Source organism: Bacillus rossius, chromosome 2, assembly GCF_032445375.1.
Source record: "Bacillus rossius redtenbacheri isolate Brsri chromosome 2, Brsri_v3, whole genome shotgun sequence".
NCBI lineage: Eukaryota > Metazoa > Arthropoda > Insecta > Phasmatodea > Bacillidae > Bacillus > Bacillus rossius.
In genome coordinates, this window is record NC_086331.1 from 9783108 (window position 1) to 9842677 (window position 59570).

General features: G+C 35.5%; 1 protein-coding gene and 1 long non-coding RNA gene across 3 annotated transcripts in view; both read left to right on the forward strand.

The window, feature by feature from the left end:
* LOC134529081 (uncharacterized) overlaps nucleotides 1–249 on the forward strand; it is a 2767-nt gene extending 2518 nt beyond the window's left edge. The window contains exon 2 of the long non-coding RNA XR_010074455.1: nucleotides 1–249. This exon is cut by the window's left edge and continues 659 nt beyond it. This is a non-coding gene — a long non-coding RNA (uncharacterized LOC134529081).
* A 7105-nt stretch (nucleotides 250–7354) lies between these two features.
* Nucleotides 7355–41090, forward strand: LOC134529082 (plasma membrane ascorbate-dependent reductase CYBRD1). Of its 2 annotated transcripts, none has more exons than XM_063362789.1 (5): nucleotides 7355–8011; nucleotides 14285–14487; nucleotides 22864–23072; nucleotides 25669–25823; nucleotides 30904–41090. In XM_063362789.1, the coding sequence occupies exons 2-5, from the start codon at nucleotides 14286–14288 to the stop codon at nucleotides 31064–31066; spliced, it is 729 nt and encodes a 242-aa protein (XP_063218859.1). In that variant the 5' UTR covers nucleotides 7355–8011; nucleotide 14285; the 3' UTR covers nucleotides 31067–41090. The 2 variants fall into 2 exon arrangements, with proteins under 2 accessions (XP_063218859.1, XP_063218860.1); XM_063362790.1 differs by lacking the exon at nucleotides 7355–8011 and adding an exon at nucleotides 8032–8198.
* The last annotated feature ends 18480 nt before the right edge of the window (nucleotides 41091–59570 follow it).

The following is a 59570-nucleotide window of genomic DNA, read 5'->3' on the forward strand; positions in this document are numbered from 1 at the left end:
AGATAGCACACTGTATCTAAGTAACATAATTAAGATGTCACAGATATAATAATTAATACTTACTAATTTTATTCGACAATGTGTTTCCGATTCATTTGACTTCTTGCAAATGGGTTATAAATTAAGTATAACTCCAGAGACGTACCAAATTAGGTTACCTTGAGAAACTCATGACGTCAGCGTGTATGGTTTATGTGTTAGGGAAAATTTATTCAAATACTGTGTATTAAAAAAGTGCATGACATGGTATATTATTGTTTTATTTTGAAACAATTAACCCCAATTATTGCGAACACCATGGTAATATGCTTAAAAAATGTGTGAACTCTGGAGTGTATGAGAAGTTATTTCCAGGCCGGCCGTCGAATCGTCCGGTTTTAGGATCGAGTATAAATGACAGAACTTCGACTATCATCCCTTTTCTACGTGTGTCTAAAGCCAACCAGGAGCGTGGAGAAACCCCCCTGAAAAGCCTGACTCGAATGACAATTGAAATGTTTTCCTAACTTAAATTAAACTAAGCTAAAGTGTGTGGGAAAGGGGCCAATTTAAGGTAGGACCTAGGCGTGTCTCAGGGCAAACCCTATACACTAGAATAAATACCAATTATTTAAGTTAAATACAAAGCGTCATATCTTGCGTTTAGGACCTTGTAGTTGGATTTTTATATTTCAGTTTTAAACGGAGAAATAAAATGGTTTTTTCAGGGCCTGTAATGGCCGGGTAAATTTATTGCCTGCAAGGATAACTGGGCGCGCGATCTTGTTGCTGTCCGTCGGCATTAAAAGTGTCGGCCCAGACAAAAATTATGATAAGTATATTTTGTTAAGAAACGTTACAGCTTTCATTTGGTACATGGCTGATATTCGGCCAATACTTGGTATGAGTCCTGGAGTCGTTTTTATAAAATGAAAGTTTTTGAAATATGTACCTTTTTTGACCTTATAAATTTTAAAGAACACTATTAATAAATACTAATTTTTTTAGTTAAATACAAAGCGTCATATCTTGCGTTTAGGACCTTGTAGTTGGATTTTTATATTTCAGTTTTAAACGGAGAAATAAAATGGTTTTTTCAGGTCCTGTAATGGGCGGGTGAAGCTATTGCCTGCAAGGAAAACAGAGCACGCGATCTTGTTGCTGTCCGTCGGCATTAAAAGTGTCGGCCCAGACAAAAATTCTGAAAAGTATATTTTGTTAAGAAACGTTACAGCTTTCATTTGGTACATGGCTGATATTCGGCCAATACTTGGTATGAGTCCTGGAGTCGTTTTTATAAAATGCAAGTTTTTGAAATATGTACCTTCTTTGACCTTATATATTTTAAAGAATACTATTAATAAATACTATTTTTTTTAGTTAAATACAAAGCGTCATATCTTGAGTTTAGGACCTTGTAGTTGGATTTTTATATTTCAGTTTTAAACGGAGAAATAAAATGTTTTTTTCAGGTCCTGTAATGGGCGGGTGAAGCTAGTGCCTGCAAGGAAAACAGGGCACGCGATCTCGTTGCTGTTCGTCGGCATTAAAAGTGTCGGCCCAGACAAAAATTCTGAAAAGTATACTTTGTTTAGAAATGTTACAGCTTTCATTTGGTACATGGCTTATGTTCGGCCAATACTTGGTATGAGTCCTGGAGTCGTTTTTATAAAATGCAAGTTTTTTAAATATGTACCTTTTTTGACCTTATATAATTTTTAGAATACTATTAATAAATATTCTTTTTTTAGTTTAATACAAAGCGTCATATCTTGCGTTTAGGACCTTGTAGTTGGATATTTATATTTCAGTTTTAAACGGAGAAATAAAATGGTTTTTTCAGGGCCTGTAATGGGCGGGTGAAGCTATTGCCTGCAAGGAAAACAGGGCACGCGATCTTGTTGCTGTCCGTCGGCATTAAAAGTGTCGGCCCAGACAAAAATTCTGAAAAGTATATTTTGTTAAGAAACGTTACAGCTTTCATTTGGTACATGGCTGATATTCGGCCAATACTTGGTATGAGTCCTGGAGTCGTTTTTATAAAATGCAAGTTTTTTAAATATGTACCTTTTTTGACCTTATATAATTTTTAGAATACTATTAATAAATATTCTTTTTTTAGTTTAATACAAAGCGTCATATCTTGCGTTTAGGACCTTGTAGTTGGATTTTTATATTTCAGTTTTAATCGAAGAAATAAAATGGTTTTTTCAGGGCCTGTAATGGGCGGGTAAATCTATTGCCTGCAAAGAAAACTGGGCGCGCGACCTTGTTGCTGTCCGTCGGCATTAAAAGTGTCGGCCCAGACAAAAATTATGATTAGTATATTTTGTTAAGAAATGTTACAGCTTTCATTTGGTACATGGCTGATGTTCGGCCAATTCTTGGTATGAGTCCTAGAGTCGTTTTAATATAATGCAAGTTTTTGAAATATGTACTTTTTTTGAATTTAAATAATTTAAAGAATACTATTAATAAATAATATTTATTTAGTTAATACAAAGCGTCATATCTTGCGTTTAGGACCTTGTAGTTGGATATTTATATTTCAGTTTTAAACGGAGAAATAAAATGTTTTTTTCAGGGCCTGTAATGGGCGGGTGAAGCTATTGCCTGCAAGGAAAACAGGACACGCGATCTTGTTGCTGTCCGTCGGCATTAAAAGTGTCTGCCCAGACAAAAATTCTGAAAAGTATATTTTGTTAAGAAACGTTACAGCTTTCATTTGGTACATGGCTGATATTCGGCCAATACTTGGTATTAGTCCTGGAGTCGTTTTTATAAAATGCAAGTTTTTGAAATATGTACCTTTTTTGACCTTATATAATTTATAGAATACTATTAATAAATATTCTTTTTTTTAGTTTAATACAAAGCGTCATATCTTGCGTTTAGGACCTTGTAGTTGGATTTTTATATTTCAGTTTTAAACGGAGAAATAAAATGGTTTTTTCAGGTCCTGTAATGGGCGGGTGAAGCTATTGCCTGCAAGGAAAACGGGGCACGCGATCTTGTTGCTGTCCGTCGGCATTAAAAGTGTCGGCCCAGACAAAAATTCTGAAAAGTATATTTTGTTAAGAAACGTTACAGCTTTCATTTTGTACATGGCTGATATTCGGCCAATACTTGGTATGAGTCCTGGAGTCGTTTTTATAAAATGCAAGTTTTTGAAATATGTACCTTCTTTGACCTTATATATTTTAAAGAATACTATTAATAAATACTATTTTTTTTAGTTAAATACAAAGCGTCATATCTTGAGTTTAGGACCTTGTAGTTGGATTTTTATATTTCAGTTTTAAACGGAGAAATAAAATGTTTTTTTCAGGTCCTGTAATGGGCGGGTGAAGCTAGTGCCTGCAAGGAAAACAGGGCACGCGATCTTGTTGCTGTCCGTCGGCATTAAAAGTGTCGGCCCAGACAAAAATTCTGAAAAGTATATTTTGTTAAGAAACGTTACAGCTTTCATTTGGTACATGGCTGATATTCGGCCAATACTTGGTATGAGTCCTGGAGTCGTTTTAATATAATGCACGTTTTTGAAATATGTATATTTTTTGACCTTATTTAATTTAAAGAATACTATTAATAAATAATATTAATTTAGTTAAATACAAAGCGTAATATCTTGCGTTTAGGACCTTGTAGTTGGATTTTTATATTTCAGTTTTAATCGAAGAAATAAAATGGTTTTTTCAGGGCCTGTAATGGGCGGGTAAATCTATTGCCTACAAAGAAAACTGGGCGCGCGATCTTGTTGCTGTCCGTCGGCATTAAAAGTGTCGGCCCAGACAAAAATTCTGAAGAGTATGTTTTGTTAAGAAACGTTACAGCTTTCATTTGGTACATTGCTGATATTCGGCCAATACTTGGTATGAGTCCTGGAGTCGTTTTTATAAAATGCAAGTTTTTGAAATATGTACCTTTTTTGACCTTATATAATTTATAGAATTCTATTAATAAATATTCTTTTTTTTAGTTTAATACAAAGCGACATATCTTGCGTTTAGGAACTTGTAGTTGGATTTTTATATTTCAGTTTTAAACTGAGAAAAAAAAATGGTTTTTTCAGGGCCTGTATGGGCGGGTGAATCTATTGCCTGCAAAGAAAACCGGGCGCGCGATCTTGTTGCTGTCCGTCGGCATTAAAAGTGTCGGCCCAGACAAAAATTCTGAAAAGTATATTTTGTTAAGAAATGTTACAGGTTTCATTTGGTACATGGCTGATATTCGGCCAATACTTGGTATGAGTCCTGGAGTCGTTTTTATAAAATGCAAGTTTTTGAAATATGTACCTTTTTTGACCTTTTATAATTTAAAGAATACTATTAAATAATACAATTTTTTTAGTTAAATACAAACCGTCATATCTTGCGTTTAGGACCTTATAGTTGTATTTTTATATTTCAGTTTTTAACGGAGAAATAAAATGGTTTTTTCAGGTCCTGTAATGGGCGGGTAAATCTATTGGCTGCAAGGAAAACTGGGCGCGCGATCTTGTTGCTGTCCGTCGGCATTAAATGTGTCGGCCCAGACAAAAATTCTGAAATGTATATTTTGTTAAGAAATGTTACAGCTTTCATTTGGTACATGGCTGATGTTCGGCCAATACTTGGTACGAGTCCTGGAGTCGTTTTAATATAATGCACGTTTTTGAAATATGTACATTTTTTGACCTTATTTAATTTAAAGAATACTATTAATAAATAATATTTACTTAGTTAATACAAAGCGTCATATCTTGCGTTTAGGACCTTGTAGTTGGATATTTATATTTCAGTTTTAAACGGAGAAATAAAATGTTTTTTTCAGGGCCTGTAATGGGCGGGTAAATCTATTGGCTGCAAGGAAAACTGGGCGCGCGATCTTGTTGCTGACCGTCGGCATTAAATGTGTCGGCCCAGACAAAAATTCTGAAATGTATATTTTGTTAAGAAATGTTACAGGTTTCATTTGGTACATGGCTGATATTCGGCCAATACTTGGTATGAGTCCGGGAGTCGTTTTTATAAAATGCAAGTTTTTGAAATATGTACCTTCTTTGACCTTAAATAATTTAAAGAATACTATTAATAAATAATATTTATTTAGTTAAATACAAAGCGTCATATCTTGCGTTTAGGACCTTGTAGTTGGATTTTTATATTTCAGTTTTAAACGGAGAAATAAAATGGTTTTTTCAGGGCCTGTAATGGGCGGGTAAATCTATTGGCTGCAAGGAAAACTGGGCGCGCGATCTTGTTGCTGTCCGTCGGCATTAAATGTGTCGGCCCAGACAAAAATTCTGAAATGTATATTTTGTTAAGAAATGTTACAGCTTTCATTTGGTACATGGCTGATGTTCGGCCAATACTTGGTACGAGTCCTGGAGTCGTTTTAATATAATGCACGTTTTTGAAATATGTACATTTTTTGACCTTATTTAATTTAAAGAATACTATTAATAAATAATATTTACTTAGTTAATACAAAGCGTCATATCTTGCGTTTAGGACCTTGTAGTTGGATATTTATATTTCAGTTTTAAACGGAGAAATAAAATGTTTTTTTCAGGGCCTGTAATGGGCGGGTAAATCTATTGGCTGCAAGGAAAACTGGGCGCGCGATCTTGTTGCTGACCGTCGGCATTAAATGTGTCGGCCCAGACAAAAATTCTGAAAAGTATATTTTGTTAAGAAATGTTACAGCTTTCATTTGGTACATGGCTGATGTTCGGCCAATACTTGGTATGAGTCCTGGAGTCGTTTTAATATAATGCACGTTTTTGAAATATGTATAATTTTTGACCTTATTTAATTTAAAGAATACTATTAATAAATAATATTTATTTAGTTAAATACAAAGCGTTATATCTTGCGTTTAGTTCCTTGTAGGTGGATTTTTATATTTCAGTTTTAATCGAAGAAATAAAATGGTTTTTTCAGGGCCTGTAATGGGCGGGTAAATCTATTGCCTACAAGGAAAACTGGGCGCGCGATCTTGTTGCTGTTTGTCGGCATTAAAAGTGTCGGCCCAGACAAAAATTATGATTAGTATATTTTGTTAAGAAATTTTACAGCTTTCATTTGGTACATGGCTTATGTTCGGCCAATACTTGGTATGAGTCCTGGAGTCGTTTTTATAAAATGCAAGTTTTTTAAATATGTACCTTTTTTGACCTTATATAATTTTTAGAATACTATTAATAAATATTCTTTTTTTAGTTTAATACAAAGCGTCATGTCTTGCGTTTAGGACCTTGTAGTTGTATTTTTATATTTCAGTTTTAAACGGAGAAATAAAATGGTTTTTTCAGGGCCTGTAATGGGCGGGTAAATCTATTGCCTGCAAAGAAAACTGGGCGCGCGATCTTGTTGCTGTCCGTCGGCATTAAAAGTGTCGGCCCAGACAAAAATTATGATTATAATATTTTGTTAAGAAATGTTACAGCTTTCATTTGGTACATGGCTGATATTCGGCCAATACTTGGTATGAGTCCTGGAGTCGTTTTTATAAAATGCAAGTTTTTGAAATATGTACCTTCTTGACCTTATATAATTTAAGGAATACTATTAATAAATACTATTTTTTTAGTTAATTACAAAGCGACATATCTTGCGTTTAGGACCTTGTATTTGGATTTTTATATTTTAGTTTTAAACTGAGAAATAAAATGGTTTTTTCAGGTCCTGTAATGGGCGGGTGAAGCTATTGCCTGCAAGTAAAACAGGGCGCGAGATCTTGTTGCTGTCCGTCGGCATTAAAAGTGTCGGCCCAGACAAAAATTCTGAAAAGTATATTTTGTTAAGAAATGTTACAGCTTTCATTTGGTACATGGCTGATGTTCGGCCAATACTTGGTATGAGTCCTGGAGTCGTTTTAATATAATGCAAGTTTTTGAAATATGTACTTTTTTTGTATTTAAATAATTTAAAGAATACTATTAATAAATACTATTTTTTTTTGTTAAATACAAAGCGTCATATCTTGCGTTTAGGACCTTGTAGTTGGATTTTTTTATTTCAGTTTTAAACTGAGAAATAAAATGGTTTTTTCAGGTCCTTTAATGGGCGGGTGAAGCTATTGCCTGCAAGTAAAACAGGGCGCGAGATCTTGTTGCTGTCCGTCGGCATTAAAAGTGTCGGCCCAGACAAAAATTCTGAAAAGTATATTTTGTTAAGAAATGTTACAGCTTTCATTTGGTACATGGCTGATGTTCGGGCAATACTTAGTGTGAGTCCTGGAGTCGTTTTAATATAATGCAAGTTTTTGAAATATGTACTTTTTTTGAATTTAAATAATTTTAAGAATACTATTAATAAATACTATTTTTTTGTTAAATACAAAGCTTATTATCTTGGGTTTAGGACTTTGTAGTTAGATTTATATATTTCAGTTTTAAATGGAGAAATAAAATGGTTTTTTTCAGGGCCTGTAATGGGCGGGTAAATCTATTGCCTGCAAGGAAAACTGGGCGCGCGATCCTGTTGCTGTCCGTCGGCATTAAAAGTGTCGGCCCAGACAAAAATTCTGAAAACTATTATCTGTTAAGAAATGTTACAGCTTTCATTTGGTACATGGCTGATATTTGGCCAATACTTGGTATGAGTCCAGGAGTTGTTATAATATAATACCATTTTTTGAAATATATATCATATTTGACTTTTAAATAATTTTAACATTGCGTATAAAAATTCACTTTTTTTTAATATTATTAACTAGCCTTACGTTTTGCCTTTATGACTTCGTAGTTGTATTTTGGCTTACATTTTGTCTATTTTATGTTTGGGTAAATGTTTTTGAAACGCGAAAACTGTCATGGCCGAAATGTATGTGTGCGTCTGTTGCTGTTGCTGTCCAAATGCATAATTTTGACTCCGGTGCTTTTAACATGTTGGTGATTTGACATTGACTTGTATGCGAATGAGGATATCGTATCATTTGTGTGGTAAATGTTTTTGAAATTCAAGATAAGGATTTAGAACCTTCAGCTTAGAATATTGAATGTAGTTATTTACTTTTGAAGATCTGCTGATGCAACAAGTGGATAAAGGTACGTTTATATGTAGCCTTATTACATTTGCGTCAACAGGTGAACAGTTGACTGTTGCGTAACAAGCTAAGCGGTTTGTACAAAATTGTAAATGCATATGTTTACGACATTGTTGAAGTAGTTTTTGATGAACATGTTTGAACTGGATTCTTTTAATTCATTAGCTAAGCTTCCGGAACTGTAGCAGGTAGGTAAAACATTCATAGAACGTTACATATGGTACCGTGGATTTGGCGACGCGGAACAAAAATGTGTTAAGCCATCTTATAATATATTTCTGCTTACTTTGCCTTTGAAATAATAATGTAGAATTTACAGATGCTCTTGATTTTTCCCGTTAAGGGCGTTTTGAATTTCTTAGTGGGTTCTAAAATAGTGGATAGTTCGAACGGCGATGAAGTCCAACAAAATTGTGTGGCAAGAGTCATTAAAACAAGAAGAAATGTTGAATTGGTAATTATTGAAATCACTGCAGCAAACAAATTACAACGAAGTGAATAATTGTCCATAATTATTTACTTGTTAACTTCTTAAAGCAAACAAATTTTGCCGATTTCAGTGCCGTGCTAATGTGTGTCTAGAATACATGGTAAATATGTACAGTCGCGGTAGATGCCAAAAAAAATGCTAAAAATCTGAAAATACTTTTATTCTGTGCTCTTTCACTTCCTCTTTTCAAATCAACCAGCGGAGGTAAGAAATTCCAAATACTTTAGGAGATATCGAATTTTTTATTTTTCATCACAATACCTGCGTAGTATGTGGCGATCACCATTGTTTCTTGTCATAGATAAAAAGGTTTCTTGTTTACGAGTATCATATTTCTTATTGGACAATTTTGTCACGTGACTGTTCCGTGATTGGCCAGTATTCAAATGAACCAATAGGTGATTATTTATTCCGTGATTGGTCAGTATTCAAATGAACCAATACTTGATTATTTATTCATTTATTGTTCAATACGATGTTTAATTAATCGGTCAACTTCTGCCGTGAACGACTACATCATTTCCTTATAGTGGCAAAGGAAATGTACCCGCCTCCAACTTAGGTGAGTTTTTAACGTTTCTAATTTTAAAGTATTATTTTTTTATTTGTATATTGTTGCGCAAGTGATAAGTAAAAAAAAATTGCGTGAGTTGTTAATGTTCATCATTTGTCCGGGTTTTGTTAGGTCAGGTCAGTTACATTATAAATAATTTAAAACTAAAGAACCATTAAATTAAATTCACATTATTTTTAATGTCCGCTTAGTTTGAAAGTATTTATAATGTAACTGACCTGACCTAATCGACCATTTTATTTATTACACATTCACTAACACACGTCAAAATAAAAAATGGCGATGTTCGAAGGGTTAAACGGGCGTTGTATTGCTAAATTAAAAAATTCGATATCTCATAAAGTATTTGGAATTTCTTATCTCCGCCGGTTGATTTGAAAAGAGGAAGTGAAAGAGCACAGAATAAAAGTATTTTCAGATTTTTAGCATTTTCTTTGGCATCTACCGCGACTCTACATATGATGAAATTTAAAAATTCTATATCTCCTAAAGTATTTGGAATTTCTTACCTCCGCCGGTTGATTTGAAAAGAGGAAGTGAAAGGGCCCAGAATAAAAGTATTTTCAGATTTTTAGCATTTTTTTTGGCATCTACCGCAACTGTACATATTTACCGAATACATTAAAGTCGTTTAATACTTGGATATTGGGGCTTTTCAGAACGAAAAAAAAAAAATATTGAAGAACATGGTTTTCATGCACTATACATGTCCTTAAATTCACCCTGAAGGGATGGTTTCTTAATTTCTACTGGTTCGTGAAAAATAACAGTTTAAAGCTTACATAACAATACTGGTTTTCACACTGCTGCCACCATTCATTGTTTACCTGTGATCACGTATCTATTGTTTAGCACAACTGTGGCCAACTATGGAGAATTAAAAATATGCTATTTTTTTCCGTTTCATATATCAACGTTGATCCCTGGATCCTGAAGGCTTGATCCTGATCGCATCATCTTGTTGGCTTGATCCTGTAGTACAATATGCTTGCAGTTTTAGTTCAGTATATCGATCGTGATGGGTTGATCCTGTGGTACATAATGCTTTGATGCTTGCTGTTTTAAATCAGTATGTTGGAAGATCCTGGACTTAAAAAAAATATCTTGTAATAATGAATTATGAACAAAATGAATAAAAATGATTTTTTTTAACCACAATCATAATTTTTTCTTATTTCACAATTTCTGTAATTTGCAGGGTCTTCGGACGTACTGAACTAAAAAGTTCATTCCTTGCCAGGTCATCCAGCCAAGATACACATTTTCCACCCCACCATCTCAGATTTGGATTAAATTTGGTACATGGTATCTTGAGACAAATGTAAGGAACCAGTATTTTTCATTTTCTGAATATTGGCTCTAGTTTGGAATTTAAAGCCCTTCAAATATTCCCTCTGTTTGGTGGAAATTCTTTAATCCGCAATCAAAGTCGAGTGACACATCTTGCTTCAACTTACATTTTTTAACAATTATTAATGTAGAATCGTGAAATTCACCATACTTATTCAGAATTTTACGATGATTTCAAATATCACTCGTAAAATGTAATTTAATGCACTGAAGTACGTGCAATTTATGTTAGAAGTGGAAAAAATTAATTACCTACAAAAAATTGTAAACATTAGTTCAGTAATCCTATTATAACTTTTTTCTAATAATCTTTACAATTTCAGGTTTGGTATAATTAGACAGAGCACAAAATGTGCTACAAAATGGTGAAATAAAATTTATGGATATATACCTTCTCACCCTTACCCCACCTAAAGAAATGTTTTGGTGGATAGAATTGTTAACTGTACATACATACAGTACATAAGTTCATATAAATAAAATAAAATTACAGAATTACAGTAGTAAAAGTTAGGCCTGCAAGCTGTGTTAATGAAAATTGCATTTTTTTTATTACAATTACCGGTGTCACTTGATGTACATACCTAAAATAGGCTTTCCTTTAGTTCTTCATCAATGTAATCTATGAAGAAGCTGATACCATTTTGACCATCATTATGTAATTTTTCTCACACTCATGGATGTCAGTTTATAATGCACCCATCCAACCTGGCACTGATGAAATGTGTAACTTCTTTCATCTGGATGTTGCGTACATCAATTTTTCTTTCATCTGACTTATTAGAAAATTTAAGCCACTTGCATTCCTCATAATAACTGGCTCTTCTGATAAGTCTTCATCAGTGCTTCCTTTAGACTGCAATTCATCTTCTGGTAGCTTCTAAACTGCTGCTACTTTTGATTTCACTTTACTTTTGATTTCGGCTATCTTTCTTTTACCATCCACTAATTTTGAACGCTTTGAAAGTCCTTTTATTTTATATAAAGTTGATGCATCAAGAGTACTCATGCTTAAATTCAAATCTCCCTTTTCAAATGGTGTACGCTCACTAAGGTCTTTCTTCATAGGTGTAAGCTTGTGAGGGTATGGGCCTTCCTCTTCGTTAAAATAATTCTGTTAATTTTCAAACTCTTGTTCTTGAAATAACTTGAAATAACAGCTTTTGTCCAGGAACTAACAAAACACCAGCTTTACTTTTTGCATCTTTGGCCATTTGAAGAGATATAGGTCTTTGCCACTTTTTATAGACCTTGTTTCTTTGCTGGGTCACAATATTTTATAAAAGCTTCCCTGTAATATTTAATGAGTGATGCATAGTGGTGTGAACTTATACTTGAATTTGAATGCAATATGAATCCATCCATCCCCCAAAGCAGAATTTATTTATTTTTTCATCAGGAAGTTCATCAATATTAAGAATTATAATCTTGTCTGTGTATGTATTTATATGACACACAGAATTAATAAGAAAACCTACACTACACTTTTATTATAAACTAGTTGCCATTGTGGATTGTAAAAAAAAAAGCTGTCAGTTTTACCCACTTTAGTCAGAAAATACAAAGCAAATAACTTATCAAAAATAAATAAATAAAACCAGCTCAAACATTAACAGTCATAGATTAAACAATCCCACATAGTTTGTTGAAGTGCACAGAAAAACAGCAGCTCCTAAGACTCCCACACACTGGACAACCTGTGACTGACTAATATCTTCTATGAGATCTTCCTACTGTAAAGATTTAGATGAAGCAATAGGCTATATTACATCATCTACATTTAAGCAAGAAGATGCAATATTATGCAAACTGATTCAGTGACAAACATTAATTGAACCATAACATTTCTTCAAACATTTTCTTCACCTTTTCATTAGTATTTTTCATATATAGTATTACAGTATATTAAATGTGCATTTCCAACAAGGCTAAATCATTGTTTCAAACATTTTTTCAATAAAAATTTTGCTATATATTTGGATTTAAATGTACAAATTAATTCGTAAACTTAAAACTGATTTATAACAAAGAACTTGCTTTTACAACGAAGGAAGGTAAATATCCACAAATTTAATTTCACCACTTTTTAGCAAATTTTGTGCTCTTTCTAATGGTACCAAGCTCGAAATTCTAAATATTAACAGAAAATAGTTAGAGGATTACTGAACTACCTAATGTTTACAATTTTTGGTATTTAATTTTTTCCACTTTTAACGTAAATGGCACATGCTTCTGGGCATTTAATTACATTTTATGATTAATATTGTAAATTTACATAAAATTCTGAATAAGTGTGGTGTATTTTGCGGTTATACATTAGTAACTGTTATTACAAATGTAAGTTGAAGCAGGATGTGTCACACGATTTTGGTAGCGTATTTAAAAAATTCCACCAAACAGAGGGAAACTTTGCAGGGCTTTAAATTCCAAACTAGAGCCAATATTCCAAAAATGAAAAATACTGGTTCTTATATTTGTCTGAAGATACCATGTACCAAATTTCATCCAAATCTGAGATGGTGGGGTGGACACACCTGGATGATCTGGCATGAAATGCTCCTTAATTGAAATTTAACTCATTAATGTACAAGAGCTGCAACTGAAGAAACCAAATCTTGCTGTTTAAATTAAACTGCTTATAAATTAAAAATATCCTTCCAATCATAATTTAGTTCCTTTAGCTGATTCTCTCTTCATTAAAAATTGTTAAAACTCTAAAATTGATTGTAAATATATTCTCGACAACACTGAGTTTAGAGTTCCACAATTTTTCAGTCGCCTAAATAAAGTCCACCTTATGTACTCTTTACAAACAAAATGATATTATTGATATATTAATTTCTAATTATAACAAGCTCGGTAATTCTGTTTATCAAACTAATTATGACTACACTTCACATATAATTTCTTTGTGTACTATTTACTTCTAAATTTCGAACTTAACATTCCATTGTTATATTTGTGTTTTATTATTGTGTCTAATTATGTTATGTTAAATTTGTTTACCTTACATAGTCTATTGTCTGTTTTGTTTGTGATTTGTATTCCTTATTGTAATTATTATGGTTTGTTTTATTTTTATGGTATATTTTTGTTTATTTTTTGTCATGCTTAACCTTGCAACTTTTTATTGAGTTTTGGTCTGCATGTGACAATTTGTAAATAAATAAATTAAATAAACAAGGTGTATTTTTTGAACCACGTGTCAATGTCGCAGAGGCTGAGGCATGTGGGATGCATAAAGCGTCCACGTTTTAAACATATTTTCATAAATCGTCAGTAGCGAGCCCAGCACTGAGAGTGGGCCAGGTCTTGTGGTCGGAAGTATTGGAGGAAACTCGAGTCTTGCTCCCACGCGGGTCATGTCTCCACCGGGTCCATGTGCTGGCGCCCTGAATAATTGACTGAAGGTGGTGGCAGTAATACCCCTGACAACCTGTAGACATCTAAATGTAATGTGAATGCCCATGTTTTGAAGTCACCAGCCACTACTGTTCACAAAACCATTAATTGTTCTTCCCCTACTGCAAAGTCAGTCTTGAAAACCTCCATCCAGTGAGTTCTAGGTCTTATAACTGGTTGTATGCATTTGTATTGTGTACAAATTGTATAATTATGAACGTGTACCAGTGAAATTTGGTGTAAAGGTAAAAACCGGGTGGTTTCGACTGATTATCAGTTGGGATTGCCTCTCATGGAACATTGAGTTCTGTCATTTTAGCAAGTGATATTTTAGTGTTGGGTATCGCTAATAATTCTATCTTAAAATTGGTAGTTAATGTTTGCTATTTAGTGCCAAGAAATAATTTGTATTTTTCTGATGGACATAATAGACATTGCATTTTTGTTTCAATTTTCAGCATGGATACATCAGAGAGGAACTTGGATGGCTTAATGCTTGCATTTTCGGCTTCAGAAGTCCTTGGAGCTCTTGCAGTAACTATGGTAACTGTGTGGGTTGGCCATTACCGTGGAGGTTTTGCTTGGTCGTCAGACCCTGGTATAGAGTTCAACTGGCACCCAGTTCTTATGACAACTGCAATGATATTTCTGTATGGAAACTGTGAGTAAATTATTCTAGTACATACTACTGCTTACTGTTATCTATTTTTTCTACATAAAATTATTTAATTTTTTTGTGGAAAATACAGTATTTAATGTGGGGAGGACTTGCTTCTAAAGTATTAAATACTTTTTTTTTAATGTGAACATACAAACTTGTCACACTCAAAACTGGCCTGGCTAGATAATTCAGATTAGTAACAATTCATAATAAACTTTAAGATTTAATACTTTGATATGCAATAAAATGATTTACTGAAATTCTTAAATTATTTATTTAGTATTGCTTTTCATTGGGTTGTTTTTAAAGAAACTAAACTTGTTGCATGTCCTTTGAAATTTATTCTTGTTGCCAACACTTAATTAAATGCATGCCCTCATAAATTTCAAAACAATTGCAGCACACATGATTACACTTAGTACATTTTTTGAGAACTTACTGTCTGATTGTTTTCTCTGGTGACTAATTAAGCATCTTTTAAAATTCCCATATAGTAGTGGGTACAAACCAGGGCACCAGGTCACAGCGATTGCTGACCCCGACCAGCAAGCGTTAAATTATCCATCCATCAATTCTCCATTGTTTTTTGGTGAGCCGCTGCCAGAAACGACCAGTCAGGACAGCATCTAAACGACAGACTAGTTGGACAATGCAGCTACCTTCCTTGTCCAAGGTGGAACAGAGTCAGACAGCCCCGTGGTCAATTACAACAAACATTGCCTTTATAAGGAAATACATCAGGCCTTTCAGCATCAAGCCAGCTCCCTAAGGTTAACAAATACGACATTTGTTCCCTGAAGTTCTGGAGCAACACATCACGTTAAAGAGCATGGTGCATCCTGATTGGCTGTTAAAAATAACAATTTCCTAGCTGCTTATACTCGCACCTATGTACGGGATTTTCATATTAACAATAACTAGAAAACAATTATGTCTCTTGGGCCGGAGCCTGATTGTCACGTCCCTTTCTTTCTTTCTGAGACTGGGAAAACTGCCCAACTGCATCAGAAACAATAACTGATACTAACTTGTAACTTACCATAATATAATATCCATATGAAATCAAAAGCAAACCACATTTAAATAAAATCTAATTTCGATCACAAAATTCGAAACATGGAAAAAAATACTTAAATGGCTTTTTAGAAATAAGTTGCTGGAACATCTCGAAGAACAAATTCAAAACCTTTGCAAATTAAATATACACTATTAAACTAGGCACTATGGCTTGACTTGGTTGCAAATTGCAAGTAGGTTATTTCATATCAAATCTCCCAATGGTAGTTGCATACTAAATATTTAAAAGGGTCATTCTTGGAAAAAGGGAGTTTTTGAAGTGCTCAATTATTTATTTTTTTATTTTATCGATTTAAGTTTTTGATTATTCTGATACGCTTATTAACTTATTCTGAATCGATGTATGCCACTAGTCAACATCTTTTTTCATTTACTTATAGATTTTTCTAATGTTTTGTAAAATACTGTTAACGGAGGATACAGCTATGTAACGGAGGAGACATTGCGTGCAAGAACAGCATAATATTATGCAAATCAATAGAGATTTTAATATGTAATGTAATTCTTTAAATGACATTTGTACATTTGTATAAAAAAACTTCAAAATTGGACTTTATTAATATCATTCACTATCTTTATTAATATTCTTCTTCCGTTGCTGCTCATTTTTGTAGCTGGTCTTTATTTGATTTTGAATAACTTCTCCGAAAATTAATTTTCTTCGAATAAGATGTGTCACTGACGTTTTGCCTAAAAGTTTTGTAACTGTTCTGCTTGGTGTCTCTTCCTTATCTTCATTATATTTTTTTTGTTATCTGTGTTTTTGCTGTCTATAATTAGCATGTTGCCTATTCCTATCCTTTAATTTATTTTCTAACACTGCAATTTTTTCCTTCAATTCCTGTCTTTTTCTTCTCCTTACTTTCTTTCCACTTTCTTTTCGCTTATCATCAACCGTAAGAGGTCTACTACGGTTATTAGTACTTCCGGAAGTACTCGGAATGCCAGGACTAAGAGGTGCGTTTAAATTTTCAAGCATCTGGTTTCTATCTTTTACAGATGCTCTATATTTCCTAGTTTTTTCTCGCCATGTTTTTCTCAGGTTCCTTTTGGCACGATCACTCATTTTGGTTTTAGCAGTTTTAATTTTTCCGTCTTCTACACGTTTCTTGAATCTTTCACGTTCCTTTCTCTTAGATTCCTCATATAGATTTGTATCGTTCTTAATTTTCTCTCTGTATTTTCGCATTCTTTCTTTAGCTGTCATCTTGTTGGTTTTGCTCATTATGAACTGTAATAAACAAAAAGACCATACATTTAAGAGTCTGTAACAAATTTGTGAAAATGTAATAACACTATTTTTTGTTTAAATATCCCAAAACTATATGTTTAAGGAATTTTTAAGGCAAGTTACCAGATAAACATCTTTTTCTAGTCCAAGGAAGTAATACTTTTTAAGCCAGACTATAAATTAAATGTGACATAAACCAGACCAAAGATTTTAAAAGTATACCTCAATTACACAAATAGTATCCTCCGTTTCATAAACAGTATCCTCCGTTACACGTGTGGTGTAACGGAGGATACATGAACGGAGGATACCGTATTGCACTAAAAGGCAAAACACATGCTTTACTTCGAGGTTATGTCTGTTGGCTATTAGTAAGGTTAAACATACTGATATGTCACAATTAATTAGGATTTAAGTGATTTACTGGTAATTGAAATTACCTTTTTAGATGATGAACGGATGATACATCAGGTGTATAACCTTCCAATGAAATATTTGTTCACACTTATAAAACTGTTTATTCAGCACAAATTTATCCACTGAAAAATGGAAACATCAAAGATGGCCTCCTCCCAGCTGTTCCAAAGAGGAAACAAAGCCAATATTGCTTACATGTGAGGTTCTGTAGAACTTTTATTTTAATATAACGGAGAATACACTAAAGTTTGTGACAAAGTTTAGAGTAACATTACAGGTTTTATAAAGGGAAAATTGAAAAAACTATACATTGAAGAAACAAGAACACATTTTATTTGTTTTACTAGGATTGTTAAACTTATTGTCATTATTTTTTATATCTGAGATAATTATAAAAGAAAATGTCTAAATGAAGATGTGACATGTAACGGAGGTATACATGTATCCCTCCGTTCACTAAAAAAAAAAAAAAAATGTTGAAAATAGATTTGACGTTCAAAATTTATAGAAAGGAAGGGTTTTAGTTCCTGTGATTTAGAATCAATTAATTAAGTGTGTATGTATTGTTTCTTTTTAGTGCTGCTTTAGTGACATAAAATGTTCCCTTTTTGCAAGAATGACCCAAAATAATTTTTACACATATTCTTTTATATTTTATGAAATTCTGTTTTGAATTTACTTAGAGGTTAAATTTTTAGAAAAGTAAATTTTATCTGGAACTGGTGTGTGTGAAGTGAGTATTATCAAATCCCATGATTTGTTATTCATAGTGAATCATATTAATAAAGTCAAAAAATTTCATACAATACATATCACTTCTCATTCTGTTTAAATTTGTAAATTTTATGGGTGTAATATCTGAAGTGGACTGTGTTCTGAAATAATGAAATTCAAACCTCACAAGGCCTTTTAGGGCAGTTTGTTTCACCTCCAACTGAATCTAGAAGCTGGGCAGTTTTCAGGGTTAACATATGGCTGCACTGTTTTTCATCTTTAATGACTTCACTGTCGACAAGATGTGAAGCAACAATTTAAGTTATAATCATCTGTTTGGAAAAACTTATTGTGAACCTCAGAAATATGCGAAAAGCCATTTAAAATTAGGGGTAGATAATTATGATCTATATTTAAAAAGAAAAAAGAAAATTGTTTCTTTGCATCACTTATGTCCTCCACCTGTAACATAATTATTTTTTATGTAGAGAAAATTAAATTCTATCATATGAATGGTGTTTACTTGTGCAAGATTCTTTGACAGGCATAGGAGTAGTATGTTCTGGTTTACTTTTACCTCTCCTTTGCCCAAAATAATAAGATACAGGTCCACAAAAATAAAATTTAAACCATCTATGCATGCACCAGCTGTTAACTATGTTAGAGTAAAATGGTGTTCTGCAATGAACTCTATTCAAAGTCAACACTGTGTAATAATGGGGGATGCACAGATGTTTCCAAAGCCTTTTAAATAAAATATCAATTTAAGACTTAAAAAAAGTTTAAAAACAAGAGGAAATATGGAGAGAAAATGGCACAAAGAACTTTATTTTTGATTGTCAGAACTGTAGAACTGACAGTTATGGTTGACAAGTTGTATGTTCTTATAAAAAAACATCCCATTGAGTAGTCTAGTACCTTATTAAATCTAATTTTCCTTAGTGAATTTTTCACCTTAGACATTTGTAAAGCAGGCTGTTGGAATGAGTAGCAAACAAGAGAACCTTCAAGATGGAAACTTATTGCTGCTTTTCAATCTCAGTCCAGTCCTCTGTGGCATTGAAGAGTTCTCTTTTACCTTTTATTGTACTCTGCAGCCCAAGTTTTCAAATTCCTGGAGATTGGAAAGTTATTTTATTTTAAACCCATTACTTAATGCATAAGCAATGGGTCTGCTAGTTGCATAGATATGTTGGTTAATTGTGTATATAATCTTTTAAATAATTAATTAATCAATAATTTAAAATCTCTAATTAGAAGAACAAGTAGAAAAATTAGGTATGGTTTATGCTTACTTCACAGTCGGCAAAATATTTGTCAAATGTTCAATGTTTCAGAGCATTTAGTCTAAAACTGTGAGCACTTTGCAAACACTGGCATAACTCAATTTATGAATACCTATTCATCATTTTTGTGGTTTGGGACCCACTTCATTTGTGTCATCTAACATTTCTGGTGATGACTGTGATGTAAAACTCCTACTGTGATGTAAAACTCCTACCTTTACCTTCAGAATGAAGCTTCATTTATATGTAACTAAAAAAATTGTTTTGTATAGATTCTATTTTGTAAGAAATGTAAGAATAGAATCAATATTTGAGGCATAAAAATGTATGTAATTTAAGCTAGGGTTCTATGGGATTTGGATGGTAGAGAGTTGACGTTGATATGAAAAGACATTTTAGAGTTCAAGATGGCACCAAGATCTTTTATACTAGGAAGTACAGAGATTTGAGTATTATCAAGCACATAAACATGTCTGATTGGGTGGATTTATTTGTGAAGGAAATCATTTCATTTTTTTTTTCTGTTAACTGAAACAAGATTTAGTTTACACCATTTATAAATTTCAATGATGTTACTTTGAAGTAGTTAACAATCATTTAAAGAGTTAATCTTTTTGTAGATTTTAAGGTCATGTGCAAACAGTAGACCAGAAGTATGATTGAGAACCTGAATTATATAATTAGTATATGCACTAATCCCTCACTTAGTACATGTTCAGATTGTGCAAATTCATTTAGCGCAATATTTATTTTACTGCCCCAGGCTTGAATAGCACATCTGTAAATTTCAGTTACCATGAAATTGCCACAAGCAAAAAAAAAAGTCTGGCATGACGCCACGACGTCTGTTTCAACTCAGTAAACTACAGATGTACCGTGGCATATAGTTAGCCATACGAGGGAGGAAGAGATGCGCGTACAAGTCTGACTACGCTATCTGCTATTGTACAGACATCAGCTATGGCAAGTTAAGTTGTGGCTACGGAGTGTAAAGGACCAAATGTTTTTACGTCTGCACGTATAATGCCGTGCCGTACCGTTGTTGCCTGGCCACAGACTGGGCCGTGATGAACTTGGTCTAGACAGTGGCAGGGAACTTTCACAAACACAAGCAACGTCTGCCATTTGTCTGCTTCTTCTGGAAATCAGCGTCGCTTGGCACAATTTTTTGGTTTTACCTAATTTTTTTTATTTTTTTTTATTTTATCTGATTTATCAAACTAATTCCTTTTTCTTTTTTTTCGACTGTACCCTCTCACTCAAACTTTCCCTGACCAGTGTGCATCGGTATTCTCAGCACCACGTGCTGATGATCCACCAGTCCCAAGTTATATCAGCAAGGCTCGTCCTTTTCTCTTCGCTCCTGATCATGGCTTGGATGTAATTCCGTGACTCCGGGTGAGACTCCTTCTCGGAGTTACTGCTCCCGTCAGCTCCTGCTGGAGCACGAGGCTCCTAAGATTTTGTCTGAACTAGGCAACTCTAGTCGAGCTTGGAGATCCGTTTCGCCACCGCCAGAGCATGTCGAAGAGGCTAAGTTCGTCAAGTTCCCAGTATGCCAGCTGTTCCTTCCGCACCCTTTTGCCCACCCTGTTTTTGCTGGTGTTCCCAGAACCAGGTGTCTGGAGCATTGACCCGTTGACTGTCTCTAGATCCAGTCCCCCGCCGATGGAACAAAGCCACGCTCCCTAGCGTGCTGCTAGCGCCTCTCGTGTGTGACCTGTCGGTTGTCTGTAGTACTAAGACTGAGATAGTTCTTCCCTTTCCCGCCAGGTGGCGACTGCAGCCAGAGCCATTGGTCACCGGCTGGCCATTAGTCTAGCGCCCACGCGCGCCATTTGCTGGCAGTCTTGGGAACCATTGGGCAGGCGGCCCAGGTCTCGTTTGTGTGGGAGATACCGAAACTGTCTAGGACAATTAAAAGAGAGAAACAGAATTACTAGAACAGTGATGGCAAGCGATGAATTCCTTGGATTGCTGGAGAGTCCTACATTGGAGGGTGATGAATTAAGAGTAGGTGGAAGCTAGCTTCCAATGGTGGCTGGAGTGTCCTCGCATTACGATGATGCCTGTTAAAAGGTTTTGATGCTGTGCCAGAGACGAAAAAAGATTAGTTAACCAAAAAAAATTCTCATAAAGACACATGATCTTATGTATAGTAAAACCTCGATTATCCGTGACCCGATTAACCAGGCATTTGGTTAACCGTATTCTCAATTAAAAGTTAATAAACATCTTATTTTGGGGGGTGGGGGGGGACCAACCCTGTGAAGTGTAATTAATTTGGGAAGGGACAGTAAAGGAATTATACTAAAAACTACTCATTAAAAGTAGAAACGAATGGACAAAGAAACTGACTAGAATTGCCCGTGAGAAGAAATACTAGTCTGGGCTAAGCTTGATTACATGTATGGAACAACTGCCTTCCTTCCTAGAATCGATTCCTGCCCTTCGTGTTATTAATACTTGTGCATTTGTTTTGTATGAATTACTTACAAAATTTTGCTGTAGTGCATAACCTAAATACATTTGAATTCGTTTATCTGTGATTATCGCTTATCCGTGCTGGTTAATCTAGGTTCTACTGTAATTAGCTAGAGTTAATTTAAATATTCCCCCCTTCAGGCCTACTTGGGTCCACTCGGTTCTGTCCTGGTTTGCTTATGAATAAAACATTGATTGGTAATTGGTATGTTCTAGTAAGTTTTCTGAACTTCCATGTCTCTTGTGGAGGGAAACAAACAATAACAATTAGTAATTTATGTAACTTCATGGGTGCGTGGCACTGAAGTTACAGTGTCCGACTCCCGCGGCGCACTATTTAAACATTTCACACTTCATGACGTACAGCGGCAGAAAATATATCGGTGAAGAAGGAGGGGGTTGGAGGGGTGAGGAGTCATATCGGGCTTTGTGCGGCGAAAGCAGATAATGTCATGTTCATGCAGGAATAAATAAAACTCATCCAACATCATTCGTTAATTTACAAGTTACTGCCATCTCCTTATCTTCGGAGTTGAAACAACTCACAAATACGATACGGCACAGCTGACTCATAATACAAATATCCTTCTAACACATAATATAAGAATTTTAAACCTTAAACTCCTTCAGCTTTTTTGTGAATTTTTTCAGTTTTACTGATGTTCTAAGTGCTAACATGAAGCATTGTGATTAAACTCTTGAAGTGATTAAGTAGAAGTAAATTATTTACTTTTAAGATGAAGTTATCAATGTTAATTTTTAAAAACAGTATTGGTAGTTACAGTTGAAATTGTTTATGTATGCAAGAACAGAAGTGTGTAAATTTAAAGTTTCTTTTAATTTTGTGCTTATTTGGTTTTTTGCAATAGTTGTACAGGCAATAAGTAAACTACCAATTTTAAGGAGAGGAAACCAAATTTTAAGCCTTGCAGCTGAAGACTTTAAATTTAATTTCCTCTCCATAAAAATGATAGTTTGCTTCCTGCCTGAACAATAGAACAGCACCCAATTTAAAATGGCAAAAAACTAAATAAGCACAAAATAAAAATAAAACTTAAATCCTGCATAATGCCAGCTTACATAGAGAAACAATTTCTTTATAAGTTTGGACTTAATGATTTCTTGGTTTTCTTCTGTATTTTGAGAGTGTGATTTTTTTTTTAATAGCTATTATGGTGTACAGAGCATTCCGTAACAGCAGAAAACGTCGTCTGAAACTGATTCACATGGCTCTACATCTTGTGGCATTTATATTAACAGTGGTTGCTTTGCAAGCTGCCTTTGATTCACACAACCTGAAAACACCTCCAACGCCAAACCTTTACACCTTACACAGTTGGCTTGGATTAATGGCTGTCATCATGTATGCTGCTCAGGTATGTGTTGGTTTTCATCTGATAATAGTGTAAGATTTCTTAGTTTTTGAGTTACAAGCATTTTTCAAAAGTTTTTAAATCCTCATCATGCACCAAATTATTAGAAAATGTTTATAATAATTTTTGCTACACAATCATAAATAACCCTACTGTTGATGATTAAAAATAAAATCATACATGCTATACTTTTAGGGGAAAAAATTATTTTGAAGACTTAAGTAGCAAAAAAAAATTCTTATCGGGTAGATTTGACTTATCAACCTGAAAAAAAAAAAACTACTTTGCTAACGTAACAATTTATTTGTAAAGATGTCTAATAAAAGCAAATAACTTACTAAGTTAGTTTTTTTTTTTTTTTTTTTTTTTGCAGTGTGAACAGTCAAAGTTACCCTATTAAATATTATTGACACAAGTCATGCAGACATTTTTTTTTTTCCCTAAAGAATAAATAACTTGTTTGATTTTGTTTTCAGTTGTTTTCAAGAGTAGTATTATGGTTGTGTAGCAATAGGTTTTGCTCACAGTACTAATAATTTTGTGCAAGGTGGGGATCAAAAAACTTTTGAAAAAATGCATGTAACTAAAGACTACATTACGTTATGAATTTTGGTTTTTTGATTCAGAGTCTTATTACTTTGCGTATAAACTGTTCTCAGCTTGACATTGAGTTAGGGAACATTCTGTATATGGTACCTGGTTATGTTGAAGGGAAATGGCTATTTGAAGCCAAAAGTTAAGCAAACAATCATTTTTTTATCATAGTGTTTTTGTCGTATCTACAGACGTGAAATTTTTTTATGTTTTTCGATAATGTTGTGTTCTTCAGTGCCGGTTGTAGAAATGAAGCGTGTGACAGAACAAAAGTGTATCTGGGGGAAAAAAAAGAATGCAATTCTTCAGAACTTTCGACCTAACTATTCAAAAGAATGGCCATGCTTGTCGTCTAAAAATGTTTTGGAACACCACGCGTTTTGTAATGTATGCATGTGTGACTTTTTGATTGCACCTGGTGGAAGGGATGACTGTAGACATCATATTGAATCAAAGAAACATGTGGAACATTTATAGCCATGACGAGCAATAAACCCATTTAGTCTTTTTTCGCTACATCTGAAGAAACGAAAGTAATGAACACAGAGTTATTGTTTACAAGTTCTGTTTGTCTTTTGTTGTTTGTTTACAAGACAGTTCTTAGCCAACCAGGATAAAAGAAGCAAATAAAAAGACAGTTGTTCAAAAGTTTAACTTTTAATACTTTGAATTGAAGGTTCAAAATTTCCAGTAAAATTATTGACATTTCTTACATATTCAGATGATTGTATTGTTCAAATAATTTTTTTCAATTCATTAATCTTAATTGTTTTCATATACATAGGCCCCTCTCTCTCTCTCTCTCTCTCTCTCTCTCTCTCTCTCTCTATATATATATATATATATATATATATATATATATATATATATATATATATATATATATATATATATATATATATATATATATATATATATATATATATATTGCATATTATTGTCCTTGTTTTATCTTGTGTGTGTCATAATTCCCCAGGGAAAAATTTATCGTGCATGATTTACGCGTACTTTTTTTCATATAATTGTCATTACTGAAGGGTGTGATTTGAGGTTGGCAGCTCTGCATTACCTTTTTTTTTTTGTTATCTTCTGTGATTTTGATTGTTTAAAGTAAAATATTTATTTGAAAAACACTTCTGATTTGAATATAATGATTGTATGTACTTTTTTTTTGAACAAAAATTATTTATGTCAATTAAAGAAATCTAGTTTTGTTATATGTTTGTGTGTTTCACGGATGCTGTCACATTTTCAGAAAGTGTCCCTTATTGCAATGTTGAAAATGTTGGCAATCCTACCTACTATTTCCAAATGAAACTTTTTAAAACCTTTTTATAGCTAGGGTCATAATTTATTCCTACAGTTTTAGGTATTAAATCCCAAAATTATGGTATTATCAATTGTATGTTTTATGCATGGTTCCCTCTAATGAAAAATCTGGAAGGCAGGGAAAACTTAAAAAATTAAAAGTGTGTCTTCTAAACCTGGAAAACTTAGGGAAATTATCTTTATTACTAAAGAAACTATGTTAGCAATTTTTCATACTTGTTTATTTCGTGAATAACTTATAACTGGTTTGTATTTTAATCATAAATTAATGTACAGTTGATTATCCGTATCTGATTATACTTTCATTAACAAAATTTAAGAGATACAATCAACTATTGATAGTCATTTCACCTCATCACAATCAAAAATTAATAATTTCAAAGTTTAGGCAAACAAGTCTCCCTCTAATTTCCCCCCCCCCCCCCCTCCATCAAGGTTACCATTGTTTGTTATATATTGTGGGAAATGATAATGGTGAAAAATGGTTTACTAGTTAGGAAAACATTGTATAGTCAATTTTGTATGTTATTTATGTTTATTGATAAATATGTGTTTCATAACATATTTATGTTATATTACAAGATAAACTGATGAGACAAAGAAACAGTGTTAGGTTTGATAGGGAAATTGTAGTAAGTGTGTAAGAACCTTGATATGTTTACATTTATTTTTTCAGTGGGTGTCTGGATTTATTGCCTTCTTGTTCCCTGGCATTCAGACAAATTTACGAGCTTCATTACTGCCAATCCATACATTTTTTGGACTTATGGGATTTGTATGCGCTGTAGCAGCAGCGCTTATGGGTTTGACTGAAAAAGCCAACTTTGCTGTGTGAGTATCATGTTTGAGTACTTTCACTTGAATTTAATTAGTGCAGGTGGGTATCAAGATGGAACTTTCTGTCAACTAGAACAGTATTTTTTCATTTGCCAGAATTTTGTAAACTTGTGATTCACATTGGGTCTTCCACAGTTTTTTTCCTTCAAGCAGGGCTGAAACTCGGGAGTGAGGTGAGCTGGTTGCAGTACTTGAAGGAAAGACCTGTTGTCTTTGTCTCGTTTCAGGAGTGAATGAGATGAGATGGATGTGACGCAGCAATGGAATGCAGTGGTGAAGGGAATGGGAGTACTCTGAGAAAACTCTCGTGAGAACATGTCTTATTTCCCACTTGCTTGAAATCTGCGCTAGCTCGGCCAGAACTATATCCTGCATAGCCTTGCTGAGCAACAAGTGGTCTTGTACTGAATATATTCCAATAAGGGGCCATTCCACCTGCCTATCTGCAGTGAATTTCATATATTACCATGAATGACAGGTGCACTCATAATTTGGCAATGAGCCAAATCCTTACTTAATGACTTTGTTTCAACTAGGTTGGGACATGGGTTTCCAATGGGACCCAGGGAGGTATGAAATAAAATAGTTTTGCTAAGTTTCAACTATCTAATTACTTTATTATTCATTCATATTAATGAAATTAAAAAAAAAAAAACATTTATGTTATATTTTTTATTCTTTGAGTCTTAACTAAATACTTTTCTATGTATGCACTATCTCTTTAACAAGGTAAATTTTCTGGTTATAATGACCACATATGAAATGTCTGAGTGCACCAAGTTCTTAATTATTTTTAACAGTAAATGTTTCTGTAAAATATTTAATGAATCGGAGAGCAGCCACGAGAATAAAGTCTTGTGCACATATGGAACACATGCAATCTGTAAACTGTTACTTCCCTTGATGATGTAATTATCAGCCTAAAGGCAGGTTTGGATCCCCAGTCATCATCGTGAAATATGCCGCACCTTGATGAGGACAAATAGTAGATAGAAATAGTCACTGAATGATACATATGCAAAAGGACTTGTAAGAATTTTATGATAGCTTAGATGTTCTTATTTTATATGTACCTCTCTTAGGACAATATATTAAGTAATGTCAAAATGTCTCGGCAGTTAAAGGTCCAAGTTTTTTGTAGACATTTTGTGATGAACAGGGTGGGTGGTGGTTTGAATCCAACAGTCAGCAATTGGCTTTTTATAAAAGTAATAAATACAACACAGCGACATGAGCGCACTCTGGTAGCAAAGCTAGGAACTGTCAAGAGACGGCCATCACCGTAACACCCTCCTTGCCTCGGATTGGTTAGTTTGCATACCTACTTGTCGCACCGTGCCCTTCTGCTTTCTCCCTCCACCAAGGATCATTTGCAGGGGTGAGGGAAAACTACCATAATGACACTTTCTCCCTGGCCTCTTCGAAACCGGGGGAAGTACCACAATGGAAAACTACCATAAAGGAACATGGTTAAGGGGATTTTACCATAATTTCATATACACTCCATGCAGTGTGTACAACAGCTTCGCTCTCAGAATACTGTATATAATATGTTGGTAGATAGTGCAGTCAACCCCACCAGTTCCCTAGGTTAAATTAAAGGCACTTCTGACGGCGACTTTCTGTAGTTGCAATAGATAGTGCAAGAAGTTAGAGGCATTGCTCATTTGAATCATAGTCATGGAATTTTTTCTCTCTCTCTCTTTCTCTCTTTCTCTCTTTCTCTCTTTCTCTCTCTCTTTCTCTCTCTCTTTCTCTCTCTCTTTCTCTCTCTCTCTCTCTCTCTCTCTCTCTCTCGTCATTTGAATATATATATATATATATATTTTTTTTCAAATGACTCATGGTCTTAACTTCTTCGATTTCTTATTGCAATAAAACCAGAACAAAATATTTTATTTGGAAGTGTTTATGCTGTTGACATTTTAAGCTGGAATCAAATTAGCGTTAGCATAAATAATTTGTGTGTTTTATAAAAAATTTGAGGTATTGTATCAATTTAAGCACACCTTATTTTTGAGCTGAGAAGTGGGCCCTTCATTAAGTTTGTAATTTCTTTAAACAGACTGTAACAGAATTTATAATTTTAGTTGCAATATTGTTAAGGGTTTATTATTTTTCTTTGCATATGGTTCGTTTCCCCCTCAAATAATTTTTCCATTGAATAATGACAGGTATAATTTCTGAAATGATCATATCAATTTAAAATCAATACAATATAAAAATATATTACCTATATCTTGAAAGAAAACTCCTGGAAACAAAACTAACATTTTCAAAACTTTGGATGTTAGTATTGAAATGCAAAAGATAATAAAATGCTTTAATTATTTTTAAAAATGAAAATAATGCATTATATCATCACACATCAAGTAATGTAACAATAATGAGAATATACATATTTACAAATTGGAAAAATTTAATAATAATAGATAATTTTTATTGAATGCAAATGTAGTGCAAATATTTAAAGATTATCATAATGTAATGTTACCACTATTAGGCAAATGGAACACAAAGAATAAGGGAACACAAAAAACTCAGATAAGAGTTTTAACTTCCATATTTTTTATTATTTAAATTCCACAAAATGTGTTTTTAAGATGCTAAAATGTTAGGGAAATATTCAGACACGCACACGCACACATGTACATACAGACAGACAGAGCCCCTTGTCCACCTGACACTAGATAACCTTGCTAGGCACCTTGCATCTCAACGATCTCCTATCCCATAATAAATGGAGCAACAGTAAAATATTGCACTTGCATTCAGAAAGACCCGGACTCCATACCATCCATCCCATCCCATCCCATCCCATCACATCACATACATACATACATACATACATACATACATACATACATACATACATACATACATACATACATACATACATACATAACATACATACATACATACATACATACATGCATGCATGCATGCATGCATGCATTCATTTATTCATTCATCCATTCATCCATCCGTCCGTCCATGGATCGTTTGGTTTTCAAATACAGTAAAACCTTTTTGTTGCGACCCCATTTATTGCGACCACCTCTCTATTACAACCCGATTTGGAGGAACCGTGAAAAATTGCCGAAAATCCGAAGAAAATTGGACAGAAAATAAGTTTCTTTTGGTCAGTAGTGTTTTACTGCGTTTCTCTTGCTGAGTGCTGTACTGCCGTAGGCAGCGCATATCTAAAAATAGATACCACTTCCTGTTGACCGCTGTCAGCGCTTGACAACTCCCATTCCACGTCCCTTTGCCGTCAGGGTGCAGATAAAGGTTTTTGTGGCAACGTGTTTACGTTTAGCTTTTTGCGTGTGTCTAGTGTGGTACGCAGTTAAGGCAAAGAAAGCTACCTGCTGGATTTATCTTGATTTTGATTACTATCGGTTGACAATACACAGCGACCAACTGGATGCATGCCCGCCTCGACTTGTTTTAACTGCCGCAGCGACGTTTATTTTGACAGCTCAAGCAATTATCTTTTCCCGTGGGATAGAAAAAGGTCGCTTCACCCAGCATAAAAAAAAGGCTACGCCACTTATTGCCCACGCAGGAAACACACTGGCTGCCGTCTGTCTCCCTCGCATTTATCTTTCTTCTAACATTCCACGTCTCACCTCTCGCGCGAGCAATAACGAAGCGACCACGCATTGGGCCGTTTTATGCTTTGTTTGGTGACAGCAGCTTGGTTTTATTCGGTATATTCCTTTTCATAGGACCCTTGCTATTAAAATACATTAATATTTTAGTTTGAAAGCTTGTAAATTCCTTGCCAGAGATGACTGAACTCGAACTTGGTGTGAAAAGTGACATATTTTGATCCCTCCCTCGCCGCTTTAGTACCCCATTTATAATAGCCCAATTTTATGGGAGAAGGGAGGGTGAAATGAGCATTTTCTCACTGAAGGTTTTTCAAAGGGGAGCGAAGTTGGGGTGTTATAAGGGAGGACACTAGATGGTTTGTGTGTCTGGGAGGGATGATCTAGCCTTGAAGAATGTTACCGAGGGGTGGGAGGGGTTAGTTTATGCGTCATGAAGCCGCTGCCGCCAGCCAGCCGGGCGAGCTTCGTGTGCGCCCACTCGCGTTGCAGAACCTACAGCTGCCATATTTTTAAAGGAAATGTCCCATTATTTTTCTGTTATTCTTACATGAACATTATTGGAAGTATTAAAGCTGACACAAAAATACGCTGTGTGTTAAAATTAACAGATTTTAATGATCTTTCATTTCATTTTTTTTTTATTTTTTTTCTTCTGATTTTCATATTTTGATCAAAATGTCCAATTTTTTGATGGTTCCCGAGAATGTATTAGTACAATCACTGCTTCATTAAATCCGGGGTTCGTGACATCGGGGTTCTAGTGTATTTAACTACGGCAAGAAAGAAAACGTACATGTAAACTAACACATATTTTCTTTAGAGGTGGCCTGTAGGGCGACAGACTTGTCATGAAGGTTGAAGTGGGTTTAAAGCAAAGCCGTCTAGCATTGTGAGTGACAGCATCCTGCCATTGTACGGCTGGTTAGCGAGTAGTGGTTTTGAGAAGGGCGGGTGGGGGAGGGGGGGGGGGGGTTAAATGAACTGAAAATTTCGGAAAACATCTATTACGACCCTATTCCTGGGAACCGTGAGGGGTCGTTTCAGAGAGGTTTGACTGTATGTTCTCGAAATCACTTAAGGAAAATGCCAGATGTTTTCTCACAATAGGCTGTAGCCACTTCCTTCCTCAATATGCCTGCACTTTATGAGTTGCCTGTGGCCGTCGGTAATGACCTGACTGCTAATAAGATTTAAAGTTCCAATTCCTCATACTAAACAGTGATTTGTTTGAAGTCTCAACTTTCCTCTGCTTGCTTGTGATTGGCCAACTTAGAGGTTGTTATAAATTTGTACATTGGATGCTCCATGTCCACAAGCATTTTTTTTTATTGAGTTTTGGATTTTGTGAAACGAAGGGGGGAAAAAACATAATACCTGTTATAGAAGGTATGTTTTATGATACTGTCCTCTACCAAAATAATATCAGTGCAATTTATATAGATATGTTATGTTTGCAGGGTTAATTATCAAGATTTGCCTGCAGAAGGGATTTTTATCAACTGCATAGGCGTAGTAATGGTTGGATTCGCTACTTTGGTCATGTACATTGTGACAGAGCAGCGTTTCAAACGTTTACCACGACCTGAAGATGAAATATTGCTGACAGGCGGCTCTGAATAGTTTTGATTCTGCCAACTGTAAAAATTATGTTAATTATTATGAAATATATTTACTGCCTTGATATTTTTAAAGGTAAAGATACACAATTATATTATATTGTAAGTTATACATGCATATTTAATGTTCTGGTGAGATATTATGTATAATATTTAAAATATTCATTTAGACATGAAATGCAGCATTCTAGGATGCTTATTTTTAGTGGAAGTACTCTATAATTGTGCTTCATTGAATGTTGTAATGTTTAAATGGTAATTATTGTATATTGTATGTAATTTCAGATGTAGAGATGATAGTTTCATTTGACGTAATGTTTACGGATTGAAATCCTTATGAACAATAAAGTGACGTCCCATTTCTTAATTCTGATGATAATATTAAGCTATTTTGTTGCAATAAATTTGTTTTGCCTTATTGAAGTTAGAAGATAGGTACTGGGTAATTTATTCTCCACTTTCATTTTGGCTAAAATGAAATTTTTTTGTGCATTTGTATTTTCATAGAATTAACATAATCTTTGCTGTGTATGTAAAAACCAATTATTTTTAAAAGAAAGTTAATTTTTATGTTGTAGTTACATTTTTGAAAATACTGAAAACTGCTTGATTTACTGTGGTGCATTTTCACAAAGATAAATTGAAAACCTTTCTGAACACATTTTCTGAAACATTTAATATTCCTCTCACCAGAGAATTTTTAGCTGGGTAGACATTGCTTAGTTGAGTTAAGTAGGGGTAAATGTAAGAATACACACTGGATGGAAATAAAGTTGGTCCTGTTGCTAATGGCTAATGGGTACATTGACTGTGCACAGTTTATAATTGTATGCAGTGAACACTCTTGGTAACACTTCTTAAGTGATCAGGAAAAAATAGTAAAAAATGCATGAACTGGTAAAAAATAGTTAAGTTTGACCACAAACAAGTGGCGTGATATGATGGAATTGTGAATTGAGTACACACCGAGCCTCTTCGTAAAACATACATGTAAACAAAATAAGACACAAGTTAGAAAATAAAGTGAACGATTCAGAGGTTATGTTTCAAGTTAATATGATTTTCAAGTTTTCACAGAAGTTCAGAATCTTACCTATTGCAAGTCTGGAGATGTGTGTGGGTATTTCAAATCAGTATTTATGTCTTTCTTTAATTTGTAAAATGCCTGCCAACAGTAAGAGACTCAAGGAGCAGGCACAACAAATATACAAAGACACAACGTGTACGAAAGGACAACACAAAAGAGAGAAAAGATAAAACACTTGGATAGATACATTAATTAGTTAAACATTTGCAGAGAAGATTACAACCAGAAAGTAACTAAAATAAAAACAGAGTAATGAATAACAGTAAAGCAGAATTAATAGGCTACTGGCTACTTAACTAAATTGCGTGTTTTTTTCATTAAAGTATGTGAGTAATCTATAAATTTGGTCAATGTTCTTATGAAGGGTACACAGGAAAGATTGCAATCGACTGCTAACTTGAGGGACACGTAAACCATTATTGTCAAGTATATAATTGCATTTGATTTTGTGATTCTAACATTTTTGAATAAACACAGCATCTAATTGAGTTCTGTGATCAGAAAGGAAATTGAAGGATGGATTTGGAAGATTCTTAGGAGTAATTATTTTAGTTATTTTATTCTGTATACTTTCAATTTTATTACTGTTAGTAGTATTTATGTTATTCCAGGTTGAGCACTATTCCAGTTCTGATTAATGCAAAATAAAGTGAAAGGGTTGAATCAGAATTAGTGGCATAAAAAGTGATAAATTTAATTAGGGCAAGGATTCTACAAGAAGAAGAATATAAAAAAATCTACATGTTTAATGAAAATACAATTTAGAATCTAAAAATATTCCAAGATCTTAGATACTGGATGTTTTACAAATTTAATAATTATCTTTTTTATAAACATAATTGACAGGATGAAGTTGTCTGGTAAAAGTAATAATGTTTGTTTTTTTAATATTGAGGAAACCATGTTCCTTGTGCACCAGTTACTTCAATATCATTATTTAAATGCTTGGTGTGCAAAATGTTAAATGTACATGCACAATACATTTGATACCGAGTTCAATGAAATACATGTTCTTTTAGGCATGTTTACTTATACAGTATTAGTATTATTTCCGCCTTGATAAATCATGTTTACATCTAGTGATATTTGATTTTCTGATTCCTAGTATGAATCTTTAATATTGTATGTTCTATGTGTAGCATGTAGTCTGAATGTTCTGTAATACCGTTTTGGTGTTTTTTGCTGTCAGTGGTGGCATGTTCAAGTTCACTTATATTTTATATATAGCCACATTCTCTGTTATAGTCTAATTTATAATTGTAATATCCGTTACTTTATTGCTTGGTTTTTATTTTTTACGATCTCTAGTCAGTTCTATTTTTTTTTTTTTTTTTAGATTTGTTATTTTATTGTGTTGTCAGGCTTAGCAACTTTAGCACTTTGTATTTGTGTTATTATTTATATTCCACTGTTACCTCACTGACTACCTCATTACTGCTGGGCTTATGTTTTTTAAACTTTCATCTTAATATTCCTTTTCATTCTCAACCATCCAAATTGTTTAGTTGTGTTGTTACAGCATTTTTTTTGTCTCATATTGCTCTCATCCCTATATGCCTAACTTCAATTGTTTATAAATATATTATATTAGGCCTCTTACTCGTAATTGTTAAAGTCAGCTTAAATAAATTGGAGTGTGTTATTTGTGTGCTAATTGTATTTTTGCTACTCTTATGTGTTTTCAATAAGAAAATTATCGTAACGAATTTTGTATATACCCTAACAAACGTACTGTAAATTCTACTATGTGTAATTTTGGTGTGTTTAATGGTGCCACATTGGCTCAAATTATCTGTATAGTGTTCATGTATTCTTTCTGTGGTGGCAGCAACTATACAGGGCATGTTGTGTTGGTCTCTGTGTCTCTGTGTTGGTGGTTATTTAGTACAATTAAATACATAGGTGAAATGTGTTCTTCCCTGGAGAAGTTGGTAGGCTATGTATACGTATGTACAGTAAAACATTGGTAAGATGTTTTCTAATATGACTGCTCCACGAAATAATAAGCTACAATAAAATGTTTTCAAATTTTTGAATCACCAATTTATTAATATAAAAGTTTGTAATGAAATGCCATGTTTGGTTTATGTACTTTGCACATTTACTACTATAAGATGCTGAAATAAATAACATCATTGGATTACTTATCAAGGAACATATGGAATACATATATAGGAAACACATTGAATAAATATATAACATAATAAATAAAACTGGAAGAATATATTACCTGCAACATTTGAGAACAAGATGATAAAACAAAGACTTTTGTAACTGACAATTTTTGAACAGTCATCTGTTTACAGTTCTTTTGTAACTGCAAAAGAATACAATTTTCAAAGTTCCACAAGCTTTTGCAATTTTCGGTTGTGTCCAAACATTTTGGTTTTGTAGTTGCAGCCACTTCTTCAGCTTTACTTTTATCACTGTCTTTGTGTTTGTCAGGGAGACCTTCATTGCTCATTTCTTTGGCTGGCACACGTCTTTACTTCAACATAAACACTCACATAGTTATCAAAACTAATAGTCATTTGTTTGGATACAATAGTTTTCCATGCACTGCTGGGCTTAGCATCTTCAGGTAGAGGTGGGTTGTTACAGCAATTTTCGGTATCTGTTCCAACCAGTTACTGATACAGTAATTAACTGGTTACAAGTAACTGATACTTCTGTATCAGCTACAGCAGTAGCGGTCCCAGGAAGCAACAAGGTATCAGCATTCTCGTTACACGTTACACATCCTCCGTGCCGTCATCACCAGCGTAAAAAGGTATCAGTTTTCTCTTTCCAAGTTCTTCGTAAAAAGGTATCAGTTTTCTAATTCTACATTCTTCGTAGTCGAAAAAAGGTATCTGTGTTCTCTTTCCACACCTTTCGTAGTCTGAGTCTTCAGTCTTCGCAAGAAGCACGTACTGCACACTGAGCGTACTTTGATATGGGACAATAAACAAAACGACTCTTAACAATTTCGCTCTGCGCCTCTCCTTCAACGCCTTCCCCTGCGCTTCCACCCCTACATTCTTTCCCTTCTTTATCCCTTATTCGTCGTGCCGCTCTCTCCCCTTTCACAAGCTCCGCCCAAGTGACCATCATCTGCGATCGGGTTCTGCGCACATTGGCCGTGGTGGTGTTCCAGGTGGTGAATTCTAAACTGATACTTAAGTACTTGATACTTGAATAGTGTACTTGTTTGCAGTATTTGATACAGGCGTGTATCAGTTACAAAGTTGCGGATTGATACTCTGCAACCCACCTCTATCTTCAGGACAGCTGATGGTGTGTCATCTGTACTGAAACCTGCATTCTTAAAAGCAATTGCTGATCACGGTTGCCTCAACCGACTCTCAAGATGCTGCTGGCAAGTGCGCAGCATCCAGAATGCTGAGCTTGTGTGGTGGGCAACCAGGTTACATCCTGTGAACAATCCTGCAGACCAAATGCTTACTGATCATGTATTTTTTGACCTTGATTGTTCCTTCATAGATGGTTGAAGTACATGTGTGGAATTTGGTGAAACAAAATATGGTCATGTTCTCCAATTTGTGGCTGTTTTCGAATGAGTTGGACAATATCTACAAACTGTAAAATCTTTCTGTTTTTTCATTCCATTTTAACATCCAAAGAATTTAAGAACTGCCGAAAATACTACAGATGATTCAGGCATATTTGTTATTTGTACAGTGACAAGGAAATGTCTTGAAATTTTTAAAGGACCCTGGGTTTTTTGTTTACCAAATAGTGGTGATAGCTTTTCTGTTCCATATATGTTGGTTCCCGCCAAAGAAGGCAACTTTTCTCTTCTCTGTTTGTTCCTATGACATATGCTTTGTCTGGAAACATTTTGAAGAAAAGACCAGATTCATCAATGTTTAAAAGTTCCACTTAGAAATGAATGCAGGCAAAAGTGTGCGCTGATTGTCAGTATATTCCCTTTCCACACTCGCAGATTCTTTTCTTTTACTTTTGTTAGTTGTGTTGTGCCTGTTTGCAAAACTTTTTATATAACCATGATGCTTGAAAAGCACTACTGATTTCAATCACAATCTCAGCTTTTTCTCTCGCAAGTGGGCCATTCTGCAGAATATTTTTTGCTTGCTGCTGCTTAAACTACTTGAGTAGTGGTTTTTTAATGTCTAATAAATATTTTTCTAACTTTGATGTTTGCAATTTGAAGATGTCTTTGTTGTTTTGTCTAAAATTTTGTCACTTCACGATGCAATGAGTTCAGTGTTGAAGCCGGCAATCCAAATTCTTTTGCTGCACTCAGACATGATGCTGTTGGGTTAGAGTTATCTTTAATAATTTTCAACTTTAACTTTTTGCTTTATCACCGCCATGTACACTTCATATGAAAACACCTATAAGTAGTAATAGTTTAAACCAATAAAAAACATTAACTTATGGGAGGTTAAACTAAATGTAGCATTGAACTTCTCAGGAAATAATACCGCTTGTTTTGCAGTGCATAAACATTATGAAAGTAATAAAACTAGGGATAATGGGTGCAAGCTAGAAACCAAAAAAATAAAGCAGTTTTATGGGCTAAAGTAAGGCATCAATTCAGCCCTTTTTTTTATTACTATTCCAGAGATGAAGAGAAGTTTGCCACCCTGACAGGGTTTATCAATCTGTGATGGCTTCTAATCAACACAATTAAAAACCTATAATAACAGCTATGCTATGGTGCATTCAAATGGATTTTGAAATAAATTTTAACATCCAGAATTAAGATTTATTATTAGATAATCGGACTAAGGCATCGTTTTACATGGGAAATCAATTTGTTGGCCAAATTGACAGGACCAAAGCATCTAAGCTGAGGAAATATATATCTTATTAAATTCTTTCACAGTTTTACTGTACATAATACATAAACAATGTAGCCAGTATCCTTATGTTAATTTACTCTGTATTTATATATGTCTATATATTTACATATGTCTATATATTTACATATGTAGAATAATAATTAAAACTGTTCTTATTTTGTAAATTATTGATGTGTCAAAACCACTTTTCTTGAATTCAAATCTCGAGTTTAAATTTAAAAGATTGTCTCGAATATGAATATAGCTCTCATTTGTCAGGACTATAATAATATATTAGAAAAATAGGCCTACTGAAATTTTAAGTTATAAAGAAACATTTAACACATTACTTTTATTTCTAAAATAAAAAATAATTATATGTTTAGGACAAAAACAAATTTTTTAAGTCAAAAATGTTTTTGGGGGTGCTATAAACATTCCCAGAGAATTTTAGTTGGTGGCAGATACAACCATTTCTTGGATAGCTTCTTTAGAGATAAATCTTATAGACCTTGTCACCTACATAGGTGCTATTGTTTGAATTTCTGAATTTTTCTTCCTGAAATGATTTTCTTTTTATCTTTTACCTCGAATAGCAGATCTTTTGGATACAAAAGGATTTGAGGATTATATTGGCTCATTCCTAATTTAAATGACATGAACAAGTTACTTTTATTAAGTTAGCTTTAAATTATGTCGGAAACATTTAGTACATAGATAATAGTAAAAACTGGCAGATACAATAGTTTTTTTTTAATGTGTTTAATTCTTTAATTTATATATTGATATTGTAAAGATGTTAACGATTAAAATGGAAAAGGTCCGGTAGAGGTTTTGTATTGAGTTTCTACCATAACATGAAATAAATATTTTAATAATTGTGACATTAACAATGGGCAGCGTGATGGTTTCCATAGTTACTCTGTATAGGTAAGCCTGTTTTAAACCTTGTTCATTATGTATAACTTTTCCTTCATGTTAAATGACTGTAACTTGATTGATTAAAAAATTATTCACTAACTAAGAATTTGGCTGTTTGCTTAAACATAACTTAATTAAATTGTTTTTGGTGAAATTATTTATCATTAAGCAGTAGTTTTCAACATTTTTTTCCATGTATTCTTACATAGTGATGCAAGATTAAGATTTAATACTACAAACCCTATTTAATGTATTTTATATATTTCATTTGTTATGGTTGAATTATCTGGTAATGAATACGTACATACATACTTTTGTTTGGTTTGTGGCTGTGAACATGAAAACAATTACTTTTTGTATAACAAAGAATCCCAAATTAGATTGTATACAAAAACTACCTGTAGTTACTACTGTTATTAAGGTGTGCACAGTATGGTCTGGTTGACAACTATGCTAAAATAGCAATTATCTGGTAGAATACAATGAGAATATAAAACATTTTAGCTGTAGTATAAACTGTGCAACTATGAGAGACTACTGTATGTTTTTGACTCTGTAATACACATTTGCAAAGTGTGCATTCACTCCCCTTTTTCCCGCTTTATTAGCTCATGCCACTCACCTAGCTAACTGCTGGGATTGAGCGAGTGTTTCCAAAAAGAAATGCTGTTGCTTGCCTATTGATACTGTTACAATTTTTTTTTTTCTTGTGTAAAGGAGGGCATGGGTTATATATTTCATGTTAATATATTTTTCTTACTATTTTCTTTGCTCATTTAATATCAATATGGTTTACAATAAGTGCTTTTTCTTTCAAAATTTTTCAATGTTCTACAATTTTGTATTTTTGTTAAAATTATAATTTTGGCATGTTGGTGTTAAATTTTGTACAGAATTTGGCGACCCTGCTTGTTGACCGAAGGTTTATGTTACATGGATAAAAGCTTGAGAGAACTGTTCAAGCAAATTCTACCTTTAATGTAGTTATAAACACCACACATGAAAGATTTATTACTGGCATCTCACCAGGCAGTGCCAATTAGCGGTGTAAAATGATTCACTGCATGTTGAATCATAGTGTACTGATTTATAACCATTACAACTTCCGAACTGGTGCTTGGCTAGGTCATTTTTGGCTTGCGGCATTAGATAAATGTTTGTTTGTGTAGGCTTAAGGTTTTCCCGGTAAACTGCATGTAGGTATTATATGGTATCCTTTACACATTATTCCAATATGTATATATACACACACACACACATGTAATTATCAAATCAGGTGGCTTACAGACAAGAAACACCTATTTAAAGTCTGTTTACTGCATTGACAGCCATTATGTTGTTGTTTACTGAAATATCACATTTCAAATTATTTAGATACAAATTTGACAAACAATTTGAAAAAAAGTTTTGTGGAGTATTTTGCATTTACATCTGTGAACATGTGTACACATAAGTAATACATTTGGTGGGAAATTTTTATAGTTAATGTTTCACTCTTTTTAACAATAGTTTGTTATTGTTAAACTCAATAGGATTACTAACATAAGTACAATACTTTGCGGGCTTTAGATATTGCAAAATCCTGCAACTTGTTTGAGGAGTCCTAATAAGGGTGTTGTTTGTTTCAATAATGTCACAGTTTTTTTTTTTTTTAAATATAATTTCATATTAAATATTCTTAGTTTTATTGTTTTGAGGAGAGAGTTATTTTTATATATTTTTTTAGGATTGCACATAGCTGGGATAATTGGTAGCGAGTGAGGCACATGGGAGGAGCAGTGAATTGCTTGGGATTCCCTGTCTTTCGTCAGCGCGTGCAAGCGGGTGTGCTTGGCGAGGGGAAGGGAGGGGGTTCGGTTGGCATGATGCAGGCATGCCACCAAGCTAGTCTGTGATTGGATGGGAGGTCCACGGTCACGTGCTTAGTCTGAGATTGTGCTAGATAATGGTATGACTGCCGCATGTTCTGGAGCTCGCAGCAAAGTGTTTGCACATGTAGCTGTTGGAAAGGCTTTCGCTAGCACTATAGGATATAGTTGAGGGTGTTTTCTTTGTTTTCTTTCCTTTTATTTAAGGATTTTTGGGCCACATAGCAGACAAGAGTCTTGTTGCTGCTGTGATGCTGGCTCTATCCTCGTGTAGGTAATACTTTATGGCTGATTCCGTTGGGGTAAACTTTAACTTGGTAGGCCGAGTTCAATGATGGACCATGAATAATATCTACCTTTTGTTATCATTACAGTGTAGGTTATTTTCTGCAGATTAGTCAACATGAGAAAAAACACAGGGTCGTACTTAATTCCAAAAAAAAAAAAAATTTGTTTCTACAGGGGTTAATGATGAGATTTATTTGATATTTAGAAAGGATATCTAATTCATAGCTATACGTAAAAAGATAGTTTCAGTGGTTTTGGGAGTCATTTGTTATTCATTGCATGTGAACTACGACGGAAGCTTCTTTCACTGTTTATTTTTAACAGCTAGGGGCGTTAGTGTTGTCTAGCAGCTGTGACCAAGTTATTTCTTCTTTTATTATGTCTTTGAAAGAAAGCATATCAAATGTTAATTATTTACTCAAGTTTATTTAGATTTAAAATGTTTACTGTTTTTATATTTTTTTAAATATTTTTTTTAGAAAGAGAGAAAAAAATGGATTATTGTTTGTTAGAAAACATACATCAAGTCTTGCATTTTTTTTGTGGAGATATGGTTATTTTTGTAGTAGCAATTACATGAACCAAACATATTTTCCACAGATTATTTTACTTCTTGCAGACATGTGATACAGGGTGTATTTTAGCTACGTTTTCTACTGCCCCAAATGTTAAGCGTAAGTCCTTCATGAATGTGTTGTGACAATATTCGTTGAAGTGATTAGTATAGTTAAAAATTGAAGGGCGTCATGATAGTGTGCTCCATTTGTTGATGGAACATTTACTTCTTGCCAGTGGCAATGTTCCTTTTCTGTATGCCACAAGAATTTCTAATACTACATAAAGGTTTTGTGATATATATTTTATGTTTTTACTTGGCAGTTATTTTTCTAAGTGTTTATTATAAATTGTATTTTTTGGGAACTGTACAGTAATGTTTTTGAAGAGTTTTATTAATTTTAAGGTAATCTTAAATTAAGTGTTTTGTGGTGGTTACATGAAGTAATAACCATGTTTTGTGTTGGAATTGTTGCACGTAATAAAATATCTTGGGGTCTATTGTGTTGTTCTTCATTACAGTTATTATAGTTGTAATGAAAAAAAAAATATTGTTAAACTTCTGTTATTAACATTTTGAAAATAGCATTATGAAAACCTTTTGTGGCCAAAGATTACAACTTCTTGGCTTGTGAGTCGAACAAAGTCCGACAAAGTTCGGTTTGGAATGTTGCTTCAGAGGGGATTTATAACTGGAGGTATGATGTTTTGGCACAAAACCCTACAATCAAGATTTCATTCTCTATGGGGAGGAGATAGTAACAGATTCCAGACAACTGGTTAAACTGAGCTGCTACTCTGCAGACTGATCCTGATTGGCCAGTTCATCTAATCGTGGCTGCCCAAAAGATCAATCACAGCTCTGTTGTAAATTCTGCTGTATAATACTATGCCAGAACACAAGGCCTCCAGTTATTAATCACCCTTGAACAACTGCATCATGGCAAGCTGAAATGTCGAGCACATTGCTATTTTCTTGAATGTGTTCTCCACCTGAAAGGCAAGAAGTAGTTTTAGGGTACATCATTGTATGGTTCACTCACCTCAAAGGTAAAATGTGCCATAAAAATGCATGTTGATAGTAAAATTTCAACAACCATGAAAGTTTTGCCCGTGATGGGGAAAGACTGGCAAACCCCTCCCCTCCCCCCCGATTGCAGCACTAAGCATTGAACACACTTAGTAATTAACTATCTTGTTGGTTCTTAGGGCATCCCCAAACACCCCTCACTGCACATTTACATGAACAAAGTGACGGGGTCACATTCTTGATTGACTTCCCACATAGCGAGTTATGGGAACATAATAGTTCCTGGTATCTCTGTCACATGCTTCCGGCCGAGCATAGACGGCCTCTCTGACTACTTCACTTAAGTTCCTTGGACGAGCTTGTTGTCATGGCCGGTCAAGGGGTAGATCATGGGTAAGTGTCTTGGTTCAAATTCGCGAGTAATGTGGCTCAGTGGCACATTGACCCGTGTTAGTTCTTGTATACTGTTTAAATTTTGTTTCGTTGCCACGTTCTAAATTGAGGTTTGGATTCACGGGTCTCTTAGCATTGGTTTATCTGGTTATATTACACATGATCGGCACCCGGATGACATGCATCGCATATTATTTACGTAAACTTACATGATGCACTAGCCTTGCTTTGTAGAACCCTAACTTTAGGGTGTGTAGAGTTAATCTCATGCTCTCATATTGTTTGTACCTTGCACACGTAATTTCGAATAATGTTTATTCTCTAATGATAAGTGTTGGTGTTTGCTTATTAAACATCCACTAATTATTTACGTTTTGTTCATACGTTCCTTATGTTGTACGTGCTGTACACACTTGTATTGTACACACACTACGTCAGTACGTCTCTTACGTTCAACATACTGTATACACATATAGATATTGTACACTATTTGTAGGCCCTATATACGTTCACTACGTTTCTAGGCACCTATCCTTTATAAGGTTTCGCCTATTTGTTATGTTCAATGTCTCTTACGTATGACATATACCGTGTGTATTACACTTATCCATGTATACTACTATTGTATCTTAGTGGAGTATATCTCCTGTGTTATTTAATTTATACTTATGGTCTAAATTGTTCTACTGCATCTATTATAGATAAATATGCCTTGCCTTTGAAATGGTTTTCCTTAGTTAAATGTTGAAACACACAGGGGAACTCGTAACGCTTTTCACTTTGTTCCTGCCTCTAGGGACTTATTGGTAGGTGCAGGCATTTTTCGCGAAAAGATCTGAACACATATTAGACTGCAACAAGGTATACCCGCACCTGTGGTTTCTTCCTTGTGATTGGCGGCCGTCTGCGAGAGAAGTAGTCACCTTGTTTTACCGAGCCACTTAGGACGCGTTTACTTCCGCACTGAATCACTGTGATTGGTGTTGTTACAATCAATATGTACCTGGGAGAAACTCACCCAATCACGAAACACAGACGGTGCTACAGTGTTTTAACTTGTCATCTAGTCCCGAAAACGTTTCACGAAATCTGCATGCCCCTACTTATTGGTACTTCTACATCTGTTTGTATTTTATCCCCGTCGCCGGCTGGAGCTTCCTTTGACAGGGGTACAATGTCGGTGAACGCTTCAAACTAAGGGAGGGATATACTCCAAAAAGGAGCTTAAAATATGGAACTGATTATTTCACAGATATCTGAAGTTACTGGTCGAATGACATTGTCAGCTGCCTGTTACTTGGAGAACTGGAGAAAATTATACTATAACATAACTCCCACAAATTTTGTCTGCATGGATAAGTATGCATGCTTCAAGTGTGTTAAGTCAACGGATTTAGTTCTTAAAACAAAATTACCATGTATGTGACTAACAGATGTGCCTTTTTTCCAATGATTTTTTTTTTGTAATTTAATCGAAGTTCTCCATTTCTCAAAGTAAAGGGTTTTGTAATTAGTCGCTGAAATGAGTTATTTGAAATCATTTTATACAGTCTGCAGTTTAATTGATAGTATACAGAGCTATAGCCTAAAACTTGCAAATATTGTAATAAAGTTTGACAAAGAAGTGGTTAAAATAAATTTTCATAAAATTGCTTAAAATAGAATTTTTAATCTTAATATATATATATATATATATATATATATATTTTTAACTACAATTTGTGTTTACAAAGTTTACAGATTGAATACAGGCAATTGACATTTTTAAGTAAACAAAATACAATGTGAGCACATGTAAAATAAATTTACACAAGTAAACTTAAACAATCTCCAAACTGCTTACATTTTCACCATTTCTAAGTAGTACCATATTTTGAGTAGGTATAGTTACTGACTTAAAGTCTGATTTCATTTACCAATTACTCTTTTTTTCCTTTTTCTCACTTTTATATTGAAAACCAATGATACAAAAAAAAATAATTATGTACTTTTACTGCCACGCTATTCATATGTTCACCATGTATAATAATACAGCAAATGAACTCAGGGTAGTTAGGCTAAAAAACAATTTTTGTTACTCAGTTTTATTTTACTTCATGTTCTAAATTGGATTTTGGTTTAATGTATTAATTCTTTACTTTATGTTATTTTGGCATTTCGCTATTCACCACACAATCTTGAGTATATTTATTAAATATATGTAGTCATTATTTACATTTGTCAATGAATAAAATTTTACTCAATGTTTTGTAACAGTACGTGTCAAAACAATGTCGGATTTTAGATACATGTGGAACAACTGTCTATAATTTGCACATGAAGAACAGACGCTAGAAAAAGCAAGAAACACTTGAAGTAGAGTTCAATAAATAAACCCACAGACCGACATATACGGTATCTCATTAAAGGATTTTTTTTTCACCACCATGGTAAATACTTTCTAGCTACATACAAATTGTAATTTAAAATGAATATCACACAGTTTATATATTTACTTAAATTGTTAAATGCAGGAAGATCCTTTGCAAGGTGATACCTAATGTCTAGGGACCGGAAAAATTCGCCGGTTCAATGACCTCCAGGATGAACTCCATAGTTCTACGTACACTCGGTCAAATGTCACCCACTCATTGGCTGCTTGTCTTGTGAGACGTCCCAACGTAGCAGCCTGAGATTTGATAATGGTTTTTTGGGTGTTTCTCATTGGCCCAGAGTCATCCAGGTGAGTTGTGAGCCAATAGCAGAGGCGGCACTGAGGTATAACTATTTGTATTTTAGCCTGTCGCGAAATGAATTCGCGAATTTTTCCGGTCTCTAACAATGTCATACAGAACTCTAAGCATGAACTTAAATTATGTCAATGAAGCAAACTAAAAACTAGTTAAAGTGATAGCAATGCCAATTTAGTTATTTAATTACAACCAATATATTATATATAACACAAGTAAGAAGTGAACAAACAATACGATACAAAACTAAATATTTTTGTAAATATGTATGTCCATCAGCCAACACTTGGTATGAAAATGAGATATATTTAGTAATTAATTTAAACTACCAAATTGATTGTCATTAACATATATGATGAAGATAAACTACTGAGAAAGTTGATGAATTAAAAGTAATTTTATAAAAACAAATGAATCAGTTTTAACATTTTACTCTCCAAGCATAATATCCCTTCTTACTCCAGAGAAAACTACAGTCCTCTTTTGACAATCAATAGTCTACATATGCATCTATACATTCATTAGTATAAAATACAAAAGTCTGCGCCTAATGCAACGTACCTTAATCTACATAAAAAAGAATAATTTATGTTTAAATAAAAATCTGAAACTTACACTTAAATGTTGCAATTTACTCTTAATCTAATTAAAAATCTACATCAAATTTGTAATGTGCGCAACAATGTAAATATAAAAATATGCCACAAAGACGTAGGCTATAGGTAATTTTAGAAAAATAAGTATTCGTTCACTCAACAACGGTAGATTAAATAATTCTATAATCAAATTTTTGAACAGCATACTCTATGGATATTTTGAAGTACGCTAAATTATGTGCTTTCGTTCTCGCTACACTAATGCCAAAACATATAAGTTCAGAAGTTTTAAAACTTAATTTGTAAATTTGTTAAGTTATAAAATTTTTATAACAATTCCAAAATGTTCAGCAAAATTTATTGAAAAAACTTTGGTTGTGCAGCTGCCAAGCTTTAAAAATGTAATACATATAAAATTTTCCTATATTAAAAAAAACTTTAAGGCCTCGTTGTACAGTCCATAGTTGCACACATTATTGATAAGTGAGTTTATCATAACACACATACACTTCCTTGTCTTAGACATTATTACTTTACAGGAACATTTGTACCTAAAGCCATCGTTATTCAGTCTTGGAAAGTTGATACTCCACTCACTCGGTATCCATAGTTTCTGTATCTCCCTCTATGAATACACAAAGAAAACGAATAGTTGCAAAACAAATAAAATAAGATTTGCTATATTATATTAACCACATAATAATAGCCTGCTTTCTAAAATTTAATAAAGTTATCAAATTAAAATAGTAACGTCTCCTCATAGTGCAGTGTTGTGTGTTCCAAACTTAGTGACTGCGATTTATCTACCATTGCTATTTGCAATCGTATGTGCTGATTACTACCCAATAAGATAAAGTTAATAGAGGAACCACTGGGAATACGTCTAAATACCAACTTTTATTTAAAAAATTTATAATACGCTGTATATTTGTGAAGATGAGGTGGCTTATGTAATGCATTTCTTAAGCAAAGTTCAAGCTATTGTCAACCAATCTTCACAAGTGTTATTATTTATCGAGAAATCATTTAATATTGTCCAAACACCTGAGTTGTTTAAATTAGTTAATAAATGGTACATATAAAAACTAGAATGTTTAAGGTAAACATTTTTTTAGGGTGATGGCATTTTCTATTTAATGCTTGTTTTAATGGGCTGCAATTTGGAAAATTACAATACATTCAAATAAAAACATAAATTAAAATATCACGTTGGCCAACAAAATGCTGCAAAAATATTATCAATTTATAAAATAATATAACATTTGTAACCTTAAAAAATCACACCAAAACATTAAGGAAAACAGTTCAAAGAAAATTTATAGGCCTATTAAAATCTGTCAAGTTGTTTAGTTTATTACAGAATTTTTTTATAGAGTATTTATTGAGTATCTTAACACCAAACATTTATTTTTGCAAAATATGTTTTATAATATACTTACATATATTTATGTAACTATTGCACCTATTTATTAAGAGTACGAGTAAAATGTAAGTTTGTTAATATTCACTCAAAAATAAATGTTTTGATTGAGAAAATACAAAATTATTTTTCTAGAAAGTAAAAAAAAAAAAAGTACAAAACAATCATATTTGAATAGGGAAAATTTTTCGAGTCAGAATTAAAACTTTATGTAAATACTTTTAAAGGATCAAAAACATAAACTACATACAATTGGAGCATAATTTTATTGATATTTTGCATGCTTTTGAGACATTGCATATTGTAGATTTATAACCGACAATCATTGATACTCTTTTGTATTGAAAACTGTCAAAAAATTTAATTTATCGACCTGTAAGATTTAAGTTTTGTATTTCATTAATTATCAATTTAGGGTATTTGATTTCAAATGGTAATTTAATATTTCATCTTATAATGAAGAAGATATAAAAAATATACATAAAATATTTAAATAAAAAAAACAGTTACGTCATGAAAATTGGGGGTACAGAGTTCGATTCCAAGTAAATGCACTTGTTTGAAAAAGGCCAACATATCCTTCGTCAATGGGAAGTGGAAACTGCCAGCAGACTAACCGCCACCACCAGGGGCGCAACAACAGGGGGGAAGGGTATTTTGCCCCCCCCTCTGAATTCTTGAAGTGGGGGCAAAGAAAGTGCTGTACAAGTTGGATAAATAATTTCGTTATTTCCACTAGCTGTGTAATCAATTTTTAGATAATAAAACTGCTTAAATAGCACCATTTTCCACCTTGAAATACAAATTTTCCCGGGGGATTCAATAGGGGGGATCGATGATTCTTTATAAAAAGGTATATTCCCCCCCCCCCCCCCCTTTTGAAAATTTAGTTGTTACACCCCTGGCCACCACCACTAACAAGGCATAAATTACTCCACTAGTGTGCTGTCACAGCAGCAATAAGCTAGTATGCGCTACAGACATCATGGTTTATTTTGTACCCGCTAGAAGGCTGTAGTGTCACTCACGAGATTACCGAGTAATTACATGTTGAGAAACTACTATTATCTAAATACATTTAGCGAGTCAAAAGACATTTGTACTTTTCTTAATTATATTAAGAAGAACATATTCAATCAGATTACTGATGAAGTAGCAAATCATGGATCTTTAAAACATAATTTGTGGCTGGACTGTGTACATGGCAAACCATATATGTTTGAGAACACAGTGAAGAAGTGCGCATTCAAGACAGAAAATACTCCCATTTACAATTCCGACAATGGGAAGCAATCTCTTAAACACAGTATCGAGAAACTCTGTCGGGAAGAAAAAGACTATGTAGGAAAAGGATCTGGCTGGTTTCTCTGTCTTCAGTAAACCGATTGGAACTGAGAATTAGTTAGTTTAAGCCTACACAAATTAAATGATTATTACGTAGCTAACTGTAGGTATTGTTTCCTGTAGTAGTGTAGGATTCAAGTAATAACATTTTTTTTTTTTTATTTATGTGGTGTTTTATTTCTTAAACCAGTCACTTTTTTGGTAATTTTAATTCAATTAACTTTTTATTTGAATTTCGAGAAGGATTGTAGCACGAAAATAATCCATCGATTTAGTCAGATGATTTTTGATGATTTTTGGAATTCTTTACTAATTCCGAGGACGAATATTATGGATTTCCAAGATGGCAGTCAATATATTATCGGCTTACTGGAGGCTGGTAGTAGAGGGTTTTAAGCCTTTTGTAGGACTTTCCACAATATTTTATTGAATTTTATTTTTACCTAAAATTGCATTTTGTTTTGTTCGTCCAGGATCGGACCAAGGACTAATTTTGATGAATCTATAATTATTTTAATAAGTGATTTTTGATGAATTTTGGCATTTTTCCCGAATTTATAGCTATATAATTATGAATTTCCAATATGGCAGTCAAGATGGCGGGCGCTCTGCAAATAAATGTTTACTGCACTCTAGAGGGTAAAAATTAAACTAACATGGTTACAAAAACATTATGACAGATCCAAGATTTCGGCCTCCATCAGACGAAAACCAGATAGTGGACATGACGTCATACTGGCTGGCGATATATATATATATACATATATATACATACATATATACATATATACACACATACATACGTACATACATACATACATATACCTTGGAATTAGTGGTGGAAGGTCAGTATGTCGGTGGCTTCCGTGGAGGAAGAATCCATTGCCAATTTTTTTTTCTACCACCGTGTTCGAACCGAGGACTACATCGCATAGGTATGTTTTAATTCAAATATAATAAATACATTTATTTGTATATGAATTTTAAAATTATTCCAATTAAAATCAAATGATAATTAAGACTTTTCAATATGGTGGACGATTTTCAAAATGGTGGAATGTTTTTTATTAAAACTTTATTATATATATTTTTATAAATTTAAGAAAAATTTTCAGATTTTCCAATAATAATATTGAATTTTCTAGATGGGGGTGTAACAAAAATTGCAACTGTAACATAAAAATTCAAAATGTCGGCCATTACATCCTAATGTCATACTATTATATGCTACTTACATGTTTAAATGATCTGGTTGGATTCTGACTTCGGTGAAACGTCTGTTGCTGAGAATTAATCATTTTGACCCACTATAGATGTTTGCTTTTATGTAAAAAAATTTGTCGAATGTAGCTGGTAATTTAATAAATATTTACTGTATATTATGGTAATATTTAGCTTACTTTAACATTAATAATTATTTATAAATCCAATAATAATGATGGTTACAGAGTCAAACTTATATTAGAATATTTGTATTGACGTCGACCGGGGCTACGCCCTCCCTAAGCCCGATGTGCCTCACGCCGTCGCCACCCCTCTCCTCCCACCACCACCCTCTATTCAAACCTCCCGCCCCGTGTGCAGGTGTGTGTGCGTGTGAGGCTGCCAACAAGAGGCGGGAGTAGAGTCTGTTCCACGACCCCTTTTATTTTATTATTCAATTTTTAGGTTTAACTGTCTTTTCTTTAAATAATATTCCCTAAGTGTTTATGTTTTAAGTGCTAACTATAGTTGTGAGGACGGCGCAGCGCCCAACGCGGCAGGCAATGGAACTACCCGCAACCAGTTTGAACCATAATCATAATTAAAATAATCAATACTCAACTTAAATAATTAACAAAACCTTATATGATTTTATTATAGAATTTTTAGTGTATTTGTTTTAGTTAAAATATGTATTAATAAATAACAGGAGAGACTAACGGTAAAACCAGCGCTTTCCGGCCGCCATGCTGCCCTGGCCTCTTCAGTCGCTTCCGTTCCTCACCCGGGGTAGGATGCTTGGTGAGCAACGCGCAACTTCACATTTTTCTTAATCAACTGATCTTTTAACATCCGCCGGACTTTTTATCATTCTTAAACCTTTTTTGTATCTGCGAGGCCTACCCCGGGTGGCCGACTCGTTTTAATAAATATTTAAGGCCTTTTCACAATACCGCGATGCGACGCGATCTGCGTCGCCATGGCGACGCGATGTAGCGAAGGCAGCGACGTAAATATATGTCGCCAGCTAGCGCACTTCATAATAGCGCGACGCGATCGCCATGCAGCCGGCGAAAAAACCGAACCAGCCTGCACTCTGCTGGGGATATTTTACAACATGGTTGTAAGCAAAAGTTTTTGGCGGTAATATTCAGATTGTTGTTATTAAATTTGCACACTGACTGACTGACTGGTTGTTTTACTTGAGATCGTAGGTTTTAAGTTGTAGATAAGCAAGTACATGTAGTTAGCACTTAATATTCTTTATTGTCCGTTCACCGTGGTACATATACAGGCGCCATAACCGGAACTGACATTCACCTGTTATCAGTGATGCCAACCATCACGAGCAAGGCAGATGTACAACACCTTCCCCTTTATACTGCGAGACATGTGACCATTTGCTAGGGTTCTAAGGTTTACTTGTTGAGACCAAACTTACATACAAAGTTGTGCAATTGCTTATTAACAGTACACACTATAATTCAGAAAACAAGTATACTGCATGAAACACACATGTGCAATTCACAACTCACTTACAACACACTAATTGACAAGCAGACAACATTACAAATTTAAGCGCTTCACAGGCTTCACCTCCCTTCCACTTTTGGTAGCCAAGGTATGGCCACTGCTGTCTGTTGCTTCTTGAGATTTATCACCCTGCACAGTAGACACATCAGTCACTGCATTCGTCGAAGTTTGAGGCTCAAACCCCCAGAAGTCAGGCTCCAATGATGAGGTGCGTGGAGTCTGCTTCAGGCGGTTACCCTCCTCGCCATCAGTCTTGGTGTTGGGAACCTCGAGCAGGCGTGGAGCTGACTGGTGGGGCTTCTGCGAGGTAGTGGTTTTTCTCAGATGGATCACATTGCGACGCACTATCCTATCACCTGATCCTCGCACCCAATAGGAGCGAGGTGATGAGTGTTTGCCCACAATGACTCCCGGCTCCCACTTGTCATGTTTGTGGGTTTTGACAACCACAGTTTCCCCCTTAACGAATGTTATCTCCTGTCGCCTGGCCGTTTTGTTGTATACGTCTTTCATCTGCTTATCCTTTGACATTAATGCTCTCACCACGTGTTCTGGGGAGATGACTCTAGGTCTGAGGGTGTTATATGAGACAGGCAGTTTACTCCGAAGTCTCCTATTAAATAGTAACTGAGAGGGGGACCAGTCTAAGCCAGGAAGAGGGGTGTTTCTATATTCACGAAGTAAGTTTCTGAAATCAGTGCCCTGACTTTTGCGTAGCAGCATTTTGCTAATCTTTACTGCCATTTCTGCCAACCCATTACTGCGTGGATAATGAGGACTACTAGTTCGTAGCTCAATTTCGCTCAGGGCATAATACTGACGGCATTCATGAGAATTGAATGGCATGTTATCAGCCATCAGCACTCGTGGGAGACCATGAGTGCTGAATACTTGTTGCATGGCACTGATGACGGCAGAGGAAGTCTTTTTGGGAAGTTCACACACATCTATCCATTTGGAATATTTGTCCACAAGAACCAAATAATCTTTCCCAGCGAAGTCAAAAATGTCTGCACCTACTGTGTCATATGGCAGCTTTGGAATGGGATGTGGGCAGAGGGGCTGTCTGTAGTTGGCTGGGCGAAACTTCTCACACACAGAGCATTTTTGAATGAACTGCACAATATCAACTGACATAGATGGCCAGTAAAACAACTGACGGCCCTTGGACTTGGTCTTTGATTCTCCACAGTGGCCTTCATGAAGCAGCTGTAGAACATATGGTCTTAGAGCCTCAGGAACAACAACCTTATCGCCGAGGAAGACTAAACCACTTTCAGCACACAAGTCATCCCGCATTTTGTAATAAGGTTTGCATACTTGAGGAACTCTACTGTAGGGGGGCCAATCTGACTGACAAAATTGGGACACTTGACAGAGAGCCGCGTCCTTAGTTGTTTCCAACTGGAACTGAAGCAAGCGTTTGTTTGACATAGGCAAGTGCTTACTGACGGAATGTACTACCTCAACCATTGCAGGATCGTCGAATACCTTGTCTGTAAGATATGACCGCGACAGGTGGTCTGCGAAATACATGAGTTTACCAGGTAGGTAAGTAACGTTTAGGTCATACTTCAACAGTTTAAGACGTAACCTCTGAAGGCGTGCTGAGCCTATATGATGAACTGGTTTGACCATAACATTCACAAGTGGCTTATGATCAGATTGCACTAGGACCTGCTTACCATAAATATAGTAGTGAAATTTAGCTGAGGCAAAAGAAACTGCTAAGAGCTCCTTCTCAATCTGGGAGTAGCTCTTTTCTGCTGCTGTAAGGGACCTGGAGGCAATGTGCACAGGGTGGAGACCCTTTGGGCCCTCCTGAAACAAAGTAGCACCAAGCCCACTCTGTGATGCATCACACTGTATAACAAGTTGGTTTGTGGGATCAAAAGTTGCCAGAACAGGGGCACTAGTGATGAGCGACTTGAGTTTACAAAAAGCCTCTTCATGACACGGGAGCCACAACCAGTCTACATCTGCTTTAAGAAGTTCATACAATGGGGAACACACACTAGACATACCTGGAATATAACAGCGAACAAAATTGAACATCCCCAAAGTACGTTGAAGTTCTTTGCGATTGCTGGGAACCTGTAGACTAGTCAGAGCTCGGATTCGCTCAGGATCAGGTGACATGCCTGCGGCGGAGAAGATCTGGCCCACATACCTTACTTCGGAAACCTTATATTGAAGCTTATCTGGGTTGAACTTGATGCCAAGGTTGGCTGCACGCTCCACCACTTGCTGAGCACACGTATCATGGTCACCTTCTGTTTCGCCTGTGCAGAGGATGTCATCGAAGAACGTCACCACTCCAGGAATAGAGGCAAAGTTCTCTTCGATAAACTTCTGGAAATTTTCTGGGGCATTGGCAATGCCGTATGGCATGCGTAGATAGCGATAGCACCCAAATGGTGTCGAGAAGCAGCACTTGTGAGACGAGTCTTCATCTAGTTGCACTTGGTGGAACCCTTCCTTAAGATCAAACACTGAATAAAATTTTTTCCCTGTGAGCTTCTCGGACATTTCTTCCAATGTCGGTATTTCATGGTAGTCTCGAATCACCACCTTATTGAGGTCAGTCGGATCAAGACATAACCTCAACTTCCCACTTGAATTTTCCACAACAACTAGGTTGCTCACCCAAGCGCTAGCACTGAGCTTGTCAACTTTACATATAATGCCTTTCTGTTCGAGTCTGTCCAGTTCTTGTTTTAACGCAGGTCTGATTGCTCTAGGGACCCTTCTTGGAGGCTTACAAACAGGGTTGCTATGGTCGCGAATGTTAATTCTACATACTTGGGGGAAACAGCCAAAACCAGTGAATACTTCATTGTGTTCTTTAATGAATCTGTCCTTTGCCTCGTGGCAAGCTGAGTGAACCCTTTTCACAAGATTGAAGTCAACACAAGACTGTAGCCCTAACAAAGGAGTGCTGTCAGAGTCAACTATAACAAATTCAACATAAGACTCTTGGCCTTTGACAGAACAACACAAATTAACTACTCCTTTTGCTGCAAGAATGGTCCCACCCCAAACCTCAATTTTTAGGGATGTTGGCCTGACCTTGAACTGTTTGTCAACCATCCTGAACAAACTGAGTGGCAAAATATTTATTTCAGAACCGGGATCCAATTTTATGTTCACTGCTTTGTCCTCAATCAGTATACGCTCCCTCCACTCATTGATGTGGGTTGTTCTAGTCCCTCTAGGATACACAGAATTGACTGTCACCGCATCACAGTATAGACTCTCACTAGAAGAATGCTTTGCTTTTACCTCCCGAACTTTCCGAACTCTGCACGAGGCAGCAAAGTGATTCATAATGCCACATTTGGCACATTTTTTTCCATATGCTGGGCATTGTCTGGCCTTGTGCTGTGTCTGGCACCTTGAGCAGTTGTACTCACCGTTATCACCAAACTTGCTGTTTTGTCTTGGGCGTGACGACTTCCTATCCTTAGTGGACACAAAGTCACAACTTACACTATCGTGAGTAGAACTCCGAGCTTGAATCTCCTTTGCTTGTTGTTGACTTTGTTCCATCAGACGGCAGTGTGCAGCAACTTTAGTAAGAGTAGCATTGTCTAACCTCAGCAGAGACTCCCGAACGGACGAATCTCTGATGCCCTGGACGATGCGGTCAACCAGCATATTCTCTTCCTGCGAAACTGGGCGCTCATAGCCACATGTTTTAATCAGGCGGCGGCAATCAGTCAAGAAATGATCAAAAGTCTCACCCTCAAGTTGCACACGCTGGTTAAAAACAAACCGTTCATACAAAGGATTTGTTTTTGGTGCCACGAACAAGCGATACGCTTCCTTTACTTTAGAATACACAAGCTTGTCCTCCGGTGGGATGTCGAAAGTTTCGAAAAGGGCTCGTCCTTGGGAGCCTAACATGTTTTTGAGTAGGGCGATCTTAACCTTATCTGGGCCCTCATCCTGGCCCGTTGCGATTAAATAATTTTCAAAATCTCCTTCAAACACTTCCCAGTCTTTTCGGGCCGTGGGACTCTCCAAGTCGACAGAGTCAGGGAGCTTTACAAGATTGAGGCCTGCCATGGCACAAACAGAAAAAAACTATACGATTCAGTCTGTCAACAACATTGTTCGATATTCACTATTAACCACCGATGTCCGACAAACACGTGTCGACAAACAAACGCACACCTACAGGTTATATCACCTATAGCACACAAATCCAACGAACATGGACGAACTGAAATATGAACACAATTCCACACGACTGCGCCATGTTTTACTTGAGATCGTAGGTTTTAAGTTGTAGATAAGCAAGTACATGTAGTTAGCACTTAATATTCTTTATTGTCCGTTCACCGTGGTACATATACAGGCGCCATAACCGGAACTGACATTCACCTGTTATCAGTGATGCCAACCATCACGAGCAAGGCAGATGTACAACACTGGTAGAAGCATTTAATTATGGATAGGAATCGCGAAGCCCACAATATATTTCTAACCAAGCATTATTTTTCTCTGTCTGATTACAAAATTTGTTACTAGAAACATCGTACAAACACGGCTTTTTCTGAACTTCATCAATCAGACGCTCTTCAAAACTCATTTCAATTGAACAAAATCCACGTGTTGTTTACTAACATTACTTAGATGCATCAATACATCGTTTCTTAACTCTTGTTTTCAGTTCTTCTTCTTCTTCTTTACCACAATCTTGTTTCTGATTGGCTGTTATTTCTGACGTCATTAGCGACATCGCCGAAGCGACGAAACAGCCTCGCCGCCAAGTGAGCTGTCGCGCATCGCGGCCGATGTAGTTGTGATTGGCTGGTTTAGCATGACGTCACGCCACATCGCGTCGCGTCGCGTCGCGTCGCGGTGTTGTGAAAAGGGCTTTAAGTTCAATTCGAACATTTAACCACGAACCGCGTCCTAAACTAACGAGGCCAGGCCACGAGGTGACCTGGTCAGCCTGTAAACTTATTCCCTCCCGCTGTTGGCGCTATTAACAGTTTCATAGTGTATGTAGGTGTAGCGCGATTGGAGACGTGTTGTAACGTTGCTGAAATAAAAGGAGTATGTCGAACGTGTGATTTTTAGTGGAGTGACCACGTGTCCCTGCTCCTGAACCTCGAGGCGTGTGGGACGCCTGAAGAGCCCACTGTAACGATATCGCGTGCTAAGGGAACCGGGCCTAGCCCTACACGGGTCACGTCACGCCCTGAAGAGAGTCTCCGCCGGGTCCACGTGCCCACATCACGTGGTGGCGCCCACTCCGACATTCCATTTGTTCGTTCCCTTACCTCCCTAGTCACGACAGTATTTAATTTGGTTGCAGTAGAAAGAAGTCTACTGAAAAACATAGGTAACGCTATTAAGAAAAATGGTATATATACAGGGCCACAACTAGAGTCTCTGGCAACCGGGGCATGAATGGATTCATGAGCCCCCCCCCCCCTTTTTTTGCACATACCACACCAATAAAGCGGATGTCCGGGGGCTTTCCCACGGAAAAATGGTGCTATTTAAGCATTTTACATACCTACATGTAACAGTTTCTGTGCAACTGTAACTTCCATGCAAAAACTTTTTACCAGTTACCAGTTGTAGTAGGAATTACAATGCAAGCGATTTCGGCGCCCCCAACAGCTTTGCGCCCGGGGCGTATGCCCCGCTTGCCCCCCCCCCCCTAGTTGCGGCCCTGGGTGTGTATATATATATATATATCTCAGTGGCGTGCCCAGGATTTTGCTCTGGGGGGGGGGGGGTCGGGCAGAAGGCTAGGGCCTGGGGGGTATGGAATACCCCCCAGCTAGGCGGGGGTCCGGGGGTCCACCCCCGGGAAAATTTTGGAAAAATGCGTGGTCAATATTGCTGATTTAGGCTATCTAAAAATACTGGCTTGTGTCATTGAATTTATTTTAATATCATACTAAATATTAATTTTTTTCATTTTATGAATTTAATATTAAAATATTTTTAGCCCTGGGGGGGGGGGAGTCCGGTCCCGCTCGTCCTCCCCCCCTAGGCACGCCCCTGATATATATATATATGTGTGTGTGTGTGTAATTAATATAAGTATACTAAAAAATATATACCTACTCTTGAATGTATTTTTGAGATATTAGGTTACATTCTAAAGAAAACTTAAGCTTTGGAATGCTTGGAATAAAACACTTTTGATTGTTGGTGTTCGTCATGTGTACAAAAGACTAAGTAAATAGAAATAAACCGAGAAATTTGGTTATAGTTTAATTACAGTAAAGCGATTAGTTTAAGTAAAGGTTTTACATGTAATACTGTCACTATGACTTTGGTACTTGGTCTGTCAATTCGAGTGCTCGGTACATTCCCTCGTGCTGATAAAGTTTAAATGTTTTAGCATCAAATGACAAAATAAATTTTTGTATTACTATTTGGGGTGATTGGGTTGATATGCTCTTACATATTACACACCTTCGGCCTTCAGTGCAAAGGACGAAATAAACAATCTCTGGTATGTAAAATTTGGTAACTGCATACAATATTCTAAATGACAACTGTCTAACTAACAGTAGCTACTAAACGAACGAATAATACATGAAGGTATTCTTGTAGCTAGGTTACATAATAAGAGTTAATGATATAAATTATGAATATATAAGCAAGTATGGTAATTTTAAATGATAGAAGTTCAGAAAATTAAATACAAGATTATGGTTGAGTAAGTGAAATGAGAGAGCATTCGAAAATGAAATCCAAGATGGCGGATGTATGAGCGAAATGGAAGGCGTAAGACTATGTATGATGACTATGAAGAGGAAAAAGTGGTGGCAGTGATGTTAAAGGTCAAAGACTATGACGACATAATCCAAGATGTCGTTGGAGATGTCTTGGGTCGAAGATATGAAAATGTAGTCCAAGATGGCTCCGGTGATATCATTGGCAGAAGGGTGATAATTAAATCCAAGATTGCGGTGGTGATTTCATAAGTCAAAAGTGATAAAAAAATCCACGATGGCGAGAGTGATCTCATAAGTCAAAAGTATGGTAATGTAGTCCAAGATGGCTGCCTCTATGTCATAGGTAAATTTATTAATGGCGAAGTCTAAGATGTCATAGCTTAAGATGGCACTGATGATGACATAGTCCAAGATAGCAGCAGTAATGTCATAAGTCAAAAAAAGATGACGGATAAAATAATATGGCTGCTTCCACCAGGCGAACTCAATTTAGTGATGTAACCATAATGAATAAGTGCAATGCATAGGAGTTGGTGTGCTCGATGATGTCATCATTTGTAATGTGCAACACATGGGGTTGGAGAACTCGATTACGTGATGGTGAGTGTGACATAATCCAAAATGGTAGAGAGTTAAAGAATTTAAAATGTCAGAAAGTTCTATAGCCTAGGATGGTGGATGGAAATTACATAATCCAAAATGGCGAATTTTAAATGGCTACCGATATTCGTTCACTCTAGTAGTGCAGTGATATACAACCATAATGGACACACAAGCAATGGACACACAGTACACCCAATGAACACACAACACCGTGCACACAGGACACATATTTGACTAAAATTAAGCACATTTGGACGAAATTTCAACTTGTGATACGATCTCATCAGAAGGATACGATAATACAGGCTTGACTACATACTGGCTGATGTAATTTCTGTTTAGGCATTAGTGGTAGGGGTCAGTTGCCTGTTAGCCTCCAGACCCCATCACCATTTTTTTTCTCTCACCAGGTAAGTTATTAATTTTTTATGTATTTTTAATTTTTTTTCATATTTTATAAGTTAATAATATTACGAACGCGAGAGACCAGACCACGATTCCAGGTTCGAAGTTGGCTGGCAGCCCTGCATAGTTACATGCCGTACACTGACGTAAGGCATGCCACGCGCGCCTGGCCGGATTACAAGGGTCGTCGCCAACTCCTCTCCCCCACCAATACATGTGCATCGTCCTGCCTCAGCGTTGTTATCTATCGCTGAGCGGCGTTGGGAATTCCGCGGGCCGTTGCGTGAGCGAGCGACGCTATTCTCGACTGTTCGGGCGTCGGGTGGGCCCGGAATGACGCGACTCGTTCGAGCTGCTCTTGTCGGTTCGAGAAGGGCGCCACAGACTACTTAAGCAGCGACGCGGCCTCTGCGGCAGTTTTGGTGGCGGGGGGGGGGGGGGGGCTAGTCTCGCGACGATAAGAACCGGTAGGTACCGCGAGTGTGGCGAGAGTTCAGCGACGTGAGCCCGTGACCAGGGGCGCAACAACTAAATTTCCAAAAGGGGGGGCAATATACCTTTTTATAAAGAATCATCGACCCCCCCTATTGAAGCGGGGGGTCCGGGGGTCCTCCTCCGGGAAAATTTGTATTTAAAGGTGGAAAATGGTGCTATTTAAGCAGTTTTAGTATCTAAAAATTGATTACACAGCATTTTATTTGTCCCCGTTTGCCCCCACTTCAAGGTTTCAGAGGGGGGGAGGGGGCAAAATACCCTCCCTCCCCCTGTTGTTGCGCCCCTGCCCATGACGAGTCCCGCAGCGGAGTGTGCCGCGTGAGCGCCGAGTTCCGAGCGGATTCCGAGCGAGTTCCGGAGTTCCGAGAGCGAAGAGTGTGAGAGACCCCCTCGTGAGTGGCGCGACGCAGAACGACGGGATCGAGAGAGTGCGACCGAGTGGCATGAGACTGTGTGTGAGGACAGGCGCGAGGTAAGGGGCGAACCACTGTTGAACCTAGCTCCAGTCAGGAGTGCAGAC

Excerpts from the sequence above, each read along its gene's own strand:
- LOC134529082 (XM_063362789.1), top strand. The coding sequence starts at position 14,286 with ATGGATACATCAGAGAGGAACTTGGATGGCTTAATGCTTGCATTTTCG. Across the intron at positions 23,073-25,668 it reads TCATCATGTATGCTGCTCAG|TGGGTGTCTGGATTTATTGC; the intron begins GTATGTGTTGGT and ends TTATTTTTTCAG. Across the intron at positions 25,824-30,903 it reads GAAAAAGCCAACTTTGCTGT|GGTTAATTATCAAGATTTGC; the intron begins GTGAGTATCATG and ends TTATGTTTGCAG.